This window comes from Vipera ursinii, assembly GCF_947247035.1.
Source record: "Vipera ursinii genome assembly, chromosome: 4".
NCBI lineage: Eukaryota > Metazoa > Chordata > Lepidosauria > Squamata > Viperidae > Vipera > Vipera ursinii.
In genome coordinates, this window is record NC_139514.1 from 115,901,449 (window position 1) to 115,973,537 (window position 72,089).

Here is a 72,089-nt window from a genome sequence, read left to right on the forward strand (position 1 = left end):
TAAATAAATTAAATTCTAAAATTCTGCTCTGCGATTGTAATAAAATGTGCCTCTGTTACCCCTGCAAGCCTGTAGCTCTGCCCTCTTCGGGATTCATGCATCTAGCCCCATCTGCACCGATTAGTTGCAATGGGAAACCTACTTGCCTAGGCTGTGAAGTTACAAAATTGTGCTGACAGGCTTCTTAAGTCTTGTATGTTCCTTCCTACGAGCATCCAGTTCTCTGAAGTGTGAAGAACAACCTAAGTGTAGGGAGATGTGCTGTTCTTCCTGTTCCTGAATACTGCCTAGGAAAAAGTACATGAATAAATCTTATCTTGGCACCCTGCCTCTCTCTCTTTCAAACCCCCCCCCCCCACATCTTATGTGTAACAAAAAGCTTTGTGTACTCAGATATAAGTCTCAAAAGCTTGAAAGGAGAGGGAGCCAAGCTATTCTCCAAAGCACCCAAAGGCAGGACAAGAAGCAACGGATGGAAACTCACCAAGGAGAGAAGCAACCTAGAACTAAGGAGAAACTTAATGATAGTTAGAACAATTAACCAGTGGAACAACCTGCCTCTGGAAGCAGTGAATGCTCCAACACTGGAAGTTTTTAAGAAGAGACTGGAAAGCCATTTGTCTGAAATAGTATAGGGTTTCCTGCTTGAGCAGGGGGTTGGACTAGATGACCTCCAAGGTCCCTTCCAACAGCAACCTGGAACTAAGGAGAAACTTCCTGACTGTTAGAAAAATTAACCAGTGGAACAACCTGCCTCTGGAAGCAGTGAATGCTCCAACACTGGAAGTTTTTAAAAAGAGACTGGACAGCCATTTGTCTGAAATGCTATAGGAGGTTGGACTAGATGGCATCCAAGGTCCCTTCCAACTTTATTATTATTATAAATTATTCTGGTACAACCATCAGTGAAACCTTGACCCACAAAGACAATGAAAGGCCTTGTTTTCTGTGATAATCCTGTTGTATTTTGAATTCTTGGGATTATATTATTATTATTATTATTATTATTATTATTATTATTATTATTATTATTATTATTATTTAATTAAATTTTTATACCGGGTGGTGTACAGGGCAATAAATATCAACAGTCCTTGTCAGTTGGACTACATGACCTTCAAGTTCCCTTCCAACATTATTTTTATTTTATTATTATTATTATTATTATTATTATTATTATTATTATTATTATTGTTGTTGTTGTTGTTGTTGTTGTTGTTGTTGTTGTTGTTGTTGTTGTTGTTGTTGTCTTCCTACTTATATCCCCAAAGTGATATAAATTTATAAATTATCTTCAATAAGTTAGAGTAAACCAATCAAGTGACTAACTATTTCTGTTTGGTGCAACGTGCAACATTTTTCGATAGTACTTTTTTTTTGTCTCTTCCTTAATTTATTACATAGCACTTTTTCAGCATCACCATCTGCCTGTAAAGTAACTCCATTTCATTTCTTTCTCCTCCTTGACTTTAAAATAATGTGCATCATATATTGATCAGGTGTGATCCAAAAGAGTGCTGGCAATAAAATGTCTTCCCATTTTAATCTAGTTTTAAACATATGGATACTCTTTTTCGACATCCTAAAAATACAGTGTGAAAATACGGGCCTTTTTTTTTCCCCTTCCTGAAATAAATGTATTTGTCGCGTAAAAGGAATCAAGAAATATCGAATGCAAAAAAAGTTTGGAGCAGAAGGGATGAAATGGCAAAAGATGGTAATCTGGCAGTCACTTGACAGGCTTGCTTGTTGTGACATAAAACAACATGTTTTGAGCTGCACATTTGCCGCATTTACGCTGTGTATCCCAAAGAGAAAGCTATTTCAACTTCTTGAAATTTGCTTCTGAACAGATGTATAGATGTTTGTAGAGAAAACCGCTTAGAGAGGGGGGGTGTCAAACTATTCTCCAAAGCACCAGAGGGCAGGACCAGAAACAATAGTTGTAAACTGATCAAGGAGAGAAGCAACCTGGAATTAAGGAGAAACTTCCTAACAGTGAAGACAATTAACCAGTGGAACAGCTTGCCTCCAGAAATCGTGGGTGCTCCATCACTGGACAATTTTAAGAAGAGACTAGACAGTCACTTGTCTGAGATGGTATAGGTTCTCCTGCTTGAGCGGGGGGCTGGACTAGAAGACCTCCAAGATCCCTTACAGCTCTATTCTACTCTTATACTGTTCTGTAAATACCTGTAAATCAGAATAACAGAATAACAGAATACCAGGGTTGGAAGGGACTTTGAAGGTCTTCTAGTCCAACCCCCTGTTCACGCAAGAGACCCTCTACCATTTCAGACAGGTGGCCGTCCTGTCTCTTCTTAAAAACTTTTTGTGATGAAGTACCTACAACTTCTGGAGGGAAGCTGTTCCACTGGTTTAATTGTTCTCACTGTTAGGAGATTCCTCCTTAGTTCTTGGTTGCTTCTCTCCTTGATTAATTTCCATCGGTTGCTTCTTGTCTCGTCTTCTGGTGCTTTGGAGAATAGCTTGACCCCCTCTTCTATTCTCTCATTCCCTCCGGGGAATGAATACATGGGAGAGCATTTCCACTTTCTCTATGACTGAGAAGACCTGGATATATGTTTACCTTCGGTGTCCAAATTCGGTGGGTGTTTTGGCTAGTCGGTCTTAGTCTTACTAACTTCCTGAGCTTCTGAAGGAAAAAAAAAAATAGAATATATTTCTGAGAATGAAGGAATCTCATTGGCTGTGCGTACCTGAACTAGGCAAAAATTACCGCTGTCCTAAGATTCTACGAGCATTGGCTTTTGTTTTTATTTGATTTATGTTTCTTCAAATTAAGTCTTCTTCCAGAATATGTTGCTATTTCCTAGTCTATACATAGACAACATTCTTGGTAATACCTGGTGCTAGCTCATATAAATTCATACAAATAGACCAGTTTTCCTACCTTTCAAGACCAAGAGGTATTTTAGGCTGATAAAGTATCACATAATTTTAACATGTATCACTTTCTACTGCCCACCAGAATGCTCTTTCCTTTGTTTTAGTCTGGTATAAAACTTCTCCTCCTCCTCCTCCTCCTCCTCCTCCTCCTCCTCCTCCTCCTCCTCCTCCTCCTCCTCCTCTCTCTTCTTCTTCTTCTTCTTCTTCTTCTTCTTCTTCTTCTTCTTCTTCTTCTTCTTCTTCTTCTTCTTCTTCTTCTTCTTCTTCTTCTTCTTCTTCTTCTTCTTCTCCTCCTCCTCCTCCTCCTCCTCCTCCTCCTCCTCCTCCTGCTTCTGCTTCTACCTCCTATTTCTCTTCCTCTTCCTCCTCCTCCCTCCCTCCTCCCTCCCTCCTTCCTCTCTCCCTCCTTCCTCCCTCCTCCTCCTCCCCTCCTCCTCCTTCTTCTGCTTCTTCTGCTTCTTCTCTTCCTCCTCCTCTTCTTCCTCTTCCTCCTCCTCCTTGTCTTCCGTCAAGATTAAACCTAAGTTTAGTGTACGTGAATTTTAAATCCAGCCTCACCTGGTGCTTTTTTGGTGTCTAATGTCCCTGGACAGCCTACTGAATTATCACAGATCTGAAGTAGGGAGATTTAGCAACACTCTAATTAAAGCCACCGCATTTGTACAACAGATGAAGACTATTTGAGAATAAATTAATCATAAAACCAAGAAATGAGTCGGAGTGCTTAGTGGGAAGCTGTCAAGTCAGTCATGGGGTGTGTTTGTGTGTAAAATAATTTGCTCTGGTTGCCTTAGGCTCACAAGAAAGTATGACTTGAGCACCATTGTGAATTAGGGGATAAAAGGAAGTTAATGAGATGGAAAGGGCTCCATAGAAAGCCGGTATCTCAGGACCCTCCAAGTTTTGATTAAACAGTGTGCTTTTTTGTGCTGAAAACACAGGCAGTGTGCTATTGCCTAATGAACAAATGTCATACAAAAAGGCAAAGGAGTCTGACAAATTCTTGCATACAATTGAAATGGGAAGGAGAGAAGGGAATGTGGGACTATAGATATTCTTAGCTTCCAACGGATCATTTAGGGACCATTCAGAGTTCCAATGGTCCTGGGGGGGGAAAAACAAAGTGACATGGCCATTTTTCACACTCACAACCCCATGGTCCCATGATCAAAATTTGACCGCTTGGCAACTGTTTCATATTTATGATGGTCGCAGTGTCCCGGGGTCATGTCATCTACTTTTGCGACCTGACAAGCAAAGTCAATGGAGGGGGTGGGGGAAGCCAGATTCATTTAATAACCATGTTACTAAGATAACAGTGATTCACTTAACGGCAGCAGGAAAGGTCGTAACGTGGGACCAAATTCACTTAACAAGTGTTTCTTTTAGCCACAGAAATTTTGGGCTTGATTGTGTTCGTAAATCAAGGGCTACCTGTACTTCGTTTGCAATTTCCCAACTTGAGACAAGTGGTGCTGTTGAGATATGTGGCAATCAAAGTTTCGCACACTCGATACAGACTTCTCTAACACAAATGTGGGTCGCGCTGGAATTGGCTCCTTCTTAATCGAAATTCAATTGCTGTAGATTAAGGAAAGAAATGCAGTGAATCCGGAAGATCAGGAGAATTGCAAACAAACCATCCAAACACAGAGATTGGGGAGAGGGGGGGAAAACAAAAAAAACAAGGCCATATGGGAAGACGATTATTAAAGGGATGAGTTTATTACTCTGTGATTATTTGACTAAGGGACAAAATTGCACACTTCTGTTTAGCTAAGAAGGACTGACATTTCAAGGGGAAAAGTGGGATATACCAACATTTCTGGTGTTTGGAAACAGACACAGAAGGAAGGAAGGAAGGAAGGAAGGAAGGAAGGAAGGAAGGAAGGAAGGAAGGGAGGGAGGGAGGGAGGGAGGAAGGAAGGAAGGAAGGAAGGAAGGATCAAGATGGAAGAAAGAGAAGGAAATAAAGAGGAAAGAGAAGGAAGGAAGGAAAGAAGGAAGGAAGGAAGGATCAAGATGGAAGAAAAAGAAGGAAATAAAGAGAATGAAAGAGAATGAAAAAAGGAAGGAAGGAAGGAAGGAAGGAAGGAAGGAAAGAAGGAAGGAAGGAAGGATCAAGATGGAAGAAAGAGAAGGAAATAAAGAGGAAAGAGAAGGAAGGAAGGAAGGAAAGAAGGAAGGAAGGAAGGAAGGATCAAGATGGAAGAAAGAGAAGGAAATAAAGAGAATGAAAGAGAATGAAAGAAGGAAGGAAGGAAGGAAGGAAGGAAGGAAGGAAGGAAGGAAGGAAGGAAGGAAGGAAGGAAATTTTGAAGAGGCAGCCCTTTCAATTGCTATATAACTAAAAATAAGACTTTGAGTTTTAGTATTAAAAATAGTCTGCATTCTAAGTTCTCCCCCATAATTTTTTTTCCAATGAATTGCAGTAGCCTATCATGCTCAGAGTCTTAACACGATAGGTTTGGTCATACTAGATTGGGGAGACCACCAAGCCTGTTCACAAGCCTGTGAAATTAAAATACCCCCAAGGAAATAATAGCAAACCATTTCACAAAGTGACAGGTGATGTTCACATTTGCTATCAGCGGTTGAGGTCAATCCAAAAGTTGGAGTTCATTTGATCATGATGTTAAATTTATTTACCCCTAACACCGCCAATAACATAAACCAACAAAGTCCCCTGCTGCTAACAAAATAGAAATCTGTCACACGACGGAAAGCCAAGAAGCTAAGACTCCTAAAGTACCAAAAACAAACAAACAAAAAATCTAACTTCAGGAAATCTTCTTTCTCCTTTTTTCCTTCTCTTCTGTTCTCTTGTGTTTTGATTCTTGAAGGTTGCCTGGAGAAGACCCAACAGTTTTCTTGGCATTGCTTCTTCAAGTCTAGCCCCCTGGTCAAGCAGGAGAACCTATACTATTTCAGACAAGTGACTTGGCATTGCTTCTCAGAGGTTGTCTTGTCCTTGCCTTCTTCCTAGGGCTGAGATAAAATGACCGCCTTTCACCTGGCTTTGCACCTGCATCTGGATTAGAACTCACGGTCACCCCGTTTGTTGCCTGACATCAAATTGGCTCCCCCTTTTGCTCTAGAAATGGGTGAAGTGTTTAACCAGGAATATCAGGCTGTGTTTCGCTTCGTTTCTTGGTAGCAATCATGTCATGCTCTGTAACACTCTCTACAAGTGAATGATTCTTTTTGTTAAGACTGCAAAATGGATTCCAAAAAATATATATAATGCGTAATCATGCTAATTTGGAAATACTCATCTCATTACTATATGGAGCAGATCAGAATAACATCGTGGTAAGGGGAGGTTTTCAGATTAAATAAAGCTCAACCTGACCTACAACTGTTTCAAAGTTTTCAAGGTTTGGAAAGACACCCAGCTGTGGAAGAGATTTTTAGAATAGAATAGAATAGAATAGAATAGAATAGAATAGAATAGAATAGAATAGAATAGAATAGAATAGAATAGAATAGAATAGAATAGAATAGAATGGGATCTTGGAGGTCTTCTAGTCCAGCCCCCTGTTGAAGCAGGTGAACCTATACCATCTCAAACAGGTGACTGTCCAGTCTCTTCTTAAAAATCTACAGTGATGGAGTGCCCACAATTTCTGGAGGCAAGCTGTTCCACTGGTTGATTGTCCTCACTGTCAGGAAGTTTCTCCTTAATTCCAGGTTGCTTTGGAGAATAGCTTGACTCCCTCTTCTTTGTGGCAGCCCCTCAAATACTAGAATACTGCTATCACATTGCCCCATTTCTTCTTTTCTTTAGATTAGCCAAACTCAAGTCCCGCAGTCGTTCTTCGTATGTTTTAGTCTCCAGGCCTTTGATAATCTTAGTTGCTCTTCTCTGAATTTTTTCTAAACATCTTTTTTTTGTGATATGGTGACCAAACAGGTGTGCCTGTTTGTGAGTGTGGTCATTTTTTTTTTACTGCTGAAGTCAACCATAGTTCTAACAAGGCAGCTGACATCTGGACTGTAGGAAGAAGGATGGATTCCTTCACCTATTCTATTTGATGACACAATGATTAATATATAACATAGAATAACAGAGTTGGAAGGGTCCTTGGAGATCTTCTAGTCCAACCCCCTATACCAGGGGTGTCAAATTCAATTTCATTGAGGGCCGCATCAGCATTGCGGTTGCCCTCAGGGGGCCGGGTGGGTATGGCCAGGGTGGGCGTGGCCTACTGGGTGGGCGTGGCTCGAGTGTGTATGGCCTACTGGGTGGGCGTGGCCAGCTCTACATCGTTCGCATCAAGGGTGCCTATGGGGGCCTGGGCAGGAGAGGGACAGATCTGAGGGTCTCTGGCAGAAGGAGGGTCTCTGGGCCAGGGCCAAGGCAGTGGGGGCCGTTCCCTCACTGTTTCCAGGATGGTTTTCCAGGCCACATGAAACCACTTCACGGGCCAGATCCGGCCCCTGGGCCGTGTGTTTGACATGTCTGCCCTATACCATTTCAGACAAATGGTGGTCCAATCTCTTCTTAAAATCCTCCAGTGATGGAGCACTCACAATTTTTTAAAAAAAAATTCGATTTTTATACCGCCCTTCTCCCGAAGGACTCAGGGCGGTGTACAGGGCCATAAATATAAAAGCGAAATACAAAAGTTACAAGACAATTAAATATTATGCCCGGATATAAAACAATAATTAAAAGCCATATTAAAACCCCAACCCTAACCCATCAAACCAGGTCAGATTGATCGAATAAATAAGTTTTTAGATCGCACCGGAAGGAGCGAAGGTCGGGGGCCATCCGGAGCTCGACCGGAAAGCGGTTCCACAGGTCTAGCGCGCCCACAGAGAACGCCCTCCTCCTGGGGGCCGCCAATCGACATTCTTTGATCGGAGGCACCCTGAGGAGGCCCTCTCTGTGGGAGCGCACTGGACGGAGGGAAGTTGACGCCGGCCGCAGGTGTTGCCGTAGGTAATCCGGAGGCAGGTAGTTCCACTTATAACCAGAAGATTATTCTAATCAGAAGATCAGTTCTTCCGGTCTGCCCCACCCCCACCCCCCACACACATTAGATTTTCTTTCAGACCTGTCCATTTTATTCAAATTGCTACTGCCATCATATGGTTTGGTCAACTCTGATTTTATCCTTTTCAGCAATAAACATGTGCATGCTTAAACTTTAAATTTAAAAAGAGTGGAATTTATATTTTATATGTTTTATATATATGTGGGGGGGAAAACTCATTAGATTGATCTATTTCCATGGACAGATGGAGAAGTTGAATCACATAGTTGCATGGGCAAGACACTGTGCAAATGAAATCATTTTTATGTTATCACTTCCAGAAAATCAACACCACTTATGGGAAGCCTTTTCTCTTATACACCGGAATAACAAGCTCAATGTCAGATGAAGTATTCCCTCGAAGATAGACAGTAGATATGGGAATTGCCAAGCTGCTACTCTAAAACAGTAGGTGACACCACAATGTGATAACCAAAGGACTTGCCTCAGCTAGTCCACTAGAATTTTCCCCAATCTACAAGATGTCTCAAAAGTACAGTACATATGTTTAGTCTAAAGAAGAGAAGGAGTAGAGGGAGATATGATCAAAGTCTTCCAGTTCTTGAGAGGCTGTCACAGAGAAGATTGTGTTGATTTGTTCTCCAAAACACCAAAGGAAAGGACGAGAAGAAACAGACGGAAGATCATCAAAGAGAGAAGCAACCTGAAACTAAGGAGAAATTTCCTGACAGTCGGAACAATTAACCCGAGGAACGACTTGCCTCCAGAAGTTGTGGGTGCTCCATCACTGGAGGTTTGTAAGAAGAGATTGGACAGCCATTTATCCAGCATGGTATAAAATCTCCTGATTGAGCAAGCGATTGAACTAGAAGACGCTAAGACCCTTTCCAATTCTGTATTCTTAATTCAGCATTCAAGTATACAATATGAGGAAGATGCATTGGAGAGATTATTGAGTTATTTCTAAAAATAAGAATAAAGGCGAGATGAAAATAAATAAATGAATAAAAATAAACTCTGGGGACACTTTTTTTGTTTTAATTTTAAAAATGCCAATAAGAAAATCACAATTAGCGTTACGCTATTTGCTTCATTTTTTCTGAAACTGTTGGTGTTCCATAAAATATATCATTGAATGTCCACTGCTATAGTAATAGGGTTACTGAGTATCCCTTGCTCAGGGAGAGAAAACCTCTCTATTCTTGTGTGTGTGTGTCTGAGTGTGTGTGTGTGTGTTTGTGCGTGTATTATGTGCAAGTTAATCTGTTTTAAAAATAGGACAAAGAAACAGAGAGAAACAGAAGAAGTTTCATAGGAGGTGTGAAAAAATAATTTTCCTTCTATGCAAAAGCTTAAACAATGTTTTTTCCCCCCTCGTAATCTGCTCATTTTTGTCCTCTGCACAATACGCATAATAGAAAGTTAGTTTTAACAGCTATTTCATATCTGTTACTTGTTCTCCTCCAGTTTTGGCATGGAATCTTCTGTACCTTGACAAACTCATCCTATGCAACTCCTTTGATCAAGAGAGGTCACCTATTGGTAGAAAAGTGTTTAATTACTGCAGAGTTGCACCTGTTAAACCCAATCAGTTTTCTCCTGAGCACGGCATCGCCATTAGTATCAATCCATGACAGATAATTTGCACCTATGGAGAGGATAACCACCAGAGTTAGAATGCAATATTTGCACTTCTGATTTCATTTCCTACATTACAGATTCATTAGCCTGGGGTGGAATGAATCTGAGGAGCAGAGAAGTCGATAAGAAGAAGACCAAACAGACATAGCGACAATCTAGGGTCCCTACAATCCACTAAGAGTTACCGTTATCAACAGGGTTCTGGTATAGAAATAATGCTTTTTTCTTTGTTCGTTTGTTTGTTCTAAATATGGGGAATAGGAATGGGAGAGAATAGGATGAGAAAGTGAAGAACATATAGGCAGCATTCCAAGATTAATGTTGATATTTTGAATTAATGGGAAAGCACTTACATACAAAGTAGACAGACATGCACAGGGAAGATTGTCTAAGGAGACTTTTAAAAGATACTGGTTTGTATCAACAGTTGCGGTATAGGATTACAAGTGCAATAAGCATAAAGATCGTTTCATTATGGTGTTGGAAATATGACCATGTTAGCAGACTTGAAAGATACAGTATAAGCAAGCATGAGCAAGATTTAATTTATATATGTATTTATTTATGTACATTTGAATAGGCCACCCTCTTCTTTGTGGCAGTCCTTGTAATACTGGAATCCTGCTATCATACCAAAATTTGGAGCAAAAGAAAGAATGAGGAGTAGAGTTAGGCTGGATAATAATAATAATAATAATAATAATAATAATAATAATAATAATAATAATAATAATAATAATAATAATAATAATAATAATAATAATAAAGTTGGAAGGGACCTTGGAGGTCATCTAGTCCAACCCCCTGCTCAGGCAGGAAACCTTATACCATTTCAGGCAAATGGCTGTCCAGTCTCTTCTTAAAAACTTCCAGTGTTGGAGCATTCACAGCTTCTGGAGGCAGGTTGTTCCACTGGTTAGTTGTTCTAACTGTCAGGAAGTTTCTCCTTAGTTCCAGGTTGCTTCTCTCCTTGACTAGGTTGCTTCTCTCCTTGCATAACACAGAGAAGGTTTCAGCAGACGGAGGAGTTTGTGGGATGAAGATGTAGCCCTGGGAGAGAACAAGGTCAAACTCCAGAAGATCAGATGATGTTCGAAGAGGAAGGAAGGCAATTGCAAACTATTTTGACATCTCCTGATGCTGGTGCATGGCATCCATAGATGAAAATATACCGTTTGCAGACAGTGTTGTGTTCCTCTGGGGAAAAAAAAAAAACTGGGAACGTGTCCCTGTTTTCTGCTCGAAGGAGCCGTCTGTGCTGTCATGGTGGGGAGATTTGGCTCACCTTTCTTCCCATTTCCTGGAATCCTGTCATTTTTGGCATGAATAAATGAAGCAGCCCAAATGTAGAATCTCTCGCCTGCCAGCATTTGGCGCTTCGAAGGTGGTGGGAGTTTGCCAACCCAGCAAGCACAAACCCTGGGGAATAATTTTATTTGTTGTTTTCTTTTTTTCTTCTTTTGCAAAGACCGGAAAGGAAGTGTGTTTAGGCACCTAACTGAAAGGGTGGCGAATAAGCCCTGATTGATTGACAGGTTTCTGTGCTGGGTTCTTGGCTGGAAAGGGCAAATGCTGAATGGCTGGTGATTCTCTGTAAGCTTCTAGATCCATCAGCATATCAATATAGTATCTCAGTGTCCAAATACATCTGAAAGCAATCAAAACAGCTCACATCCACTGGATTGCAAAGAAAGAATAAAAGCTGGCCTCAAAATTAGATGCTTTGCCTTGGTTATCTTGAAAAGACTCAAAACTAAGCCTCCGTTGATCCTTCGGCATATATTTGGAGCTGGGAAGAAATCCAGGTTTTTGTTTCAGAGTTTAAAAAGTCCAGACCAACACAGAAAGCCCCGCACCCCTCTGTCGACAACTTGGAACTTGAAATGCAGGTGGCAATTCTGCTGCATTTTGATTACTATTTATGCTAAAACGCGTAACCACGACCCATTGAATGTGCAATAAAACAATTCTCCCAAAGCAACAATCCAAGAATCGGCTAAATTGCAATCGATAAAACTTATACAGGTAAGGAAAGATGGGAGGCAACTCTTCGATCCCCTAAGCCTCTAACGTCGTCATTTTTAATTATGATCACAGACCGGCATTACAAATAAAAGCATTAAAATAATATTCATATTCATATTCATATTCATATTCATATTCATATTCATATTCATATTCATATTCATATTCATATTCATATTCATATTCATATTCATATTCATATTCATATTCATATTCATATTCATATTATTATTATTATTATTATTATTATTATTATTATTATTATTATTATTATTTTAAAAAGAAACAACAGACAAAAAATATATTAGAATTAGTGATGTCTATGGAGATTCTCGGTCACCCATGTCATGGTTGTCCCAGAGGTGCTTTTTCAAAGGGCGTTTGGACAAATTAACAAATACACGTGAAATATAAACAGATCAGGAAAGATGTTATAGGTAGATGTTATAAGACAAACAGGCGGTATGGTATTTTTTACAATGCATGAAGTATGAAAACATCAGGATGGTAGAGCCTTGGTGGAGCAGTGGGCTAATGCCTCCTTAAGTAACACCAGCTGCCTGCAATTAGTCCATGTTCGAGTCCCACCAGGCTCAAGGTTGACTCAGCCTTCCATCCTTCCGAGGTAGGTAAAATGAGGACCCAGATTGTTTGGGGACAATAAGCTGACTTTGTAATAATGCCGCTTGGGGTGTGTGTGTGAAAGCCCTAATAAGCAGGCAGATACATAGAATGAAGCTACTGCTAAGCTTGTAAGCCGCCCTGAGTCTTCGGAAAAGGGCGGGATATAAATGGAATTAAAATAAAATAAAAAATAAAAATACCTAAATGGAAAATCTGGATATTTAGAGGATTAATATCGAGAACGGTAATATCGACTGATAAGAACGGTTTGGATATTAAGGGGAAATTAAGCTGAAAGAAGAATGACGAAAATAGGACGCATGTTGAACTAGTAAGATGATTTTTATAAAAACAACAACAACAGCATAAGTTGATAAGAATGCCACACATGGATGTTACATATATGAACTCTCATTCACATCCCCCCTCCCACCATCATCTAACTCTAAAGGCGAAAGGGCAAAACATTAACTACATTTCCGTCTGTTAGCAGTGTTGACAAATGCCAGTGTCAGTGGTTTTCTGCTTATAAGGTCTTCAGGTCTGTTTGTGTGTGTGTGTGTGTGTGTGTGTGTGTGTGTGTGTGTGTGTGTGTGCAGTGGTGGGATTCAGCTGGTTCTCACCAGTTCGGTAGAACCGGTAGCTAAATAATTTTGCTGAGTTTGCTGAGAACCGGCTGAATGAACACTTCTTCTGGAAGTCCAGTCTAGGCCTCAGAGGCCTGGAAGAAGCCTCCCAGGCCTAGAACGTCCTGCCAGAAGTGCATGGATGCCACTTCCAAAAGTTCATTCTAGGCCTCAGAGGCCCAGACCTGCATCCAATAAGAGCACCGGTTGTTCAGATATTTCAATCCCACCACTCTGTGTGTGTGTGTGTGTGTGTGTGTGTGTGTGTGTGTGTGTGTGTGTGAAGTGAGGGCCTTATGGTAGGCCAAGCATGAGTCCTTGGTGAGAGGCTTCTGACGGGGAGGTTATATCATTCCTCGGTTTTAATGGCCTTGGGAAAGGCTAGCACAGTGATGGCGAACCTTTTAGAGACCGAGTGCCCAAACTGCAACCCAAAACCCACTTGTGTATCATCAGGTGCCGGGTGGGCGTGGCCCATTGGATGGGTGTGGCCCTTTGGGTGGGTGTGCCCCATTGGGTGGGCGTGGCTGCGGTGGTAACGGCAGACTGGGTGGGGCTAACAAGTTCAATCAATCAATTCCAACTTTGCGAGATCTTTTTTTTTCCGTGAGAAGTTGAAATTGATTGATTGATTGAACCTTTTTTTTTTGCACACGGCAATGGAGGCCTAAAGCAAAATGGTTTTATAAAACCCAGCCAAATTCGAGGGCGTGCGTGTGCACGCGTACCATAGGTTCGCCACTACAGGGCTAGCAGGTTAGAGGGGCTCTCAACGTCACCACCTTGGAAAGCCATATGAGGCAGGTAGGGAGAAGTAGATTCGAAAGGCGTCTTGCACACCTCAGATTTATCTGTTTTTACAGCCTCTGGCAAGAGAAGAGAGGAAAAGGGATTTAAAGCAGGGAATTCTTTATCTTCTTTTTCTCTTTGCCTGTGTTCTTTCTGGATTCCCTCTTGTTATCTCCGAAAAGATATTCAGGAAGAATGTCTAGTCACACTCCAGAAAGACCAGCAAAGGAAACTCCTGGCAAATTAGCTCGGTTAAAAGAGTCTGCTTCTCCTCCTGGATGTGTTCAAATGTTGTCCGCCACTCCTGCATTCCTGCAGCCCTAGACATTCTGCGCGAGATAACAAGCTTTGTGTTACTTTGCAGGGGAAAATGAAAGAGGCCAGCTTCTCTTTTCAATAGCCTCCTGCATGTTGTTCATTGCAGTCTCCCCCCAGTTTACTGTGTATCTTTTATCATGCTGTGGTATTCAAAAAGTTATTTCTTCTTTTGTCCTTCTCAAAATGTGAGCAGTTATTGTTTTGTTTTGATCTGAGAATGCATGTGTCTGTCTGTCTGTCTATCTATCACCTATCATCTCTCTCTTCTTTCCATCTCTCCATCTCTCTCTTTCTATCATCTGTCTGCCTGTCTGTATGTCTGTCTATCTATCTATCTATCTATCTATCTATCTATCTATCTATCTATCTATCTATCTATCTATCTATCTATCTATCTATCGTCTATACATCTAAACATCTATACAACTATACATCTATACATCATCTATCTATCTATCATCTATCTATCTATCATCTATCTATCTATCTATCTATCTATCTATCTATCTATCTATCTATCTATCTATCTATCTATCTATCTATCTATCTATCCTCTCTCTTCTATACATTTTAAACATCTATACATCTATACATCATCTATCTATCTATCTATCTATCTATCTATCTATCTATCTATCTATCTATCTATCTATCATCTATCTGTCTGTCTATCTATCTATCTATCTATCTATCTATCTATCTATCTATCTATCTATCACCTATCATCCATCCATCCACCCATCTCTGTCTGTCATCTATCTACTAATCTACCTATCTATTTATTTATCCTTCTATCTCAAGATACTTTCTCTTAATCTTCTTTCCATGGGACTCAATTCTTCTGCTCTGTTCTGATTTAATTTGTGTTTAAGATTCATCACCAGAACTGAAGATTTCATCTATGTAAAGGACAATCAATGTGCTATTTGGGAGGGCAGGAGAGCAGATTTGAGCCATACTATTGGAGAAAGCTTAATAACAAAATCTTCTGCTTTATTCTTTATAATGATTGGTACTGACAAGGGGGCGAGCTGGATTTTAATCTGAGTGAAATCTCTTAGCTGAGATGGTGTGGTGGGAGGCAAAATAACCCCACAGAAAGATCATCAGCTTCACACTCAGCAAGTCTAGCTGAAGTGAACAACTTTCCCCTTTGTAATACCAGCAATGTCTGATTCCAGACATGCACGCATATTAATTGAAAATGAAGCTGTCGGGTTTCAGCTTCCCAAAGAGAATGAATAATAAATATAGACTTAGAAAGCAGGCCAATATTTATTAAGACATCACTCTTTCAGCCAATACTGTGATGGCCTTTTATCATATGTAAGTTTTAATGTCATGTTCAAAATGGCTAAGTTCTAATTATTTATTGAGAATTCATCCTCCTTGGAGTTTAAACTCATACTTTCTAGGATACAGCAAAGCAGAATAGATATCAGAGTATACCTGTGCATGCATATTATTCATTACATTTGATTGTTGGTCACCACAATATAAAAAAAAAGATGCCGATACACTAGAAAGGGTGCAGAGAAGAGCAACAAAGATGATAAGGGATTTGGAGGCTCAATTTTTTGAGGAATGATTGAGGGAACTGGGTATGTCTACCCAATCAAAGAGAAGGATTAGGGGTGACACGATAACTGTCTTCCAATACTCAAGGGGTTGTCACAAAGACTTATTTTCCAAAGCACCTGAGGGTGGAACAAGAGGTGGGTGGAGGTTTGTGGGAAGTGGTACAGGGTCTCCTGCTTAAGTAGGGGGTTGGACTCATCAAAGGCTTGTTTGCCAAGGGTTTACTCATGTAAAGAACTGCAGGCAGGCGGGTGAAAGCTTCTTTGATCATTGCGATACACACTTTGGCAGTTAAATATTTTTAATCACTTTCACATATAGATAGGGAGCAAAAGGGAAGAGAACCATTTAAGCAATGAATTTGCAAAAGGCTGTAAAAAGCCTGTTTTCTTCCAGTTTCCTATAGAAAGACTTCAGACTCAAGTTGTCTTGACCAGTGATGGCGATGCTTTTAGAGACCGGGTGCCCAAACTGCAACCCCAAACCCACTTATGTATCATCGGGTGTCGGGTGGGCATGGCCAACGGGGTGGGTGAGGCCAGTTGGGTGAGTGTGGGCGTGGCTGCGATGGTAACGGCAGACTGGGTGGGACTAAAAAGTTCAATCAGTCAATTCCAACTTTGCGAGATCTTTTTTTTTTCCCCAGCAAGAAGTTGAAATTGATTGATTGATTGAACCTTTTTTTTTTTTTTTTTTTGCACACAGTGGCGGAGGCCTAAAGTGAAAAGGTTTTGAAACACCCAGACATAGGTTCTCCACCTTGGGTCTAGACCAGGGGTGTCAAACTGCCGGCCCACGGGCCGAGCGTCACAGAGAAACCGCGCCCATCCCATTGCCATCAAAGTGAAAAAGTTCCGATACGTCGCACGACGTCACGTGACGTCGCGAGTTTGACATGTCTGGTCTAGACAATACAAATAGTTCTAGACTTACAATAATTCATTTAATGACTGTTTAAAGTCTATTACACTTATCCAGACGCTAATTTCCTCTCATTATTGGCACTTCCTTATTCTGCATAATCTGCGTCACCCATTTTACTCCATGCTTTACCTAATGGTATTGTCAGAATAGTAACAATAGTGATAATAAAAGCTCTGAAAACTAGATGCTTTTCAGAAACGTCTAAAGAAGACTCTTCTGAACCTAGAGTATATCTGTATGCAGAATGCATAGGTATTACAAATAATCTCTGGCCAGGGAAGGCATCAAAAATCAATATCCTCAAGAAATGCAATTGTTTTGAATAATAGCTAGCCACAAAACAACATCTACAACAGAGAGAATTTTACTTGGAAAGAAGTTTCTGAAGCAGGGACAAGGGACAAGTCAATGACAAATTCAGTTTCATTCCCAATTAACTCTCCTTAATTAGATTTTCTTCTTATTCTGAGTTCAGTGAAGGCCAAAAACAGAGTCAGTCCCAGTTACTAGAATCTTGATTGTCTGATCTGAAAGAATATGTGTGGGAGGAGAGGAGGAAATCAAATAAGTACATCAGCAAAGAAGCAAAGTTTTTATTATTATTGTTGTTATTATTATTATTATTATTATTATTATTATTATTATTATTATTATTATTATTATTATTATTATTTTGTTTTTCATCCTGCTGTCTGGTGTGCATTGGACAAGTTGTGTATCTCTTTCTGATGCTGCCACGCTGGTAGGTATGACTGATCACGGTCTCTGCTAAGCCATCAAAGGATAATCAGTTTTCACCTGAATTCTTCTTCCATAATGCAAGACGTTTTGCCTGTTACTTTTTTTTAAATAACAGTTCTATAGTACAAAATAGGGCAGTCACACAATACATCGGAATTTGCTATTTTTACAAAGCACCAGGAGGCAAGACAAGAATAAAGGGATGGAAACGGTTCAAGGAGAGAAGCAACCTAGAACTAAGGAGAAATTGTCTAACTGTGAGAATAATCAACCAGTGGATTGGCTTGCCTCCAAAAGTTGTGGGTGCCTCGCAGTGATGGGATTCAAATACGTGAACAACCGGTTGTCTGTATGGATGGCACTTCCGGAAGTCCATTCTGGACTTAGGCAACAAAACATTAGCTACCGGTTACACCAAACTGTTGCGAACTGGCTGAATCCCACCACTGGTGCCCCATCATTGGATGTTTTCAAGAAGAGACTGGACAGCCATTTGTCTGAAATAGTACAAAACAGGGGTAGGCAACCTTGGCTCTTTTATGACTGGTGGACTTCAACTCCCAGAATTCCTGAGCCAGCCTGACTCAGATTGGAAACCTCTCCCTTTCCCCTCAGCATGGCTGGCTCGGGAATTCTGGGAGTTGAAGTCCACGAGTCATAAAGTGGCCTAGGCCTAGGCCAAGGGGTAGGCAACCTTGGCTCTTTTATGACTCGTGGACTGCAACTCCCAGCATTCCTGAGTCAGCATGGGGGAACTATGGCCCCTTCATGACTCATGGACTTCAACTCCCAGAATTCCTGAGCCAACATGGCTCAGTTTGGAAACCTCTCCCTTTCCCCTCAGCATGGCTGGCTCAGGAATTCTGGGAGTTGAAGTCCACGAGTCATAAAGCGGCCTAGGCCTAGGCCAAGGGGTAGGCAACCTTGGCTCTTTTATGACTCGTGGACTTCAACTCCCAGCATTCCTGAGTAAGCATGGGGGAACTATGGCCCCTTCATGACTCATGGACTTCAACTCCCAGAATTCCTGAGCCAACATGGCTTAGTTTGGAAACCTCTCCCTTTCCCTCAGCATGGCTGGCTCAGGAATTCTGGGAGTTGAAATCCACGAGTCATAAAAGAGCCAAGGTTGCCTACCCCTGGTATAGACTCTCCTGCTCAAGCAGGAGGTTGGAGTAGATGACCTCCAAAGCCGCTTCCAGCTCTGTTATTCTATATTATTTATCAATTATACAATTATCAAATAGAATTAGTTAAGGAATTCATCCTTCTTCCTAAAGTCCAGATATTAGCTGCCTTGTTGGAACTATGATTAAATTCAGCAGTAAAAAAAATGACCAAGGGGAGCACATGCACACACACACACACACAAACATACACCCCGAAACCTCTTCCACAACTGGCTGTCTTTCCAAATCTTGAAAACTCGGAAATGGTTCCAGTTCGGGTTGACTATCATTTAATCTGAACGTTTCCCGAATCTGCTCGAAACAATCTTATTTGCGATCCGCAGAGATCCTTTTGTTTTTTTGTTTTGTTTTGTTTTCTCCAAATGATCCCAGACCTTTTAAAAAAGTGCAGAAATCTTTAAGGTGTCTCTCCCTCCGGCTCCCTTTCAAACAGGGAGTCTGTTGTGACTTTTTAAAAGACTTTCGGAGAATAAGGAATAGTCGAGCTGAAATGTTATCTACCCTTCTCTTCTGTCGCTATATTTCAGCGGATAAGCCTGACAAGAACGCCGTGAGGATAGGGAAGTAATTTTATATTAGAAGTGACTTACAATATCTTCTCAGCAGGATGGCTGGTAAATTAGGATCTAGCTACAGGGCTGATGATGAGGAATGAGTGCTGGTGCCAAAACAGCACAAAGGGGCTAAACTTACAAAACAAAACATCTTTTCTGTCTTCTGCATTGCAATCGAGTAAGTCTCATCCCCGTGGCTTTCCGCTAAGAGCTGCTGTGCCTCTGAAGGCCATGACAGCGGAGGATGAATCAAGCATTTGTTTTCCGGATTTCAAAGTTGGTCGAGGCATTCTGGGTGCATAAGGAATAAGAAAGAGAAACAACGTTTTCCCCTCATTACCTTTTTTTCTTTTCCCCCCTGCGTTACACAGGCTGGTGGATCACTTTGAGCCTGTCTGTCCACAGGACAATTATTCTCTTTGGGACCTTTTTTCAGGATTTGTCAGTTTTCTCCTACGGAAAGCAAAGCTGATCAGATGGACTGTTTTTTTTGCTACGGTCCCTGGTGGTAGCCAGGATTACACGAGGTTGGCAGGAAGTAGAACCTTCCAAGTAGAACTTTCTAAGGAGACTCGATTTACAAATTTGAATTTTGAATATGTCCAAGAGTCTTGCTTACACTTTCAGGTAGATCCTTGAAATTTATTCCTTTCCTTCATTCCTCCTTCCTTCCCTCCCTCCCTCCCTCCTTCCCTTCTTCGTCCCTTCCTTCTTCCCTCCCTTCCTTCCAGTTTCCTTCTTTCTTATTGCCCCCTTCCTATTTCTCCTTCCTTCCTTCCTTCCTTCCTTCCTTCCTTCCTTCCTTCCTTCCTTCCTCCCTCCCTCCCTCCCTCCCTCCCTTCCTTCCCTTCTTCCATCCCTCTTTTCTTATGAATGATTGTGTGTGTGTGTGTGTATGTGTGTGTGTGAGTGTGTGTGTGTGAAGTATTTGTTAAGTATTTTTAGAATACCTTGCTCAAGGCCCAAATACGGGCCAAACCTTATTGCCTGTATCAGCCTAACCCAAGGCCATCCACAGGCTGTAGTCACAACTGTGACAACTCATTATTTGTGTAAAAGTTTTTGGATTGCTAACAAAGAATTAAAGGGAGGCTGATATGGCCATTTAAAACTCATTTGTTCTCATCAGTCAGCCATACCCTTCTGAGATTCGAACCTGGGCTGATTGCACGTTAGGCAGTTGTTTAATCTCTAGGCCAACTGCTCTTTCTTGCTTTGCTAGCTGAGAGGCAAGGGAGATATGTGTTAAGTATTTGTTAAGTATTTTTAGAATACCTTGCTTATATATATATATATACGGTATATATATATATATATATATATATATACGGTATATATATATATATATATATATATATATATATATATATATATATATATATATATACGGTATATATATGTATATGTATATGTATGTGTATGTGTATATGTATGTGTGTGTGTGTGTGTGTGTATATATATATATATGAATGATTAGGTGAAAGTCTGCAACTGTAATATATATATAGATAGATAGATAGATATGGTAGGTGCAGTGGTGTTGGTGGAAAAAAAGGCATTTTAATGGACATAAAATTACAAACAATATCAACTGCTAAGGCCCTCTTGTTAATTTATGCGAAAAAAGAAACATTATTTGAGGGCTCCCTTGGTGAAATACTATCTATCTATCTATCTGTCTGTCTATCTATCTATCTGTCTGTCTGTCTGTCTATTTGCAATTTTCTTTCTCTACAAAGTCTTGCCTTCCATATAATTAAAGATAGGTATGCAGGCTGTTTTTCTCTGTGGTACCACTGAAAATGATTTAAGGGTAAGAACAGAAGGAATCACATTTGATTTATATGGGCTATATAAGAGGAAGGAATTGGTTAATGGAAGGCAACACTTTGTAGAGAAATAAAAATTTCTGGGAGTTGAAGTCCACAAGTCATAAAAGGGCCAAGTTTGAGGACCCCTGTTGTAGGGGAATTCCAATTCCCAAAGTTGGTTCTTCATACCACTAGCCTAGGAAAGAAGACTCAAGCCCCCCTGCTGGGTTGCCATAGGAGAGCATCTGGTCCTTCTCCAGTAGATAGTGTAGAGTTTTTAATCATCCACACAAGGTGACACTAGATAAAGAATATCCACATGGCACAACAGACTTTGCAGATTTTGGCAGCAAAGATATGGTGGTGCTAGCATGGTTTTCCCCCTGCTCTCTCATCCTCTCTTGCTTAGTTGAGACCCAGAGAAGGCAGATGCTTCATCTCCTTAAACTACTCATCTTCTGCACAGCAGAAGGGTGGACAAAGGCCAGGTCAGCTGAATAATATGACAGCCACTCCTTAACTGCTTCCTTGCTTTTTCTGAGCCGAAATGAGCATGTAAGTCAACGCAAGGATTCTGCTAATTATCTGCCTCGAATTAGTCAAAGATGAGGCCTGTTCTTCAGCAGAGCTGTATGAGGAGATGCTTCTAACTTGCACCTAATGAGGGCACACGTCTCCTGCCAACAGACAAGTCCTGCCAATCACTTTCTCCGCTGTGTTCTCATGAGGTTGACTTTATCTTGTTCACAGCCAATAGCTGTAATTATCCTTAACTTGTTCGGTTTTCTTCCTCAAGCAGGAAACCAGCCATGTCATTTTGACTCTGGGTAGAATTCACTAATTGTTCTATGGCTGTCATCATCCTGCAGGGTGACCTTTGGGGAACAGAATCACCCTCTTAGTCTATGGAGATGCGGAGTCATCCAGGTCACGGTTGTCCCAAAGGTGCTTTTCCAAAAGATGACGGGACTGTCTGTGATTTTCCTTGAAGATCTTTGGCTTCTTCATCCAAGAACAGTGGTGGCAAACCTATGGCATGGGTGCCAGAGGCGGCACTCAGAGCCCTCTCTGTGGGCACCCGTGCCATGCCCCGGAGGTGGCAACTCTCCCTCTTCAACCAGCTGCCTGCTAATTCGCCGAGGTCCCACGTGGCTGAATGCATCCTGGCATGGCTGGTTTCCCTCCCCCCCCACTCTGTCACTCCTGGCCTCGCATGGTATCCTTTTCCCAGCCACTGCATCACCTCCTCAGCTGTTGGCTGATCATCCATCTCAGAGGCGGCTTCTTTGAACTGCTGGTAACGGGCTGAAGAGCCCCAGAGTGTGCCTGTCGAGGGGCCGGCAGGCTGTGGCTACTGACGGACACTGTTGGCCCCCATGCGCTCGCTGGCCTCTATGTGCGAGGGCTGATGGTGTCAGGCAGCAACTTCCCCAGCCATTGCCTTGCCACATGGCAATGGCACCCTCACCCTGCCTCGCCTCACCCCAAAGGATGAGTCTCCTGCCTACTGCCCTATCTGTCAGAGACCTCCTGGAGATCCCCCAACCCTGCCCACCCCTCACAGGTGTCCCTCCCCATGAGCAACATTAAGGTGACCACACCCACCTTGGCCACACCCACCCAATCTTCCATGACCACCACAGCCACACCCATCCAGTGGGCCATGCCCACCTGGCACCCAGCAATAAATAAGTGGGTTTTGGGTTGCAGTTTGGGCACTCGGTCTCCAAAAGGTTCACCACCACTGTCCAAGAACCTCGGATTGAATGGTGGAGGATGGATTTATATTCCTCTGGTGCTTAGCGCTCTTTCTGAGAGGCACCACCCAACTCCTTTTCACAACACAGTCCTTTCAGCAGCCCCAAGAAAATTCCGTGCCCATTTGCCCTACTCAGGTGACCCTGAGCGCACAGACAGACAACTGGTCTCAACGATTCTCAGAAAGAGCACTAACAACCAGATGACTGCAAAGGGTTATAAATCCTTCCATTCCCCACCATTCTGTCAGAACTGAAGAAGCTTCTCGGGAAGCGAGAAGAGTTCAAGGAAAAAGAAGGAAAGTTGAGTTGCCTTTTGGAAAAGCACCTTTGGGATCATCCCATTAGGCTTCTTTGGATGTGCATCCTGGTCATTCCAGGGTTGTTCTACTTGGTGGAGCTGGCGAGCACCCAGAGTTCAACCCGGTCACTCCTCCTTATGCTGGCCAGGGGGTTTTTTTGAGCTGATCCCTGACTTGAATAAGCCTAAGAAAGAACTGCCAGCAGCAATTGGGCAGGATGCATGGTGAAGAAGGAGAAAGAGAGAAATCTTTTTTTGCAGCCTGGTGCAATATTTCACTTGTCAGGGGCTGTTTTGTTTTAACTGAGGATTAGCACTTTTCCAGAAAAGCAGTGCATCTTCTACGGTGTGTCCTAAAAGAGACAGCTGATATTTACGCTTCCTTTGAATGCACTCTCATGAAAAAGGCTTCTGCAAAAACCAAAGTCAGCTTTACAGATAGCTAGTCTATCTGTCTGTCAAAATTTGACTCTTCCCCAGGCCTAATTCCATTCCACAAACTGACTGACAGATGCTTTGTCATCAGCTGGTGACATTTGATGGGAGAGAAAGGAAACAAAGGTGGCCGAATCCACCAATCTTTCCCCCCCCACACACACACACACCCTTCTTTTTCTTACCTTGCTCTATAGTCTAAGAGCCAGTGTAGCATGGAAGGGGCCAGATCAGGAGTAGAGATTCTAGTCCAGGGGTCTTCAAACCTGTCCCTTTTAGGACTTGTGGACTTCAACTCCCAGAATTCCTGAGCCAGGCATGCTGGCTGAGGAATTCTGGGAGTTAAAGTCCACAAGTCATAAAAGCGCCAAGTTTGAAGACCCCTGTTCTAGTCCAACACACACACACACACACACACACACACACACACAGACCCCTAGGTGGTCAGAAGATCCCTGGAAGACATTGGTCCATTCCCAAACAGGTTAGACTCATTGTGGGATTCTCAAGAGGATTTATGAGTATTACCTTAGTTCCTAAAGGAAAAGTAGATGATAAAATGATAACAAAAAATACACCATCATCTGGCAATGGATTTGGCAAAGGTTTGGCACAATTTGGATGGTGCAGGCTTGAAGATTGGTAGATAGAACTTTAACTCAGTCATGGAGAGAGAAAAAGTGAAGTGAGATGACCTCCTTCATTCCTCTTAGCACCAAGCCAGGGTTCCACTTAATTAAATATTCCCAGAATTTTAGTTAAAGGAAAACAAATTTACACTATTTCAGGGAAATCAACAAGCATTTACATAGTAAGGTAAATCTCAGTTGTTGGCAAAGTTGCTTTGCCTGTGTCTAAAGTGATGCCTGTAACTCTTGCTCTCTGCTATGCAGGTTTAATATTACACTAGAAATGATTTGACTTTGGGGTTTAGATAAATCTTACTGCAAGGATTTGGAAACAGCTTGATTACAAAAGGACTATATTAGATAGATAGATAGATAGATAGATAGATAGATAGATAGATAGATAGATAGATAGATAGATAGATAGATAGACAGACAGACAGACAGACAGACAGACAGACAGACAGACAGACAGACAGATAGATAGATAGATAGATAGATAGATAGATAGATAGATAGATAGATGATAGATGATAGATAGATAGATAGATGATAGAGATAGATAGATAGATAGATAGATAGATAGATAGATAGATAGATAGATAGATAGATATTAGATAGACTATACAGTAGATACTAAATAGACGATAGACAGACAGACAGACAGACAGACAGACAGACAGACAGATAGATAGATAGATAGATAGAAACTAGATAAATATTAGATAGACAATAGATAGATACTAAATAGTTGATAGATACTAGATAGACAGATAGACAGATAGACAGATAGATAGATAGATAGATAGATAGATAGATAGATAGATAGATAGATAGATAGATAGATAAAGACAGACAGACAGACAGAAAGATCAGATTTATTCATTTTTATATATGCAAACTAAATAAACACAAAACATAACCCAAGCATGGAAGTTTTCAAAATGCAGAGCAGAGCGGGAGAAAGAATGAAGTAAACAAAAGAAAAAACGCAGCAATCAAACCATTCCCCCAAAACTAAAGCAGCTGCTTAGCTTTTCCTTGCTAAAAGCTGGCAAGGCCCGGTGGTCTTTGCCAAGACTATCACTGAGCTTTTATATATGAAGCTTCTGATTATACATCAGTGATTCTGATCTTCTTTTAGCTGCGAAGGGAGACTTCGAGGGAGACGAGGCCACTCATTTGTGAAAGACGCCAGATGTTTCTGTTTTACAACGGACAAAATTGGCAGCAAAGACAGGCCACAACTTTAAAAATTAAGCAGTTGGCACTTAGGGAGAGTTATTTGGATCCCAGGATAATCTTAGCATCAGCGCTCCCTACTAGATAGACAATCAATCCTTCTTTATCCCAGCCTGCTGATGGGCATGGGTAGAATTCATCAAATTCAATCCAATACAGCAAGCTATATATGTCTAACATCCACTGTTACTCATAGCAGAAGTTCCAAGATCTGGACTGCAAGGCTCCAGGCCAGGACTCTTCACACTTGGCCCTTTAATGACTTGTGGACTTCAACTCCCAGAATTCCTCAGCCAGAATGGCTGGCTGAGGAATTCTGGGAGTTGAAGTCCACAAGCAGGGGTCTTCACACTTGGCCCTTTGATGACACACGGACTTCAGCTCCCAGAATTCCTCAGCCAGCGTGCCTGGCTGAGGAATTCTGGGAGTTGAAGTCCACAAGCAGGGCTCTTCACACTTGGCCCTTTGATGACTTGTGGACTTCAACTCCCAGAATTCCTCAGCCAGTGTGCTAACAGAAGGCTAACCAAGTTGTGTGAAATCCCAGACATTTTCTAATTCTTATAAAACGCCGATTGTCAGATTGCTGGTCTTTCTAGACACAAAATGGCTTCGAATAGCACTTTCCCCCGCATTGTTTTGAGCCAAGCTTTTGCACATCTGCTGCTCATGTCATTTGAGGCTAAGTGACTAGTAAGCAGAAAACAAAACTTTTTTTATTATGGAACTTCAGATATAGAAGGATCCCTCTGGAGAGTCTCTTCAGGTGTTAGCTGGTATCTGCAAAATAAAATAAAATAAAATAAAAGCCCAAGAATCTGGATTGTTTATAATCATCTATTGACTGTGGGACTTTATTTATGGCTATTGCCTTTAATGCCTTTAGCTTAAGAACCAGCCTTAAAGACTGGGCTGCTAACAAGCTGAGTTAACAATTAGATAAATTACCTATCACCTTTGGGTGATAGTCCAGGCTTCTGAATAAGCATTTTGAAGAGGATCTGCCTCAGTCTCTACAACAGGGGTCTTCAGACTTGGCCCTTTGATGACTTGGGGACTTCAACTCCCAGAATTCCTCAGGCAGCCTCCATTTTGTTTGTTAGATTTCAGACAGGGGTCTTCAAACTTGGCCCTTTGATGGCTTGTGGACTTCAACTCCCAGAATTCCTCAGCCAGCCTCCATTTTGTTTGTTAGATTTAAGACAGGGCTCTTCAAACATGGCCCTTTGATGACTTGTGGACTTCAACTCCCAGAATTCCTCAGCCAACCTCCATTTTGTTTGTTAGATTTCAGACAGGGGTCTTCAAACGTGGCCCTTTGATGGCTTGTGGACTTCAACTCCCAGAATTCCTCAGCCAGCCTCCATTTTGTTTGTTAGATTTCAGACAGGGGTCTTCAAACTTGGCCCTTTGATGGCTTGTGGACTTCAACTCCCAGAATTCCTCAGCCAGTGTGAAGTCCACAAGTCATCAAAGGGCCAAGTTTGAAGAGCCCTGCTCCAGACGAACATTAGCTGGTGGCAAGGAGACCATGTAATCCATTTCTCTTGCTTGTTTTCCTTCTGGTGATCTTGTGCCATTTTATAGCCTGGTTCAGAGTCAAGGGCTAATTAATAATCCTGGATGCATTTTCTTTCTTTCTTTCTAGGAAACAGATGGAGCCCAAGACTGTTGAGTCTTAGCCAGGGAGAACTTTCAGCTATCAAAATAGGTTATTCATTATATTCCTATGCAGTGTGTTTAATAGCAGTATTTCCGTCCCTTAACAAGCCTATTCAGATCTGTTGTGCCTCTTAGATTGACTATCTCTGCAAACAATTTACAGTACTCGGAAGGCTTTAGTCTGTTTACCAGGGGAAAAAAAAAAGAACAACTGGCATTTCTTCACACAGTTGAGCGCAATCTGATTTATTCAGTCACTTTTGCTAACAGCAACTACTTTATGAATCATCCATTAAAATACTCCTCTATTATGCTATGTCAGAAGCCCGAGGATATGATTGGAAATTTTAAATGCAGGCTGCAGACTGTTAGAAATAAGCAATTGGACCGAATTATTGATATAGGAGAAAAGGTTTGCCACTTTACAGTATATTGTTATACTCAAATACCAATATATAGATGACTGAGGTACAGAATGAAGCAATTTTGTGTAACTTCATGCTATACATCTTAAACAAAATTGAAGTGTGGCCACAGACCTTTATTGAACTTCAGTCACTTTGACTTTAAAGTTATAAGGCAGAGACAGTTATATTTATTTATTTATTTATTTATTTATTTATTTATTTATTTATTTATTTATTTATTTATTTTATTATTGGGACTTATATGCCACCCTATCTCCTGAAGGACTCAGGGCGGCTAACAACAGTAACATATAATAAATACAGAAGTTAAGATAAAAATTAAAATTAAAGGCCTCTGTGCAATATGAAATTCATAATAGACTTTTTAAAAAACGTTGGCTTTCTCTGATAATCGTATATTTATAGGTTCCCTCCTGAGAATATACAGAAGGCTGCAATCCTATTTTTTTTCTTTCATGGTCTGGATTTAACATGATGTTATAAGCTTGCCTCTTTGGATGTCAACTGTTCCTTGTGTTGTGTTTTTCACAGAAAAAGTAAGATTCCAGCGAAGGATAGCATGCAGTCTTTACTACAACGGGTAAAGTTCATTTAATTGTCAAGAATTTGCTCATGAATATTTTCCATACGGAAGCAAATGTTTTCTTATTCTTAATCTTACGCGTGTATCCATGATCAAATTCATTTTTCTCCTTTTTCTTATCACTAGGCAATGGATCTTATTCCTAACGAATGGCATCTATTGCATTCAGTAATTACATTGGTTGATTATAATCTAACAAGAACAATAACTTCATAACACATTTCATGAGGTTGTTAAGAAGAAACTTTTATAAACGACTTATGGAAAAATAAAGGTATAAACATCGCTGGTGTTATCTTAAAAAGCTACTCAAGGAGATAATGAGACTTGTTGTTTTGTTCTTTAAAGAAAAAATAAAATAAAACACACCATATACCTTTCTTCTAATTTGTAGCTGAATTTATCAAATAACAAGTTTCAGAAAAGAAAAGAAAAAAACACCCCAAAAACAAAAACAAGGAAAAAAGCAGGTTGAAAGAACAATTTGCTTTCTTACAGAGCATTGAAGATAGACGCTCAAAATAGAACATTAATAGATGTACCGTAAAATTAAGAAAGAATCCTAACTGCCAAGCAAACAGGTAGGAACAATTGGTTCAAGGAGCTGCCTTCAGATGTGTGAACAACTTAATGTCTTCCAGATCACACCTCACACAAACTGGCCAATTCATCGTGGTTTCTTTGATAGGGCGTTTGTAGTTCATATGAATTCTTTTAAACAGCAAGCCTACCCAATTATTTCTTCAGGATATTGTCTGGAGTTATTGTAGAATAGGAGACAACAGCACAAATAAAATAAAGGTGAAATTTTCCCCTCTCAGCAAGTGTTAACTGGCAAGGTGTCCATCTCCAAATTCAGAGATAATCATATACTTTAAACCTATCGGGGCTCTGTAACAAGTTCTAGGAAGAACCAATATTTCTCCAAGCCTGAGGCTCAAACTTTTGGAAAGGCTTCTGGGTCAGCTCAGAAAAGGTGGAGGGCCAGGTGAGACTACTTTGAAGAGATGTGCTGACAATTTGAACAATTATCGAGTGGAACAACCTGCCTCCAGAGGTTGTGAATGCTCCAACCCTGGAAGTTTTTTAAAAAGAGATTGGACAGCAATTTGTCTGAAATGGTAAAGGGTTTTCTGCCTGAGCAGTGGGATGGACTAGAAGACCTCCAAGGTCCCTTCCAACTCTATTCTATTCTATTCTATTCTATTCTATTCTATTCTATTCTATTCTATTCTATTCTATTCTATTCTATTCTATTCTATTCTATTCTATTCTATTCTATTCTTAATTCTATTCTATTCTATTCTTTATTCTATTCTGTTCTGTTCTGTTCTGTTCTGTTCTGTTCTGTTCTGTTATGTTATGTTATGTTATGTTATGTTATGTTATGTTATGTTATGTTCCATTCTCATTTCTATTCTATTCTATTCTATTCTATTCTATTCTATTCTATTCTATTCTATTCTATTCTATTCTATTCTATTCTATTCTATTCTATTCTATTCTATTCTATTCTATTCTACTCTACTCTACTCTACTCTACTCCATTCCATATTTTCTATTCTGCTCTGTTCTAATGAAGATCATAATTATTCTACATTCCTGCTGTGAAGGAAAGATAAAGTTGGTTTATTTGATCACTCTTTATCATTGCTATGCCCCTTCACTTTGAGAGATAGGAGGAGATATTTCTCATTGGGAAAGAAACCATTTTGGGTTGACCATCTCCAATGTTATAATATCTTTTTAGAATTGCAACCTTCAAAAAATTACAACAGGGTGTTCTAACACTGCTACTTTTATTTCTGCTTCCTTTTCAAATGATCAACCCCATAGATATTGTCTCCCTCCCGAACCCCATCCTCAGCACCCGTAGATTATTTTGTGTCCCATGCAGAACGATCTCATGATTTTTTTTAAAAAAATATTTTTTCTGATTAACATCAGCTTTGAACCCATTACCAAATGTGTGAAATTAGGAATCTTTTTCCCCAATACATGTTAATAACTGCATGCAGTGAACTGCATTTAAAATTTTAATGCTGGCTCGGAAATATCTTCCTGGAACCTTTTCCTGTTTCTTTTTAATTTAAGCATCGTGATATGATGCCAGCCAAAGACTCCTAAAAGCAGATGATTTATGAACACATTAAAAAGTGCCAGTCCTGACAAAGATGGTTTGGAATGGATGGAAGTGATTTCTATTCTGTTCTTGATTCTATAGACTTTGCTTCATAAAGGAACTTTTGTTGAGGAAACTGATCAAAGGTGTTTGTCAAAATCCTTGGCAGGTTAATAGGAGGTACCACAAAGAGAATTTTTGGACTCTGTAGATTAATGTGGTAACGAATGGAACAGATTTGAGAAGGAAGGAAAAGTGTCACACAGAGATGGTCCTTTTGCAATCTGGAACTAGGTAACTGGTTTATAAAACTATGGTGAAAAGGTGGACCACAGCAGTTCCATATTTGGACATAAAATCAAACTGTGGTACAACAGAATGGAATGAATAGAATGGAATAGAATAGAGTAGAATAGAATAGAATAGAATAGAATAGAATAGAATAGAATAGAATAGAATAGAATAGAATAGAATAGAATAGAATAGAATAGAATAGAATAGAACAGAATAAATATGGAATAGAATAGAATAGAATAGAATAGAATAGAATAGAATAGAATAGAATAGAATAGAATAGAATAGAATAGAATAGAATAGAATAGAATAGAATAGAATAGAATAGAATAGAATAGAATAGAAAATATGGAATGGAATGGAATGGAATGGAATGGAATGGAATGGAATAGAATAGAATAGAATAGAATAGAATAGAATAGAATAGAATAGAATAGAATAGAATAGAATAGAATAGAATAGAATAGAATAGAATAGAATAGAATAGAATAGAATAGAAAATATGGAATGGAATGGAATGGAATGGAATGGAATAGAATAGAATAGAATAGAATAGAATAGAATAGAATAGAATAGAATAGAATAGAATAGAATAGAATAGAATAGAATAGAATAGAATAGAATAGAATAGAATAGAATAGAAAATATGGAATGGAATAGAATAGAATAGAATAGAATAGAATAGAATAGAATAGAATAGAATAGAATAGAATAGAATAGAATAGAATAGAATAGAAAATGGAATGGAATGGAATGGAATGGAATGGAATGGAATAGAATAGAATAGAATAGAATAGAATAGAATAGAATAGAATAGAATAGAATAGAATAGAATAGAATAGAATAGAATAGAATAGAATAGAATAGAATAGAATAGAATAGAATAGAATAGAATAGAATAGAATAGAATTCTTTATTGGCCAAGTGTGATTGGACACACAAAGAATTTGTCCCCAGTGTATAAGCTTTCAGTCTTCATACAAACAAAAAATGATAAGTCATACATCCTAAATCATAAAATATAATGCTAAATCTTGAAATACAAACAACAAGCGATAATCATAAGATATCAGCAGGAGAAGGTAGTAGGAAAAAATGAGAAAATTAGAAAAGATGAGAAATGAGTAGATAAGAAAAATGAGAAGGATAATAGCAATGCAGCCTACTACATGGGTAGATATCTTTAGGCCTAAGACAGTGCCATGGAAATTAGATGTGATGGCACAGGGGGAAAAAAACACAAACTATATTTGTGTCTAGTTGTTTTGCAATGCAAAGTGTGTCCACTGATTCCTGCATGTTGCTTTTCTTCTCTGCAGCCAAATCAAATGGCTGGGACCGCACAAAGTTTGCTTGTAAATGGATTGGAACAAAAGCTAAAGCACAAGGGGGTGACAGTGAAAGAAAAAGTAGTACAAGTTGAAACAAACACACAGCTGTGAAGGTGTTTTAGTTCTGACTGGACCACAAAACTCCACAGACTTCAAAACTTGCACCAAAACAAGGAAAGGAGTGTCACATTGTCATGATAGACATTCTACTCTTTTTATATCAAGGTGTCCCTGGAAAAGGGGTGGAGCTTATATCCAAGAGTATTTTCATTATTTCACTTCTTCCCTGTAAATGTCTCTATATTGAGCTATATGGAAAATTCGGGGCATAGGGAGTTTCAAGTTTCAAGTTAGCAGTAGATTCGTTCTGCGGGACAGAGAAACAAAGCTTCTGAAACATTTCAGATAAAATATATTTATTTTAACCTTGATCAAATAAACCAACTTTATATTCTTCCCTTTTATTTTTTTTCAAAATCTTGATCTTTTAGTACCTTTAAATAATGTCCTAGAACTTTATTTCTTTTGATTCTTTTGTTTTCCCCTCTCAAAAAAAAATCTTCAAAACCTTAATAGGCCTCTTTTGTAAATCCAATGTAATAAAATTGTCCAAAACACTTCTTTTTTTTTTGTTATTTCTATATCCACTTAGCTACTGCTAAGCTTGTAAGCCGCCCTGAGTCTTCGGAGAAGGGCGGGATATAAATGGAATTAAAATAAAATAAATAAATTATTAACAACTGGTTTATTTTGTATGTCCTTGATAGCATTTTTTTTTAAAACAGATCAGTCCTGTAGCTGGTCATTTTTTAATCCACTTTGAGAAAGTCTCAGTTGTGTTCAACAAAGCATGTTCTTCTTCCATTACATATACATTACAATGCATATACATTAGATACATCACATTATATTACAGTCTATTGATAGAGGCAGACACTCTTAAAATTAACTTCTTTTCGTTGTTCAAAAAACACTGCAATATGATCAATGTTAAGACATTTTGCTCCATTCAATCTTAATACATCAACTTTAAGCATTCTTCTCCTTTAACTGTAATTTTTAGTTCCTTCTTATTCTTTCTGATGCCCAACCTGCAAAGTCTCAGCCTACATTGGGGAAAAAAAGAATTAAATTAAATAATCACTTTAGTTATTGAAAATCAGCATCTTTCCATCAATCTCTGTGTTGCAAATATTTCAGCCAAATCAAATTGCTTTTTTGGATGATAAGTATAAATTAAAAATAATAATAATAGCTGATACAAAGATCCTATCTGGTCCCCAAAGTTTGGTGATTTTGCTGTCTTCAGAATATTTTATGCTGACAGCTTATAGCAGTGTAACCAAGGATAATTCCTTTGATAGCAGTTGTCTGATCTTTAGCAGGCAGATCTATCTTGGTATAAAAGCTAGTTCCAAAACCTCAGTGACAGTTGATTATGATCCCGAAAAAAAAAATCCCTTGAGGATATTGAGACACATCTTTGAATGATAAATATTGGGCTAAATTGAGTTAAAGGTAGATATCTTATTTATGTGTTTAAGCCATTTATGTATTCTTTAACCAATAGAATAGAATAGAATAGAATAGAATAGAATAGAATAGAATAGAATAGAATAGAATAGAATAGAATAGAATAGAATAGAATAGAATAGAATAGAATAGAATCAGAGTTGCAAAGGACCATGGAGGTCTTAGAGTCCAACCCCCTACTCAAGCAAGACACCTTATACCATTTTAGACAAAGAAACCAGAGAGCTCTTAACTAATTTTAAATACACAATAATGTAAAACAAAATAAAATACGTTTTGTCTTCTAAACATTTATGAGATCATCTTTACAATTGGCTCTGCTGAGCTGACATTCAGAAAGCTAAACAGATTTGCAATTTACCAATATGGGGGAAAAATTGATTTCAGTTTTAACATTCTGAATATCCCAACCTCATAAAGCCTTTTAGAAATGAGTTGTTCCAGTCTTGAAAGAGGACATTTTAATTGTTCTGAGCTTAAAATAAAACACAGTTCTTCCAGAGTTATTTTTAAGCTCAGAACCAAATGAAACTCTTTTCAAAATGATGTAAAACAAAACAATATATAGAGACAAAATCTTGTAAAACTCAGGGTCAATTTCCGTAGCAATTGTAAAGCTTAAGAGCCCTGGTGGCACAGCAGGTAGAATTCAGTACTGCAGGCTACTTCTATTGAGTCCCAGCTGCCCGCAGTTCGGCAGTTCGATTCTCACTGGGTCAAGGCTGGCTCAGCCTTCCATCCTTTCCAGGTTGGTAAAATGCAGACCCAGATTGCTGGGGGGGGGAAGATGCTGACTCTGTAAACTGCTTAGAGAGGGCTACAAAGCACTGTAAAGTGGTATATAAGCCTAAGTGCTAATGCTATTGCTATTAAAAAAAACTCCCACTACCAGGAGTTCGATCCTGACCAGCTCAAGGTTGACTCAGCCTTCCATCCTTCCAAGGTCAGCACAATGAGAACCCAGATTGTTGGGGGCAACATGCTGACTCAGAATTATGATCATGAGAAATCATGCAATACAATAGCCCTCGTGTTCAACTACCTCGACTGTACTTCAGCTCATGCAATAAAATGGACATGTATCACATCCAGAAACGGTACTGTTTGTCAGGCTTATATCTATTAATGTTCAGAAATAGATAATGGTACATTCTAGGTCTAGTGAGAGAGCAAACCTATGAGAATTTAAAAAAAAACAAATTCTGGTAATAATTAATTACTACTTAGTAATTAGCATTACAGATATTTAAAGGACTGTCAAATGCACACGGGGTAGCGCAGGGGCCTTGCAGTTAAGACACTGGGCTTGTTAGCTGGAAAGCCAGCAGCCCAAGTTTGAGAACTGAGCGGCACACAATGGAGGAAGCTCCTGTTATTTGGTCCAGCTGCTGTCATCCTAGCAGTTCAAAAGCATGCAAAGGCAAGTAGATAAACAGGTACCACTTTGGTGGGAAGGTAACAGTGCTGTGTGATGTAATGCTGGCCACATAACTGTAGAAATTGTCTTTGGACAGAGCTGGCTCAATGGACTTGAAATGGAGAAGAGAATAGATAGATAGATAACCTTTTTTGTCATTTTTCCCTGCGGGCAGAACAGCACACATTAAAAATGAAAATTAGTTGCTTGCTCTCAAGTGTTACTTACATAGCACACATTTAAAACATACCTTATACAACCTATGTGTAGACCTACAACCTTAGATATAAGTAAGATATAAATATTAATCATTGTCCACCTAGAACAGACATGTCAAACACAAGGCCCGGGGGCCAGATACGGCCCACAAAGTGGTTTCATGCAGCCCGCAAAGCCATCCTGGAAACAGTGAGGGAACGGCCCCCACTGCCTTGGCCCTGGCCCAGAGACCCTCCTTCTGCCAGAGACCCTCAGATCTGTCCCACTCCTGCCCAGGCCCCCATAGGCACCCTTGATGCAAACGATGTAGAGCTGGCCACGCCCACCAAGTAGGCCACACGCACTCTAGCCACGCCCACCCAGTAGGCCACACCCACCCTGGCCATACCCACCCGGCCCCCTGAGGGCAACCACAATGCTGATGCGGCCCTCAATGAAATTGAGTTTGACACCCCTGACCTAGAATACATAACGGAAGGAGGAAGCTTTAGAGTTCAGAAGGTTAATACTGTATGGAACGAAACTGTGGCTGAATCTGGATGTTCTGCTTCGGATACCACGGAGCCCCCTCCTCCCAGAAGGGAACAAGGAAAACAGGTTGAGAAGAGGGTGTGTAGTGTCCCAGACAATCTTGCAGGCCCTGTTCAAGCAACACTTCTGTGCTATGTCCTAGATGGAAGGGAGGGAACTGCCTATGATCTTTTCGGCCATCCTCACCACTCTGCGCCGCCTTCCTGTCTGAAGCAGGGAAGCTTCCAAACCACACTGTGATGCTGTATGACAGGATGCTTTTGATTATCCCTCTGTAGAAAGTGGTCAGGACAGGGGAAGGAAGATGTGCTTTTCTCATGCAATGCAGAAAATGCAGGTGCCAGCTTCCTGCACACCCAGGAATTTGAAGCTGGTAACATTTTTTTAAAATAATACACACAGATAGGTATGCAGTATCCACACTTGTATGTCTCTCTTTTGCTTTAGTAATTTGACCAACCTTTTAGTAATTTCCTGTTTAATGGGAAACAAAATTTTGGCTGGCTATTAAATTGAAATCTTGCATCAACAACAACAAAAAACCTGTTGATGGCATGCAGAAGTCACTGTAGTACAGTATTTTTAGCCAGCCAAAATTATTATGGAGTTGTTGCTAAAGAAGATATACTTTTAGAAATAATAATTTCCAGTTTACATTACTTTAATGCCATCAGTTATGCTCTACCATCTGTGGACATAATTAAATTTAGCCTTACATTTGATCTTAGCAAAATGCCACTCACAGGTGATGCTTGTTTATTAAAAATATTTGCAGCCAGGAGAAAATGAAAAGCTGTTTATGAACAACCTGGAAATAGATTTTTCTCTAAGGCCTGAGGGCTTGATCTGCTGTAAACTATCAATTGCACAGGTGTCTCTTAATAGTCCTTGCTTTATTCATTTCCGTCTATAAAATCTACTTCTTGTTCCACCAGTGCATAGGATGAATTAACGTATGTCCTACATATGTAAGTATTTTCAGAAATATTCATAGTTTTGAGGGGTTTAATTGATGATTCCCCCTAGCATCTTTGGGCTTTGCTTTAAGCATCATGAAATCAATGTCAAGAAAGGACAGAAAGATTTAAGTGACTTTATTAAACCATACTAGCTGGGGAATCCTTGCAGTTGAAGTCCACATATCTTCAAACTGCCACAGCTGCTGAGAAATGCTGATTTAGGAGAACAATTACTGCTACTACTACTACTACTACTACTACTACTACTACTACTACTCCAGGGATGCTTGTTGATCAGAAGGTCGGCAGTCAAATCCTGAGTGCCGCGTAACAGAGTGAGTGCCTGTTACTCGTCCCAGCTTCTGCCAACCTAGCAGTTTGAAAGCACGTTAAAATGCAAGTAGAAAAATAGGGACCACTCCAGTGGGAAGGTAACAGTGTTCCATGCGACTTTGGTGTCTAGTCATGCCGGCCACATGACCACGGAGACGTCCTCGGACAAGCGCTGGCTCTTCGGCTTTGAAACGGAGATGAGCACCGGCCCCTAGAGTTGGAAACGACTAGCACGCATGTGCGGGGGAACCTTTACCTTTACCTTACTACTACTACTACTACTAACAACAACAACAACAATAAATAATAATAATAATAATAATAATAATAATAATAATAATAATAATAATAATAATAATAATAATAATAATAATTCTTTTGCCTTCACACCACAAACTCCCATGGATTAATTTTGGTTGAAAACTAGTGATTGGTCTAAAGCTGAGATATTCTCAGTTAGCAACACAGATACCCAAATGATGAAACATCACAAAGGAATGTTGGCAATGCAATATTTCAACGCATGTTTCTACATTTGTCCTTCTTCTGGGTCCCCATGCCCAAAGTTGTGCAATGAAAGCCTTGGTTCCATGCCTAATAGATGGAAAAAAAATAATCAACAGAAAAGGCACAGCCACACTCCTCTTTGCATTAATGATTCACCTGTGGAGATGGTTACCAGCATCAAATTCCTGGGTGTTGCAGCTAACGAGTAGGCTGGCTTGGTTGCTCAACAGTGAGAAAGTGGTGAAGTGGGCACAGCAGCAGCTGTACTTTCTGCATCGCATGAGAAAAGCTCATCTTCCTTCCCCTGTCCTGACCACTTTCTTCAGGGGAACGATCGAGAGCATCCTGTCATACAGAATCACAGTCTGGTTTGGAAGCATCCCTGCTTCGGACAGGAAGGCGGTGCAGAGAGTGGTGAGGATGGCCGAAAAGATCATTGGCAGTTCTCTCCCTTCCATCCAGGATGTAGCACAGAAGTGTTGTTTGAACAGGGTCCATAAAATTGTCTGGGACACTACACACCTTCTTCATGACCTGTTTTCCTTGTTACCTTCTGGGAGGGGGGGGCTTCGTGGTATCCAAAGCAGAACATCCAGATTCAGCAATAGTTTCATTCCATACAGCATTAATCTTGTGAACTCTCAAGCTTCCTCCTTCCATTATATATTTAAGATGGATAGTGATTAATATTTATATGCTACTTATACATAAGGGTGTAGGTCTATGCATATGTTGTATATAGTATGCTTAAATGTATGTTATGTACGTGTACACTTTGAGAGCAAGCAACTAAATTTCATTTTTAATATGTGCCATTGTGCCCACAATGACAATCTAATCTAATCTAATTAAAATCTGGATCTCACAGGCTGGTCCACCACTGTGGCTCTTATCATATTTAATTATTGTTTTGTTCATTACTCAATTCATTTGGTGAATAATTCCCTTCCATGCTAAACCTGTTTTAATAGAATTTATTCTACCCTCCTATTCAATTTAAAAGACTAAATTAGCAGATGTGTTCTTGGTCTATGCTCTTAGATACAGTTCAGCCCATAGATTCATTTATATTAAGATGAATTCATTCATCTTAAATTATTTCAGGACACATGACAAAACAAACAAACAACAACACAAAACAATGAGAAACTCCAGATTGCAAAACCAGCATGGTCCTGAATATCATATCATAACTTGGTAATGAATCTGATATCTCTCTCTCTCTCTCTCTCTCTCTCTCTCTCTCTCTCTCTCTCTCTCTCTCTCTCTCTCTCTCTCTCTCTCTCTCTTTATAATTCATTTGCCATCCATCTTGCAGTTCAGGGAAAATTAATGACATATAGCAACGATTATAAATATAAAAGTGAATTAACATTACAAAAAATAAAACAAACTTAAAAAAACAAGAGTTTGGAGGAGATGGGTGTATCAACCACTTCTAGCCAGTTTTTTTCAGCTGGATTTTCTTTCCTGAAGGCTAACAGAGTATAACCTATATCTTTTCTTTATCAACTGAGGGCCCTGGAGTTTATGAAAAGGCATGCTGCAGCAAATCATATTCTTCGACTTGGCATCCTCCAGATTCATTTGAATTACACAACTTCGTATTCCAAATTCCAACGCATCTGGAGGGCACTAAGACAAAGAATTTTACACAGAACCATCTAATAAGGCACAATTCTTCTTGAATATTGTCCAAGTTGCAATTCCACTCATATACTCCTCTTTTGTAGCTGAGCAGAGTTTATCCTTTCATCTTTTCTCAACATAACCAAGTCTAAAGATTTTGCAGGTTGAACTTAATTAATGCTTCTGTTGATAATGCATGATCTATAATCAAATTCAGTTCGTGCCCTTGTCATTACACTACCTTCAAGGTCTAAAAGGAGAAGCCACGTGAAAAATTATTCATCAGGCTGAGATTCAGCAGGTAGACAGAAAAGGTCATTTGAGAGATTTTTAGAAGTATAAACACATTTTAGCTTTTCGGCTGGCACCACATACTAACTCGGTCCAGTAAAAGGACCACCAGGATGGATTCTTGCATTTTTAGAATAGAATTCCTTCTGACTGTGCTTGTAGGATGTAAGAAATTCAGCACAGTTCTCTCTCTCTCTCTCTCTCTCTCTCTCTCTCTCTCTCTCTCTCTCTCTCTCTCTCTCTCTCTCTCTCTCTCTCTCTCTCTCTCTCTCTCTCTCTCTCATATTTAATATTCACAGATGTGGAAAATACATTTTTTTTTCTTTCCTCCCTACAAAGATCTCCTGAACTTTGCAGATATTTAGAACCATAAGCCTAGAACAGTTTTGGGAACATTTCTACCACTTACTGTACCACTACCTTTGACATTCTCACAGGAAAACAACAACAACAACAACAACAACAACAATAATAATAATAAAGTTGGAATGGACCTTGAAAGTCATCTAGTCCAACCCCCTGCTCAGGCAGGAAACCCTATACCATTTCAGACAGATGGCTGTCCGGTCTCTTCTTAAAAACTTCCAGTGTTGGAGCATTCACTGCTTCTGGAGGCAGGTTGTTCCACTGGTTAATTGTTCTAACAGTCAGGAAGTTTCTCCTTAGTTCTAGGTTGCTTCTCTCCTTGATGAGTTTCCATCCGTTGCTTCTTGTCCTCCCTTCAGGTGATTTGGAGAATAGCTTGACTCCCTCTTCTTTGTAAGAGACCCTCAAATATTGAAAGACTGCTGTCATGTCCCCCATTGTCCTTCTCTTCATACCCAATACCAGCAAGAGTTCCTTATATGCTTTAGCCTCCAGTCCCCTGATCATCTTTGTTGCTCTTCTCTGTACTCTTTCTAGAGTCTCAACATATTTTTTACATAGCGGTGACCAAAACTGGATGCAGTATTCCAGGTATGGCCTTACCAAGGCATTGTAAAGTGGTATTAACACTTCAGGTGATCTTGATTCTATCCCTCTGTTGATGCAGCCTAGCACTGTGTTGGTTGTTTTGGCAGCTGCAGCACTCTGCTGGGTCATTCTTAAATTTCGTGTACAACTAGGAGTTTGTTTGTTTGTTAACTCTGAACATAAACATAAAATGCTCTTTAAAATCAAGAAAACATTGTGAGAGATTCTGGGGAAACCCAGCTTTTTCAGTATAAAAGGTAAAGGTAAAGGTTTCCCCGCACATGCGTGCTAGTCGTTTCCGACTCTAGGGGCTGGTGCTCATCTCCGTTTCAAAGCCGAAGAGCCAACACTTGTCTGAGGATGTCTCCGTGGTCATGTGGCCGGCATGACTAGATGCCAAAGGCGCACGGAACGCTGTTACCTTCCCACCGTAGCGGTCCCTATTTTTCTACTTGCATTTTTACGTGCTTTCGAACTGCTAGGTTGGCAGAAGCTGGGACGAGTAACTGGCACTCACTCTGCTATGCAGCACTCAGGATTCGACCCGCCAAACTGCCGACCTTCTGATCAACAAGCTCAGCGTCCTAACCCACTGAGCCACCACGTCCCTTTCTCAGTATATGTCTTCTTAATTTATAACCGTAAAGAAATATCAGGATGTGATGGAAACATACAGCTTGATCAGACATGGACCCCCACAGATAAAAATATTAAACACAGGATGAGTTATAACATTATTGTCTTCTCTTGGTAGAGCAGAGTGTAGGAAATCTGATCCAAAGGATTCATACATGGATAACCTCATCCAGTTTTGTTCATGATGATGCAGAATAGATACTGAGATTCTAGAAAGGGTCCAGAGAAGAGCAATAAAGATGATCAAGGGGCTGGATGAACAGTTGAAGGAACTGGACATGTCTAGTTTAAGGAAAAGAAGGACCAGGGGTGACATGATAGTAGTCTTCCAATTTTTGAGCAGCTGTCTCAGAGAAGAGGGCTCAACCTATTCTCCAAAGTACCCAAAGTAGAACAAGAAGTAACTGATCAGTGGTGGGATTCAAAGATGTGAACAACCGGTTCTCTGTGAATACCACTTCCGGAAGTCCATTCTGGGCCTGGGCAGCCAAAAATTAGCTACCGGTTCTGCCAAACCGGTGCGAACTGGCTGAACCCCAGCACCGTAACTGATGGAAACGTATCAAGGATAGATCCAACCTAGAACTAAGGAGAAATTTCCTGACAGTGAGTACAAATTAATTAATGCAACACCTAGTCTTCAGAAGTTGTGGGTGCTCCATCGCTGGAGATTTTAAAGAAGAGATTGGACAGCCCTTTGTCTGGAATGGTATTGGGTCTCCTGCTGGAGCAGGGGGCTGGACTAGAAGACCTCCAAGGTCCCTTCCCACTCTGCTATTCTCTATTCTAACTTGTTGTCTTCATCCGTGCATTTCAGCCACTGGTTGACATATAGACAATCAAAACAATGGAAAGAGTAAAAGAAATGGAATAAAGTTTTGAAGTTTTCAAAACCCAGTGACGTATAAAATGGGAGAGCAATTGGCCTATTTAATAATCACATTTTTTTAAAAAAAAAAATCACTTCATAATTATATTTAAAGTTCCCAAGTAGCTCGAAAGCAATTACCTTATAAGAGAGTTTCTGATCCCGTAATAAGACTTTCAAATTAAAAGGAAAATAAGTAGATAATTGTTTTCAGCTTATATGGCCATTAAACAATGGTTTCAGTAACAATAGTCTTGTTTGAAAGGAGAAGAGAGACCTGGCTAACAATTTCTCTGGCAACTATAAGCTTCTAATTAACACATGTCCCCGAAAAGCAAATGTCACTTTGCCCTTATTTAAAGTTTAAAAAAAAAACACAACACAATGGTGTGACGGTGAAGTTGCTGGCAGAAAATGTAACAGGCTCTTCGCAGATGATATTGCAGGTTCTCACCCAAAATGTGTCAACTCTACACCTAGATATAAAGTCTGAATGAAATAAAATATTTGCATTCATTGAATATACTTCCAATTTGGACAGTCGTCATCAAGGGGCATTTATTATTTAGAGCCAAGATGGAAAATTAGGTAGATTCCCTATAATTTTGGAAGAAGGTCCTTGAGTTTGGTGAGCTAAATAGCAAAAAAAACCAAAGAAACAAACAAACAAAATCCTAACTTTTACTTATTCTGAAAAAAATAATAATAAGGTCAAGCCTGTTTAATGCATGGATGAGACACCATTAAGAAATAGCTTTAGGCTAGGCTGGAGAGTAGACAAGTAGACTGAGAAAAGATAGTCACAAACCATGTCCAAAACATTGCACAGAAAGCTATAAGTGTGGTTTAATGGTGCAAATGTGTTAAGACTGGAGGGAATTCCATCTTTAGCCTGACCTAAAGTTGACAATAAAGGGACGCGGTGGCTCAGTGGGTTAGGACGCTGAGCTTGTCGATCATAAGGTCGGCAGTTTGGAGGGTCGAATCCCGAGTGCCACGTAGCAGAGTGAGTGCCTGCTACTCGTCCCAGCTTCTGCCAACCTAGCAGTTCGAAAGCACGTAAAAATGCAAGTAGAAAAATAGGGGACCGCTACGGTGGGAAGGTAACAGCGTTCCGTGCGCCTTTGGTGTCTAGTCATGCCGGCCACATGACCACGGAGAGGTCCTCGGACAAGCGCTGGCTCTTCGGCTTTGAAACGGAGATGAGCACCGGCCCCTAGAGTTGGAAACGACTAGCACGCGTGTGCGGGGGAACCTTTACCTTTACCTTTTAAAGTTGACAATGGGACTGAATTGCCTTCAGTCCCAGTGTCTGTGTAGATTCTCAACCATCCAGGTCTTGATTGTCCCAAAGATGTTTTTCCAAAAAAGGAAACTGGACTTTCATCTTTTTGTTTTGTTTTTGTATTTGTTTTCCCATGAAAATATTTAGCTTCGCATCCAAGAAGCTGAATTGAAGAAGCTTCTTGGGTGAGAACTGAAACTTCTTCAAGGAAAAAAAATAAATCAATAAACCAGTTGCCCTTTGAAAAAGTACTTTTGGGACCTCAGATACCCCAAGCATCAGACAAGGTTATAGTTGGTGAGAAGAGACATCCACCCACCCTTTGCTCCATACAAAAAAGTTGGCTATAATCAAACTTGCAATATTTGCAAAGTAGGAAGTCCTTCTTCCTATCCCGGACTTTACACGGTAGCTTTTCCTCTGGAATAAGGTAAAGATAAAGGTTCCCACACACATGCGTGCTCGTCGTTTCCAACTCTAGGGGCCAGTGCTCCACTCTGTTTCAAAGTCGAAGAGCCAGCGCTTGTCCGAGGATGTCTCCGTGGTCATGTGGCTGGCATGACTAGATGCCAAAGGTGCACAGAACACTGTTACCTTCCCACCATAGTGGTCCCTATTTTTCTACTTGCATTTTTTACGTGCTTTCGAACTGCTAGGTTGGCAGAAGCTGGGACGAGTAACAGGCGCTCTGTTATGCAGCACTCGGGATTCGACCCACCAAACTGCCAACCTTCTGATCGACAAGCTCAGCGTCCTAACCCACTGAGCCACTGTGTCCTCTGGAATAACACATAGGAACAATGAGAGATGTGGCACCAGGCAATACAGAATTGAGCACCAGTGGAAAAAAGAGCAAGCAGATCATCAGGGAACACATTTGGCGGAGACTTGCATACCAATGTTGTTGTTGTTTTTAATTTCTTTGACAAATTTTCCCATTTCACTAACATGTGCAAGTGCTATTCTGCCTTGTATTTTAAACACAATATTGCTGCGCTTTCAAAAGGGTGATAAGCTGGATCCATCCAACAGTTGTTTGGGCCTTATAAAGCACGTGCTCAGAAATCAGATGGCCAGTCTCTTCTGCAACTCAAGCCAACATGGAGAGAAGTATTCCCATGTAGCCTAAAGTGATATACAGTTGCCAGGAAGATTCTGTTCTGTCCCAGCCTACGTGAGTCCTTGTTAACTCACAAGGACAAACCCCTCTTCCAACAAGTAGTCTGGAAACGCAGGAAAAAACAAACCCCTTTTAATATTATTTACAGACCTGCAAAAGGTCCCAAAGACAAAGGCAAACAAAACACGATTCAAACTGAGAGTTGTTCAGAGGCAAGACAATCAGAACATGATCCCATGAAACTTGAGTCCTTTGCAAACGGTTGCCTTCAGCAACCAGCACCGCCCACACCTTCCCTTTTTATTATGCAGCCCCAAGGCATGGCTTCTCACTGCTTTCTCCTTCACCCTTGGAGTCGCCCCCATTGCCTCTGTCCTGCTCTTGTTGCCTGTCTGCATTTGTGAGCATCTATGATGTCTTCCAGCTGTGAGTCCTCAGAGTCTGAGTCAGCTTCCCAGCATAGCTGGGTCTCACCCTGAGCACGAGTGGAAGGGCCAGGCTCTTCATCAGATTGTAAGTCCTGGAGCTCATCAGAGCCTTCCTCCGAGTCTAATGGCTCTCCAGGTCCCTTCTCCTCTGACTCTGATTCCCCAGACTCAACTGCTGGGTCCACTGTCTGGCACGGTATCACAACAGATCCCCAACCCTGATCTTGCAAATGGGTCATGAAGCATTGTAAGAGCAGAGTGTAGGAAGTACAAGAGCTAATGAGAAATTTAAGTGGCCTCCACTGAAGCTGGACATGAGATGAAGCCAACATAACCTGTCCTTTAATGTTGGTTAACCAGATGTCTTCATGTAGCAGGCAGCGGGACAGGAATTTGATCTCAAAGTTTATCCACAAATCTTTCTGAGTTTTACAGGGCTCTCTCCTGAATTCACAACTCTTCTGTTTCTCACAAATGAAGGCGAATCTATGTGTCCTAGGATAATGTTGCAGGATCCAATCTGGGTTGGTCACCAGGACCAAAGGTTTGGTCTTCCAAACTTTCAGTCTTTTTCTGGAGCCCATCTTCAGGGAACTTTTCTCTAGCAGAGTGTGTACTATTCTGTGTGTGGTATTTACACTGACTGTTGTAAGTGACTTTTAGTTGTTGATTGGGGTGTGTTACTGGCTGGCTTTTAAGTCATTAGCTGTCATTGCCTTGTGCTGCCCTCGCCTTCTGAGTACTTCTGAGGCTAGTGGTAAATCAGCCCTTCTGTCGAATGATGAGGGACCTGCTTCCCAGGCTTCAATCACTTTTCTGGCTGTTTTTGTGCCTGCTTGGCCAACAATTTTAGTAGCTGCAAAACTGAATGTGTGTCCTTGTTCATTGCAATATGAGGCTACTAATAGGTTTGGGTCTCCTCGCCTGACCACTTGCTTGTGATTCTTGCAATCTTCTGGTTAGCGTCCTCCATAGTCACAGGGACAATCCATGCAGGGGATCTGGTAGATTACACTGGAAGTAATCTCCCACCTCCAAGCCATCATTACACTGCATAACCTTGTTTCTTCCTTTCTCTCCCCACTGTGTTGCGCAGACACTGTTTCTCTCTTCCATTTTTACCATTTAGTTGGATTCTTATCAGATCAGTCCAGAGATGATTAAAGGACTGTGTATGTTGATGCGGTTTTGAAGAAAAGCAAAGTGACTAGTTTTTTTTTCCTGTATTTCTCATCCTGAGAGATAAGTGAATAGGCAGCAGAATCCAAATCAGGTGGGGAAAAAAAAATCAGAAAATTATTACATTGTATTGGGATAATGTCTCCTTTCTCTCCCTGCTTCTTTCTGTACAAAATCCTGCTTTTGTGTTTCACAGAACAATGACTGTATAGCATTAGATTAAAAACAACAACAACAACCCAAAAGCACTACAAATTAAAAGCGTACAAATAAAACAAACTCCAGATTTGGTATGTCAAAGGCAAAAGATCCATCACTTCAGACTACTTCCTAAAGCATGATTTATATCAAGGAAATTAAAATTATGGCCTTTACATTAATTGGGAGAGGGGGGAAAAATAACACCCTAATACTAAATGGCAACGAATGTGTATATGATGAATTTGGTTGCTGTTTCAAAATGTATATGTTGTTTGGCGAAGTGAAATAGATAAATGGCTACTGGTATAGTCTATTTATTTCTCTGCTGTGACACCAACTCAGGAGGTTTTCCAATATTAATGAATAAACTCTTTAAACCCATTTAATCTTGAGTCTGATTTCTGATCAAAGTGAACTCTGTTATAGTTTAGTCTTTTCTCCAGAGGGTGATGCTCCACAAATAAATTCAAACATGCCTTTAAGCCAATGTCTAGGATAAAACATCCATCAAGTGAGGCTGCAAAAAAATAAATAAAATAATAATAATAATAAAGAATCCAGACATGTCTCTAAAGCAGTTCCATAGATGATAAATGGGACATCACATTGATGGTAAGGCCCAAAATTCACTAGCTGCTTTGGTTAAGGAATGCTATGGATAATACAGTAGTTGCAACAGAATTAAAAAATAATATTTCTATTAATCTGTGATAAGTACCAGTTTATGAAAACCTTAGAAAATAACTTGCTGCTTACAACCTCCCAGAAGAATTGTGTATTTTGAAGGAACCTGAAATGAGTTTGCATGATATATCTTTCTGTTTTAACCCTTCCTTGTTACACTGTGAGCAAGAGCCTTGTATAAAGGTGAATGATTTTTAATCTCTCTCTCTCTCTCTCTCTCTCTCTCTCTCTCTCTCTCTCTCTGTGTGTGTGTGTGTGTGTGTGTATTCAAATTTCTTTTTGCTGACAAAGAGTTAAATATTTTAAATGGGAGACTAGAATAGTCATTTAAATTTTTTAACTCTTTGTCAGCAAAAAGTAATTTGAATTTGTAGTGAATCGCAGTTGTGACTTGAGCCTGCTTAACGCCCCTGGCCTGAAGCTGCAAGGCAGAAGTGATTATAATAGTAGAACTGCAATATAGCAGTTAAAAAAACCAAGGTGTACTAGACTGGTCTCTCTGGATAGATAGATAGATAGATAGAGATAGAGATAGAGATAGAGATAGATAAATAGATGATAGATAGATAGATAGATAGATAGATAGATAGATAGATAGATAGATAGATAGATAGATAGATAGATATGTTACATGTATGATATGATATAAATGATATAGTAGATTGAGAGACAGAGAGATAGAGATATAGAGACAGATATAGAGACGGAGATGGAGAAAGAGATAGATAGAGATATATAAAAGAGGAGAATAATTTACTTCCTTTTCTTTTCTTTCAGCACCCAGTCAGGGTGGATCCTACATCTCAAATGATAAATGTTAAATTTAATTGACCATGTTTTCTTGGGGTTTTTTTGTACATTAATTTATTATTATTATTTGTTAGGGTTGAAGATATGCTTTTGTTTTGTTTAATTTTGTTTGTTTTATTGCTTTGTATTTTATTCTCTATGATAAAACAATAAATAATATGCATATAGATATACATATAGATATAGATGCACACATAGATAGTAGCAAAAGGATTCTCATAACTGTGCAAATGATCTTTGCTTTCTCTTAAAGCACGCATGCACACACACACACACACACAAACAGAGTTTCTGTAACACCAATGGGAACTCCAGTGAGCAGTGAAATATGCAAAATATAGCAGTAATTCTTGTAAAAGTCAAAGCTATCCCACGTGATATAAGAGGTCAAGAACTGCATGAAAAAACACAGGAGGTTGTCTGCACTGACTCATTTTTTGTTTTGTACTTGGAATACAAGGTAACATATTTGAATTGACAAAATGTCTTCATTTATAATGTAAACAATTTAAAAATGTAAAATGTACACATATTTGGTTAAATGACAGGTACAAGGCTGTACATAACTTAACAATGCAAAGATTGAAAACAATATGCTGGTGCAGTAGCTGACCAAGGCTGATCTGGAGGGAACGGTCAAACATGTCATCAGTCATGAGTCAGTTCGCACTCAAGTACAGCCCACCTTGAATTCCTGTGATTCTTATCTATCACCAATTTGCTTGGACCATTAGTTAGATTCTAGTAGAGAACTTAAGCTTAAGGTAAAGGTAAAGGTTCCCCCGCAGATGCGTGCTAGTCGTTTCCGACTCTAGGGGCCGGTGCTCAGCTCCGTTTCAAAGCCGAAGAGCCAGCGCTTGTCCGAGGATGTCTCCATGGTCATGTAGCCAGCATGACTAGACGCCAAAGGCGCACGGAACGCTGTTACCTTCCCACCAGAGTGGTCCCTATTTTTCTACTTGCATTTTTATGTGCTTTCGAACTGCTAGGTTGGCAGAAGCTGGGACGAGTAACAGGGGCTCACTCTGCTATGCGGCACTTGGGATTCGACCCGCCAAACTTCCGACCTCCTGATCGACAAGCTCAGCGTCCTAACCCACTGAGCCACCGCGTCCCTTTTAACTTAAGCTTGCCATACATCTTTATTCCCATTTGAATCTTCTCATTTCCCTGGTGTATGAAAATTGGTCCTTCGATAAATAGGCTTACCAACCCTACAGATCCTTGTCTTAAGGCTTGTGGAAATTGAAGGAAGAACTTCTAAAAAAGCTTGGGGGAATCTTTAATTGCGAAAAGGGGGAAATGGTTTCATCAAAACTCTAGGCTAAATTGGCCATCTAAAATTGAATTGATTGACTGATTGATTGATTATCCCTTGGGCCATATCAAATACAAAGTTCCAGAAACAAATTATTACTAAAGCTTGATAAAAGCAATTTAAAAAGGAATGATAGAAAATACAATTTAAAATGAAGTTGGAGTAAAATAAAATGAAATTGGAATAAAATACAGTCTAAAATGAAATTGGAATAGAATACAAGAATTTAAAATAGAGATAAAATGTGACAAAATTATATTTCGGTGTCAGCGCTGCAATCTACCCCAATCAGTCCCCCATATGCAGAACTCAACTGAACCAATTTGATTAAGGTCAAATTTAATTAGAATATGAATCTGAGTCATCATCCTGAACTGGATGTCTCTGATCTGATGAGACAATAAAATCCATTCTCCCCATGAGCAGTAGTTGATTTTTTTCCAACTGAGTTCAGAGAATTCAAATTTGAATTCGTTTCAAATGCCCAAGTCAAATTACAATGATTTTCTAAATCAGTTCAAACTGTTTAACTGAATAAGACTGATTTGCTGAACCAAATCAGGATGCAAGTCAGGATGCAAGTTTGATTTTGCCTGGCCTTATAGCTCACATCAAATCTCTTCTGGTACTATGCTTGTTAGTTAGGATTGAAAAGATGAACTAGATAAATAGACACCATTTTCTCGTTACCCAGAGAACATCTCTGTCAAAAGACCAATATTCCTAGATAGCTTCATTCTATTCTTGATAGTTATATTCTATTCTTCAATGTTATTACAGTTAGGACAACAGGTTGACTTCGATCCTTCTTCATTAAATTTTATATGTACGGTAGGTAGGCAGGAGAAAGCCAAGGTACAAGTACAGATTAGGCGAAACCGGATCAAAAAAAGTAACTGTGAGAGGGGCTTTGTAGTCCTAGCGGACAACCACTTAAACATGAGCCAGCAGTGTGCAGCAGCAACAGCCAAAAAAAAGCTAATATAACCCTTGATTATATAAACAGAGGCATAAAATCAAAATCACATGAAGTATTAGTACCACTTTATAAAGCCTTAGTAAAGTCACACCTGGAATACAGCATCCAGTTGTGGCTCACCACGTTACAAAAAATGATGTTGGAAAAAGTGCAGAGAAGAGCAAGTAAGATGATTAAAGTACTGGAGACTAACACATATGAAGAATGGTCGCAGGATTCGGAAATGGACAGTCTAGAGAAAAGAAGGACTGGGGGGGGGACATGATAGAAGGATTCCAGTATTTGAGAGGTTGCCACAAAGAAGAGGGGGGGGTGTCAAATTATTCTCCAAAGCACCAAAAGGCAAGGCAAGAAACAATAGATGGAAGCTAATCAAAGAGAGAAGCAACCTGGAATTAAGGAGGAACTTCCTGACAGTGAGGACAATTAAACAGGGGAACAGCTGACCTCCAGAAGTTGTGGGCGCTCCATCACTGGCAGTTTTTATTTATTTATTTATTTATTTATTTATTTATTTATTTATTTATTTATTTATTTATTTATTTATTTATTTATTTATTTACTTACTTACTTACTTACTTACTTACTTACTTACTTACTTACTTACTTTTGGGACTTATATGCCGCCTTATCTCCCGAAGGACTCAGGGTGGCTAACAACAATAAAAGACAATAATACAAATGTTAACAAAAATTAAAATAAAGCCCCAATGATAAAATATTAAAAAAACATTTTTTAAAATCCCTATTGTCAGTCCAGGTTAGCCTGATGGAAAAGAAATGTTTTAAGGCCACGACAAAAGGATCAGAGATCCGGGGCCATCCGGAGCTCAAGGGGAAGTTGATTCCACAGGGCAGGCGCTCCCACAGAGAAGGCCCTCCCCCTTCTAGACATTGTCTAGCCGACGGCACCCTGACGAGGCCCTCCCTGTGTGAGCGCACCGGGTGATGGGAAGTCATTCCTGGCAGCAGACGGTCCTACAAATATCCCGGGCCTAAGCCATGTAGGGCTTTATAGGTAAGTACCAGCACCTTAAATCTCACCCAGAGGGCAATTGGTAACCAATGCAGCTCACGCAGGAGGGGTGTAATACGGGAGTATCGGGATGCTCCCATCACAACCCGCGCAGCCGCATTCTGCACCAGCTGGAGCCTCTGGGTTGTCTTTGAGGGCAGCCCCATGTAGAAAGCATTGCAGTAATCTATACGGGAGGTAACGAGTGCATGAGTGACCGTACGTAGAGCATCTCGGTCCAGATAGGGGCGCAACTGGCTCACCAGGTGAACCTGGGCAAATGACCCCCTGGCCACAACTCCTATATGCTCTTTTAAGAAGAGACTGAACAGCCACTTGTCTGAAATGCTATAAGGACTCCTGCCTGAGCAGGCGGTTGGCCTAGAAGAGCTTGACGGTCCCTCCCAGCTCTGTTCTGATTCTTCTGTAAATGCATATGCCAAATGGAATCTGATTCAAAAATGTTGAATTTTCCAGGTAAGTTGTTAGGATAGAACTCTTGTTTAGAGTGTCTCAAACCTACCACACCATGGACCTAAGTGACAGTAACTAAGGTTTAGTGAGCTGCATTTATTGTCTTTTTGCTCAAAAAGCATCTTTCTCAAGGTAAACGCTACCCAGCATCACTACGTCATTTGTTGTGATCGTTGCTCATGGCCACCTCGTGACACTCTTCCTGTCTTTTTTGGGAACATTTATTGCAGCTCCCAAGAACTAATTTAATAAGCTTCTTATTTGGTCTTGCACTTTTTTATTCTCTCCGATTAAACAATTCCCACAGAGAAAAGCAAAAAAAAAAAAAGAAAACCATTTTGTCTATTGCTAATAACTGCATCTAGTGCCATTAAAATATTTCTGAAAAGGATTTGTCTTCCATCAGAGATCACTCTTGATCTTGCTTCAAAGCTGAGCCAGCAGTTCAAGAACAGCTGCTTTTATTGCATCACAGACATTTTTGTTGTTGTTGAAAAGGAGAAATGGAAGAAACGGGAGTGGGGAGATTGTTACCCCCACAATCTAAAGAATGAAAAAAAAATAAGCAAAAATAAGCAAGGGGAAAAAATGGGAAGTTTGAGCTGAATTGCATCACAAGGAGGAGTTTAAAAATATATTTTTATCTTTTTTTATAAAGTGTTATCAATTATAAATCTGTCCATTTCCACACAGTCTAGTATTTTTTTTTAAATATTTCTTCTTCTGTAGTTTCTTCACTCTTCTAGTGTTGTGCAAATATAACTCTTGCCATTGTTATCACATGTAAAATCAAATATGTACTTTGCTTATCAAGTTTTTCTGGCATTATACCTAGTTTTTTTTTTTTTTAAATCAGGTTTATAGCCTATGTGTTTCTCTAACATTTTTTCTAGCCAAGTGTGAATTTTTGTCCGAAAAATATATATGCTTTTTTCATTGAGTATGTTCTATCCATGGAGCACACAACACCACATATGTCACTAGAAGACAAAATCACAAAACTGCATCTCACTTATTTTGGCCATGTCATGCGGGGGAATTCACTGAGAAAAGTAATTATGTTGGGAAGAGTTAGCGGTAAAAGGAAACCAGGCCATCAAAGAACATGGTGGCTGGAGACCATCAAGGCTGACACCAGCCTGAGCATAGAACAACTCAAAGAAGAAGTACAAGATCAGAAGATGGCGGAGACCTGTCCCGTAACATTGCCAAAAGTCAGACACAACTGAATGGATACTGTCACTGTCACCATCATCATGAGCTATCAATTGGTGTCAACGCTGGTCACTGTCAACATTGGTCAATATCAACAATGGTGACCACCTTGGCAGATTTGCATCATGACGATCTGATTTTAATCTGGTCTTTTACGTCACCATTGTAACTTACTCCATTCACCTTGCAGATGGTGATCCTCTTCTTCTCTTTCCTTCCAACTTTTTCAGAATGAGCATTTTTTCCCCCAGAGAGCAGGGTCTTTGCGTAACGTGTCTGTATTAGGATAATTCAAGTCTTCTCCTTTCAGCCTTAAATAAGAATTCTGGGTTGGTTTGTTTAATGATCCATAAGCTTATTGTTGTGGCTCTCCATGGTATACTCAGAAGCCTTCTCCAGACCAAAATTCAAAAGCATCACTAGTCTTCTTAACTTGTTCCCCACCCCCCAAAAAAGAATAACTTTTGCTTATGAGCTATGGTGGTGCAGTGGTTAGAATTCAGTACTGCAGGCTACTTCTGCTGACTGCCAGCTGCCTGCAGTTTGGCAGTTCGATTCTCATTGGCTCAGGTTTGACTCAGCCTGCCATCCTTCCCAGGTCAGTAAAATGAGGATCCAGATTGTTGGGGGCAATACATGCGGACTATATAAAACCACTTAGAGAGGTGCTGTAAATCACTGTGAAGCAGTATTTAAGTGTAAGTACTAATGTTATTGCTACAAAAAACATTCCCACTGCCAGGAGTTCGATCAGCCTTCCATCTTTCCAAGGTTGGTAAAACGAGGACCCAGATTGTTGGGGGACAACATGCTGACTGTCTAAACTGCTTGGAGAGGATTGTAAAGCACTGCAAAGTGGTATGTAAGTCTAAGTACTATTGCTATTCTATCAAGCGCCAAAGGGAATAGCTTGAACAATTCTGATCTTTGTAGGTATAGACCAGGGGTCTTCAAACCTGGCCCTTTTATGACTTGTGGGCTTCAACTCCCAGAATTCTTCAGCCAGGCACGCTGGCTGAGGAATTCTGGGAGTTGAAGTCCACAAGTCATAAAAGGTCCAAGTTTGAAAACCCCTGGTATAGACACATAACATCACAATATCTGATTTTTCCCCCCCTGGAGCTTTAATGTCTAGTCTACCAAGTGCTGGTCAGCAGTGTATTGCTACAATTATCTTGAGCAAGATCAAAATGGGAAAGAAAATAATTATTAACCCATACAATAAGAATAATGTAGATAAATATTGCATTTTGTGCAAACAGAAGAAAAAGGAAAATATGCTTTGATTGTGTAGAATGAAATTGTGACAAGCAAATAGTTTATTGAATAAGTCTCTTTGTGCATGCTAGAGCTGATAACAATATGTATATACATCTTCAGACAGTTCATTATAATTTCAGTCTGAAACCACTGAATGACAAATGTTAAAATTTAGATGTAGAGTATTTTAACTTGTATAGCCTAATATTTTAAGATGGTTAACAACATCTAGCAAAAAAGAAAAGAAAGTAATATTTCCCATCAAAGATTTAAGCATTCCCTAATTTGTCATGTCGGGGGAGAAAGCACTAAAAGTTTGGCAGAATTATTTATTCATGTCTTTAATAAATTTGTACCTTGCTCTTCATAAAATGTCTGGAGCAATTTAAAAGAAATAGAAAGCATAAAATTGATAATAAAACATGTCACATTAAAAGGAAAGTACAACAGCTGTGGAAAGAAAAAAAAAAACTTATGAAATTCAGCCCAAAATGAACATGGTAAAAGCAAGGGGAAAAAAAAAAAAGACTGTTGCCAAGTTTAAGATAAAAAAAAAAAAAATGAAGCAGGATGAATCAGAATGGTTTAGCTACAATTTCAAAGAGAAGCATAGATACATGCAAAGGAAGACAACATTCCATAAGTTTGGTTCCATTATTGCTTGAACTGAATTATTCCTAGAAGAATTACATATATTGTAATTATATATATATATATATATATATATATATATATATATATATATATATATATATATATATATATATATATATATATATATATATATATATATATATATATGTATATAGTAAAGGTAAAGGTAAAGGTTCCCCTGCACATGCGTGCTAGTCGTTTCCGACTCTAGGGGCCGGTGCTCATCTCCGTTTCAAAGCTGAAGAGCCAGCGCTTGTCCGAGGACGTCTCCGTGGTCATGTGGCCGGCATGACTAAACGCCAAAGGCGCACGGAACGCTGTTACCTTCCCACCGTAGTGGTCCCTATTTTTCTACTTGCATTTTTACGTGCTTTCGAACTGCTAGGTTGGCAGAAGCTGGGACGAGTAACAGACGCTCACTCTGCTACGCGGCACTCGGGATTTGACCCGCCAAACTGCCGACCTTCTGATCGACAAGCTCAGCGTCCTAACCCACTGAGCCACCGCGTCCCTTATATATGTATATATATATATGTATATATATATATGTATATATATATATATATATATATATATATATATATATGTATAGGTACTTCTCCCAGAAGAACGAAGCTGAAGCCACCAGCCTGAGGATGATGGATGAGATTTCGTCGAAATGTTGCCCTGATACTTCCAATTCTACGTGGGGAAAAAACCCGAATGACCAAAGATCCACATACAAACACCCGCGAAAACCTCAGAAAACATATACATACATACATGCATACATACATACATACATACATATACATACATACATACATACACATACATACATACATACATATATACATATATATGGGGTGGGTGTGGGTGTGTGGGTGTGGGTGCATGGGTGTGTGGGTGTGTGGGTGTGGGTGAGTGTATTTAATAGTGTTGCTTTCTGAACTTGTAAGATAATTTTTGAGATATAGTGTCAACTGTCCCCATTTGGCACATGCAACAAAAGAAAATCTCAGCTCTTTAGATTAACCAAGAGTACAGCTTTATTGAAAAATCCATCTAGGCATGGCAAAGGCAAAGTCAGCTCTGGAAAAATCCACATAGGTAACTCCCTTTTTCCCTCCAGTCCATAGTTCACCACTTGAGTTCAGTTCTTTTGCTTTGGGAAAAGCTCTTTGCATCGGTCAAAATATCCTTCAGCACTCGGCCTTGTTAGATAACATCTCCCCAGCAACAGAGGGCTCACTTGCATTCCACAGCCTGCCTCCATCCTTTGGAATTCACTACCCTGTTCCTATCGCTTCTTGGCAAAGCTGCGAGCGAAAGCTAGTCCAGGTAACCATGGAGTAAGTCAGGTTTGACATATAGTTTGAAAATTGTTAACGTGTATCTATTAGCATATGTTTATGTGCACAAAATGTGCACATAACTACCTGGTATATATATGTGTGTGTGTGTGTGTGTGTGTGTGTGTGTGTGTGTGTTTGCAGGATGGGCAGGAGCTGAGTTATTGAAATGTCTCCATCCCTCCATTTTACACTTCCTTAGATCAGGAGTTGATCCTGACTTTTGGGGTGTGTGTGTGTGTGTGTGTGTTTGGGAGGGGGGGTCAGGGTTAGATTGATGTAAAATAGATCACAGTTCCCCAATGTCCTTTCCTAACATTCTATAAAAGCAAAATGGGCTCCGAGCCTTGTCATAAATTCTCTTTGGATTATACTCCCTTTAGACAGACTGTAATTCTCCCTTTAGACTATAAGTTGTTGTACATTTTCCCTTTAAGCTATACTTCGATCAGCAAGTTGAGAACAATTGAAGGAACCACTAAGAGCCCCATTATTTCCTCCGCTATATAATTGGCAACAATCATGCTGATATAGTATGCCACATAAGAGAAGCAACCCATGATCTCTATGTGGCAACTCTGGAGTCTAATTAATCAGGATTCGTTATAATGATGAGAAATGAGGGACACATTAAGATATGGCTCGCAAACTCCCTACACATCTCCTCATTTCTAAAATAGCAATGGCGTGTTAATAATATCGACTATATTAATTAAGCGCACAGGACATGGGAAAGTCAGAGCCAGGTAGAAATCATTGCTTCATTCTCTGAAATCAGCAACTTCAAATGCTAAACTTTGGCTGGATTAAGCCTCCCATTTTGAAACTGAAATACAGCAAATACTTTTATTGGAAACAGGGAGCTGAGCAGATGATCCAATGCAAGAGAATCTGGAGTTCATATCGATGGGTAGATGAGAGCACTTTGACAGACACAATCAGGCAACTTGTTTTATGGCATTATTATTTAAAGCACAGTGTTGTTGTTGTTGTTGTTGTTGTTGTTGTTAGTTGTGAAGTCGTGTCCGACCCATCGTGACCCCATGGACAGCGTTCCTCCAGGCCTTCCTGTCCTCTGCCATCTTCTGGAGTCTATTTAAGCTCACGCCTACTGCTTCAGTGACTCCATCCAGCCACCTCCTTCTCTGTCGTCCCCTTCTTCTCTTGCCCTCCACCTTTCCCAGCATTAGGCTCTTCTCCAGTGAGTCCTTCCTTCTCATTAGGTGGCCAAAGGATTTGAGTTTCAGCTTCAGGATCTGGCCTTCTAAAGCACAGTAGGAAATAATAAATAAGGCGTAACATTACATAAGAACATAAGAGCACGGTCAACTTAGGGTTTATTTATTGTGAAAGTATGTCTCCCAATCAGCCAGCAATACCAGCAATAGTGGTTGGAGCCATAGTTAAGCAGATTGGAATGGCCGCAGATTCCTGCCTCGCTTTGCATGTATCCCCTCTCCACCATGTCCCCCATAGAATTGATACTGAAAGGTTATTCAAATGCTCGCGATCCTACTCAGAATAATTTATGGCAAGTTGAGGTTGAGCTAGTCAAGGTCATTGTGGCATCAAGCTATCAACAGTAGTTAAACAAAAATATTTTTTTTGGTTAAAACTACACTGTAGTTGTCTTAGTTGTCTCTTGTGATCTGATACCGATAGAACAGAAGAGCTGCTACTGAGAAGAGCAACAAAGATGATCAGGGGACCTGAGACATATAAGGAACAATTGCTGGAATTGGGTATGTCTAGTTTAATGAAGAAAAGGTCGAGGGGTGACATGATAGGAGTCTTCCAGTATCTCAGGGCCTGCCACAAAGAAGAGGCAGTCAAGCTATTCTCCCAAGCACCTGAAGGCAGGACAAGAAGCAATGGATGGAAACTGGTCAACGAGAGAAGCAACCTGGAACTAAGGAGAAATTTCCTGACAGTTAGAACAATTAATCAGTGGAACAGTTGAGAAGTTGTAGGTGCTCCATAACTGGAGGTTTTTAAGAAGAGAATGGACAATCATTTTTCTGCTTGAGCTGGGGGCTGGACTAGAAGACTTCCACAATCTCTCCCAGCTTTCTTATTCTGTTATATTATGTATGTAGTGACTGCCTACTGAAATGTCAGAGGGATAGAAAGATCTCAATGAGGTTATAATAACCAATGGGTGCAGAGCATCCATCCGCCCATGCAAAGAACAGACACCTTGAATAGACTTAAAAACTCCAGCAAGTGCTTCTATTTCTTCATTGCCAGAGTCTGTGGTTGTTTTCTGACTAATTCATCTCTTTTGATTTTTTATCCCTGAAACTTTTGTATAGGTCTTGAGCCTAAATTAATCATATTTCAAAGCCTCTAGTATCACACGCTGTTCAAATATGTAATCAATCACGGGATCAAAAATGTGAAGTGTTAATGATTAGAAGAGTTGGAACTTTGCTCCAAGGTACTGGAAAATATTTGTTTCTTTAAAAAAACACCATCCTAAACGTTTCAAAGTTCAGTTTTATTTTATAGAATTTATTTATTATAAGTAAAATAAATGCGTTACTTATTTATATTTCATATTTCTCACATAGACGGGTTACTAAAATGCATAAAATACCCAATATATATTACATTCCAAACATGTTTTAGAACTAAATTAGTTAGGGAATTAACATCAGAGAAGATAATGCACATTTAGAAATACCCAATACGTGTTTGTCCATATTTACATACAGATATATATATATACACACAAGAAGAAGAAGAAGAAGAAGAAGAAGAAGAAGAAGAAGAAGAAGAAGAAGAAGAAGAAGAAGAAGAAGAAGAAGAAGAAGTAGAAGAAGAAGAGGAGGAGGAGGAGGAGGAGGAAGAAGAAGAAGAAGAAGAAGAAGAAGAAGAAGAAGAAGAAGAAGAAGAAGAAGAAGAAGAAGAAGAAGAAGAAGAAGAAGAAGAGGAGGAGGAGGAGGAGAAGGAGGAGGACGAGGACGAGGAGGAGGAGGAGCAGGAGGAGGAGGAGCAGGAAGAGGAGGAGGAACCACCCTTAGGTAAGAAGACCTTACTCCTTGAACATATTAAAATAGGTTGAAGACTTGCATAGACACCAAGACTTGTCCTTGCGGTTTTGTCAAGAAAACCTAGGAAGGATCTAATTAATTGGACCAGAAGGCAGAATGACTTTTATCAAGGCTTCTAAAGATGTGAATAAATCAGATATATTGTGAGCCTGGCTCTGTAGTCAACCCACAGAGGCCCAGGTCCATTAAAACCCGAGGCCTGTGCCAGGCTGGAATTTGACCTTCCTTAATTCCCTGTCTCTGAGTTCCCTTCTTTTTTTTTTTCCAAGTTCATCTTCCCAGTTCTCCATTTGGAGGCAAGAGTGAATTATCAGCAGGAAGGACAAGGGAGACGCGTCTTCCTTGAAACAGGTTTATTAGTCAGCCCGGACGCCGGGAACAGAGAACAACATGCTTATATAGGCGGCCGTCAATTAGGGGCAGCAAATCACCTGGGCGCAATTTCCCTCCAAGAATAGGGGGCCAATCAGACAGCTGTAGGGCAGAATTCACCCCCAGCGACAGCGCTTAGTAGGTGTTTAGGCAGGGAATCCTGTCAGCTGGTTTTGGCGGGCGGCCGGCGTTTGACAGCTCGTCGCCGCGACTGCGCATGCGCCAATTTTGACAGCTCGCGGCGGCTGCCGGGGTTGCCGCGAGTTTGACAGTTGAGACGAGAGTGCGCATGCGTTAGTTTTGACAGCTTGCGGCTGCCGTTGTGGGGGAAGCCGCGATTTTGACAGCTTGCGGCTGTGTGCGCATGCGCGCCGTTTGACAGCTGTCAAACGGCCGCGGGTGTAGCGCATGTGTCAGATTTGACAGCTGTCAGTGCGGCCGCGTAAATGCGGCCTGTGACAGCTGTCATTATGGTTTGCAGAACATTGCACCCCTTTCCCCCCCCCTTGAACTGAACAAGGTAAAGTAATTTTAACTTTTAACAGTGTTAGAACTTGTTGGCGCGTTCCCGGCCCATTCGAAGTCCAGTAAATACGCTGGCGGTCTTTTCGGTCGCGTGGATCTGCGAGGCGACGGTTTCTCCGTTGTTGCGGGGGCTTCCTCGGGAGGAAGGTCGGCTGGAGCGGAAACGTTCTCTGGGTGAATGGTGCTGGGGGGTGCAGGATCTTCTGCCGCTGTTTCTGGTGTGGGGGGGTTTGGGGGTGACCTGGGCCGGAGTTGGTCGGCATGTCTCCGTAGTGTGAGTCCCGAGCCAGCATTGATGGTGTATGACAAGGGGCCGGTTTGATCGAGAACCACCCCCTGGGTCCATTTATCCCTTCCCCCATAATTTCGGGCCCATACATTTTGTCCCTTAGAGAATGTTTTGTGTGGCAATTTGTTGGGTTTTTCGGCCGCTGGCCTGTCTGGGTGCAGTCTGTCAAGTCGAGTGACCAGTCGGCGACCCCATCTCAGTTCTGCTGGGGATTTACCGGTGGTGGATACAGGGGTGGAGTGGTGGGCGAGGAGGAAGCGGGCGAGTCGACGGTGCCAGTTTCCGACGATCATTCTGCGCAGAGAGTCTTTGGTGGTTTTTACCATGACCTCTGCGAGGCCATTACTGGACGGGTGGAACGGAGCCGATGTTGCGTGTCTAATACAGTTCCTCCTCGTGAAGATCTGGAAATCACGGGAGGTAAATTGAGGTCCGTTGTCAGTGATTATGACATCTGGTAAACCGTGGGTTGCAAAAACTCCCCTTAAGGCTTGAATAGTGGCCTCTGAGGTGGTGCTTGAAACCGGGAGAACCTCCAGCCATTTAGAGTAACTATCTACAATAATTAAAAATGTTTGTCCCTGGAATGGTCCTGCGTAATCGAGGTGGATACGGGACCAAGGGTTGGAAGTGGTTTCCCATTTGTGGACTGGTGCGTGCGGAGGGGAGGGTCTGGTTTGCTGGCAGAGATAGCAGCCGGCTACATGCTGCTCGATGTCCCTGTCTAAGGAAGGCCACCAAATGTAGCTGCGTGCCAGGGCCTTCATTTTTGAAATGCCAGGGTGGCCCTCATGAAGTGTTTGGAGAACTCTTGCTCTGTGGCAAGAGGGGATTATTACTCTGCAGCCCCAAAGAATGCAGCCTAAGTGAGTTGAAAGCTCTTGTCTCTTTGTAAAATAGGGTTGAATGGAGGGAGAGGGGCAGGTTGATTGCCAACCCGATGTGACCCATGAGAGTACCCTGCTGAGGGTGGGGTCTCTGGCTGTGGCGGTTGCAATGTCCTTGGCTGTTACTGGGCATTCTGTTAGTTCTTGGATGGCCAGGACCTGGCCGGCTGGGGCTGGGTCGGGGTCTATGTGGGGCAGTGGGAGCCTGCTAAGGCCGTCTGCGTGGGACATTTCCTTTCCAGGCTTGTAATTTAACTGATAGGAGTAAGCTGAGAGGAAGGTCGTCCAGCGAAGCATTCGCGGGGATAGAATTTGCGGGGTCTGGCGGTCCCATGTGAAAATGCCTAGGAGGGGTTTGTGATCTGTATAGATTGTGAATGGTCTGCCGTAGAGGTAATCGTGGAATTTTTTAATTCCAGCTACGATAGCCAGGGCTTCCTTATCTATTTGCGCGTAATTGCGCTCGGCCTTTGAAAGAGTCCTTGAATAGTAAGCGATTGGGGCTTGCGTGCCATCGTTAAGGGAATGGCTGAGAACTGCCCCGATGCCATAAGGTGAAGCATCGCAGGCGATGCATAGAGGTTTTGTCTCGTTGTAGTGCGATATGGTTGTATCGCTGGAAAGTATTTGTTTCAGTTGTTTGAAACTGTCATTGTGAAGTGGGGTCCACTTCCAGGGGGCCCCCTTGTCCAGAAGCCTATGCAGGGGTTCTGCTATAGTGGCTTTTGCAGGTAGAAATGAATGGTAGAAATTTAGGAGCCCTAGGAATGCCTGGAGCTCCGTTTTATTTTTGGGGGGGGGTGCGGCTTGTATTGCCTGGATTTTTGCGTTGGTGGGGTGAATGCCTTTGCTGTCTATCTTGTACCCCAGGAATTCTGCGGAGGGTACTCCGATTGAGCACTTTTCTCGTTTTAATTTTAAGCCAGCTGCGCGGAATCTCGAGAGGACTTCGTGCAGCCTGGTTGCTAGGGACTGGGTGGAATCGCCCGCGATGAGGACGTCATCGAAATACGGGCAGACTCCGGGGATGCCTTTGAGGGTGCGCTCCATGACTTCCTGGAATATTCCAGGTGCCACTGAGATGCCAAATTGGAGGCGGTTTACTTTGAACGCCCCTCTGTGCGTCACTATGGTTTGGGCTTCTGCAGTTTCCCTGGTTACTGGGAGTTGCAGGAAGGCATGTGCCAAATCTAGTTTGGCGAAAATGGAGCCGGACCCTATTTCTGTTAGAACGTCTCTTACTGACGGGACTGGGTACGCATGCGGGTTGAGTGCGCGGTTGAGGGTTGCCTTATAGTCTGCGCAGATTCTGACGTCACCATTGGGTTTGACAGGTGTCACTATGGGGGTTTCCCAAGTTCCGCTGTCTGTTGGTTCTAGGACTCCTAGCTTGAGCAACCGGTCTAATTCCTTGTCTATTTTCGGTTTTAGGGCGAAAGGAACTTTCCTGGCTTTTATTCTAATTGGTCCGACCTCTGGTTTAAACTTGAGGTCGATGGGGGGGCCATTATATTTGCCCAGTGAGCCGTCGAAAACATCCGCAAATTTTTTGCAGATATTATCTAAAGAGTCGGTTTGGATGCGGTTAGTTCCTTCGAGGCGAATGCCTAATGCCTCAAACCAATCTAACCCTATCAGACTAGTTCTTGGTTGCTTGGTTATTTGGGCTGTTAAATGGCCAGAGAATTTTTTAAAGTCTACTTTTAGGACGGCTTGTCCCTTTAAATCTATTTGCGCCCCTTGAAAATCTGCCAGCAAGACCCTGGAGGGCTGGATAGGGATGCGGTGATTTGTTTTGGTGGCTATCTTTTGGAGGGTGTCTCCTGACAGGATTGACACGGAGGATCCAGAGTCGACCTCCATTTCGCAGGGGATTCCCTGTATTTTGACCCACGTCCTAACTTTGGCTCTGGGGATGTTGTTAGCGGGGGTTTTTGTTAAGGAACATATGGACCCTATAACTCTTGGTTGAGGGCGGGGTGGGACTGTCCTACCTGCGGGGACCTCGTCAAGGTCGTGGAGGGTCTCCCGGTTTAGGCTGCGACATGCTGATCGGATGTGGCCGGTCTTGCCACAGCCGTGGCACTTCGCGTTCCTAAACCTGCAGGTGGCTCGGGCATGGCTTCCGCCGCAACTGGCACACTTTGCCCTGGCGTTGGTCTGCGGCTTCTTCGAGTTGGGGCCCGATTGTCGGTCTTGGTTGCGGCTTCTTTCCCGGCCGGCGGTCATCCGGTTGAAGCGGGAGAGAATTGCGTCGACCCCGGATTCGGGCTCCGGCGGCCCCTGGTCGAGTTCTCTGGCCTGATGGACAGAGTTGCCCGGGTTTTCGCCAAAAGACTCGGCCTCTTCGCGATGGCTATCTTCGTATGCCATTATTTCTAGCGTGAGCTCTGCGAGGTCCATTGTGGGCTTTGCCACAAGTTTCCTCTGCAGGCGCGGGTTCTGGAGACCGGCGATGACTTGATCGCGGATCCGGTCCTCCAGGTCGGGGAAATGGCATTTGCGGGCGGCGTGCCTGACGGTCGCGATGAACGCGGTGGTGGTCTCCCCCGGCTGCTGCTTCCGACGGGCAAACGAGAGCCGCCAGTACAGTTCGGACCGCCTTGGCACGAAGTGTTTGCTGAGGCGGTCCGTGAGCTCGGCAAACGGAATGGTGGTGACCGGGTCCGGGCTGCAGAGGCCAACGGCGATGTCGTACACCGCTGGCCCGCTCAGGCATAGGAGCGCGGCGGCCTTGTGGCGGTCCTCCGTGATCTTATTCACGAGGAGGTACCCCTCGACCTGGCCCAAATGCGACTCCCATCCTTCGGGGTGCCGGACGTCGAACTCCCTTATGTGTCCTAGGGCTGCCATTCTGGGTCCGCGGTACTCGGGCGCCTGGTAGGTTGACTTGTCCGGTCGGTGACTTAGCGAGTGACTTCAGCGGTTGACCGGACAGCAACACTCCTGGCCCGTGACTTCAGCTAGTACCGGGATCCCATCCTCGTCGCCAGGTGAATTATCAGCAGGAAGGACAAGGGAGACGCGTCTTCCTTGAAACAGGTTTATTAGTCAGCCCGGACGCCGGGAACAGAGAACAACATGCTTATATAGGCGGCCGTCAATTAGGGGCAGCAAATCACCTGGGCGCAATTTCCCTCCAAGAATAGGGGGCCAATCAGACAGCTGTAGGGCAGAATTCACCCCCAGCGACAGCGCTTAGTAGGTGTTTAGGCAGGGAATCCTGTCAGCTGGTTTTGGCGGGCGGCCGGCGTTTGACAGCTCGTCGCCGCGACTGCGCATGCGCCAATTTTGACAGCTCGCGGCGGCCGCCGGGGTTGCCGCGAGTTTGACAGTTGAGACGAGAGTGCGCATGCGTTAGTTTTGACAGCTTGCGGCTGCCGTTGTGGGGGAAGCCGCGATTTTGACAGCTTGCGGCTGTGTGCGCATGCGCGCCGTTTGACAGCTGTCAAACGGCCGCGGGTGTAGCGCATGTGTCAGATTTGACAGCTGTCAGTGCGGCCGCGTAAATGCGGCCTGTGACAGCTGTCATTATGGTTTGCAGAACATTGCAAAGAGTAGCTAAAACAAGAAGAATCGCTTGTTCTTTTGTTCTTCCTGGTGAAAAACGATGGCAAACTGTGCCACTACGAGAGAAAACAATAGATGTTTCTTTGTTCTGGATAATGATGAAAAGACTGGAAAGGGAGGGCTTAAACAGCATGTTGAGTAGCAGCTTCAGGAAATGGGAAGCATGATGAGGCTTCATATCACGTGATGCCTCATTAAGATAGGAACAGGGGTGCCAGACTGAAAAAGATACAAATTGCAAATCTGGGGTTTCGGGAAGCCAAACACCTTGTGTCGCTGCCTACATTATACAAATAATGTAACAGGTTGCCCTGGTTTTCTTCCTTTTGGGTACATCTAATCAAGCTCTTTATCCAACTTCTGCTTCATTAGCTATGACAGTGGGTAAACTCATCACGATAATGTTTCCGAAAGCCATCATAGTGACAAATTGCATTCCTATTTGTTTTAGGATGGCGCTGACGTAAATTGACTTCTAAAAAGCTGAACTTTAATTGGAAAAGTTAGTGCTTTAATGAAAGGGGAGATGGGATGAAAGGGGAGATGGGTTTGGGTCCATTAATGTCATTGATATATATATATATATATATATATATATATATATATATATATATATATATATATATATATATATAGAGAGAGAGAGAGAGAGAGAGAGAGAGAGAGAGAGAGAGAGAGAGAGAGAGAGAGAGAGAGAGAGAGAGAGAGAGAGAGAGAGAGAGAGAGAGAAAGAAAGAGAGAGAGAGAGAGAGACAGAGAGAGAGAGACAGAGAGAGACAGAGAGAGACAGAGAGACAGAGAGACAGAGAGACAGAGACAGAGACAGAGATATAGATAGACAGACAGACCGACCAACTGATTAACAGAGAGATAGACAGACAGACATAGAGACAGAGATAGATAGATAGATAGATAGATAGATAGATAGATAGATAGATGATAGATAGATAGATAGATAGATAGATGATAGATAGATAGATAGATAGATAGATAGATAGATAGATAGATAGATAGATAGATAGATAGACAGACAGATAGATAGATGATAGACAGACAGATAGACAGAGATAGAGATAGAGATAGACAGATGTACAGACCAGCAGACAGACAGAAAGGCAGACAGATAGATAGATGGAGAAAGAGATGGAGATGGAGATGGAGATGGAGATAGAAAACCCTATACCATTTCGGACAAATGGCTGTCCAGGCTCTTCTTAAAAACTTCCATTTTTTGGAGCATTCACCGTTTCTGGAGGCAGGTTGTCCCAATGGCTAATTGTTCTAACTGTCAGGAAGTTTCTCCTTGGCTCCAGGTTGCTTCTTTCCTTGGTTAGTTTCCATCCATTGCTTCTTGTCCTGCCTTCTGGTGCTTTGGAACATAAGTTGACCACCTCTTCATTATGGCAACCTCTTAGATATTGGAACACTGCTATCATGTCACCCCTCACCCTTCTCTTCATTAAACTACACATACCCAATTCCAGCAACCGTTCCTTATATGTTTTAGCCTATAAATGCCCTTGGGGTCTTCCAGTGAGAAGGTAGATATGAATTTTAAATAACATGGGTGCTGGAAGCGTCTCACCAGGAAAGCTTCATTATCCTTCATTATCCTCATACATGTTGTGTCTTTCTGAGAAGAGCTGGTTAATTTCAGACATCCTCCTCTGCCAAGCCTTCCAAAGTTCAGGAGTTGAACGGCTGAAACCAGGGAATGCAAAATGCCAAAAGGAGAGCAAGGCTAGGCAAGAAGATTCTCAGTGGAACCTGCTTTAATTTCCTGCTAATTCATTTCAATTAACAGGGCTGCTCTGTGAGAATGCAAATGACTATAATTTCCGGATAAAGTAATTTGCTGCTTGGTGCGTGGTGCCTGAGCTTCCAACGCCTTTGCTTTCTGCTTGTCGTTCTCCTCTTGGTAGCAACAAGCCAAACTTTGATTCGTGAAAAATCTCTGCGGTTTGTGAAAGCAGAAGGGTTAATACCTATGGGAGTTTAGGCATACAGGGGGGACGGAGCAAATACTTACCTTATGAAAAGACGTGAAAATGTTTATCTGTCCGATCTGTGAAAGAGAGGACTTTTTTTTTTCTAGCTCTTCTTCTCCAACTCTGCTGGAGTAATTTTGATATAAGCAGAACCCTTCGATGGGGTGAAAGAATTCATAAATAGGATTCAATATAATTCCTTGGTAAGAAGACCACACTTGGAATACTGCATCCAGGTTTGGTTGCAACAACAACAACAACAACCAAAAGCAGCAGCAGCAACAACAACAATAACAATAGCAATAATAAAGTTGGACGGGACCTTGGAAGTCATCTGGTCCAACCAATTGCTCAGGCAGGAATCCCTATACCAGGGGTCTTCAAACTTGGTCCTTTTATGACTTGTGGACTTCAACACCCAGAATTCCTCAGCTAGCATGCCTGGCTGAGGAATTCTGGGAGTTGAAGTCCACAAGTCATAAAAGGGCCAAGTTTGAAGACCTCTGTGAATCTAGAAAGAGTTTCAGAGAAGAGCAACAGAGATGATTAGGTGCCTGGAGGCTAAAACATATGAAGAATGGTTGCAGAAATTTAGCATGCCTAGTCTGGTGAAACGGACTAGGGGTGACATGATAGTAGTGTTTCAATATCTGAGGGCCTGTCATAAAGAAGTGGGGGGTCAACCTATTTTCCAAAGCTCCATAAGACAGGAGAAGAAACAATGGATGGAAACTAATCAAGGAGAGAAGCAACCTAGAACTAAGGAGAAATTTCCTAACAGTGAAAACAATTAAACAGTGCAACGACTTGCTTCCAGAAGTTGTGGGTGCTCCATCACTGGAGGTTTTTTAAGAAGGGAATGCACAAGCATTTGTCTGAAATGGTATAGGGTTTCCTGCTTGAGCATGGGGTTGGACTAGAAGACCTCCAAGGTCCCTTCCAACTGTGTTATTCTGTTATTTCTCATGTAGGATCTCTGCCTACTGTTTTTAAACCACAGAAAGATGAAGCCGAGCTTTAAACCAACCACTATATATATTGCTGTGTGCATATAGGTGTACATTATATTACTGTATCTTGTTAGGACTTTCATGGGCAATATGATTTATCATTGCAAAGCAGAATGTGCAACTCACTCCATAAACATGAAGTCTCCAGTAAGCTATATGACAAAGTCATAAAAAATAAGCTACAGCGTAGTTTATAAATAACCGGATGACAAGAAAATATTCCTGATTTATTTGTGTGCATGTGTGAAATAGTATAGGACACCTATTTAACTGGTAATCTTTTTTCTCAATATTAATATATATATATATATATATATATATATATATATATATATATATATATATATATATATATATATATATATGTTCCCTTCTTTTTTTTAAAAAAAAAACTTTGATTGGTAGACATTGACAAGCTTAACTTGGGTGCCATTACACACACAAACATATAGATATACAAATTCTTCCACTGATTAACTGTTCTAATGGTCAGAAATTTTCTCCTTAGTTCTAAGTTGCTTCTCTCTGATTAGTTTCCATCCATTGCTTCTTGTCCTGCCTTCTGGGGCTTTGGAGAATAGCTTGACTCCCTCTTCTTTGTGGTAGACCCTGAGATGTTGGAGCAGTGATACTATGTTCCCCCCTGGTCCTTCTCTTCATTAAACTACACATACCCAATTCCAGCAACCGTTCCTTGTATGTTTTAGCCTCCACTCCCCTGATCATCTTTGTTGCTCTTCTCTGCACTATTTCCAGAGTCTCAACATCTTTTTTACATCGTGGTGACCAAAACAGGATGCATTATTGCATTATTCCAAGTGTGGCCTTACCAAGGTATTGTAAAGTGGTATTAATACTTCACATGACTTTGATTACACACACACACACACACACACACACGTGTGTGTGTGTGTGTGTTAAGTATTTATCAAGTCTTTTGAATACCTTGCTAGTTAAATCTTCTTTCCTGTTTCAGCCTAACCCAAGGCTAACCGCAGGCTATAGTCACAACTTACGACAGTTCATTATTTTTGTAAATTATTCAGATTGCTAATAAAGAATTAGGGAGGCTGATATGGCCATTTCGAACTTATTTTGTTCTCATCAGTCAGTCATACCCTTTATCTGAGATTTGAACCTTGGCTAATTATATATTAGGTAGTTGTTTTAACCCCTAGGCAACAGGCTCTTTCTCTCTTTATTAGCTAGGAAGCAAGTGAGATATATGTGTTAAGTATTTATCAAGTATTTATATACATACACACACACATATATATATATATATATACGCACACACACATATACATATATACATATATGCATATATACATACATATACATACACACACACACACACACACACACACACACTTCAAGATTCAATAATACTAATGCAAGTAACTTATAAATATCTTGGATCCAGGTAGGTCCAGTTTCATTTTATGAAGAAACATTGAGCAGAAATCTGGAGAAAGCAGAATGAGGACAGAGGCATTAATAACCACCTGTAGACCTGGAGAAGAAGCTTTTGGTGGTTTGGACAATAAGGCTCAAGCAAAGCACCAGAAGGCAAGAGGAGAAACAATTGATGAGATAGAATAGAAATTTCCTGGCAGTTAGAACAATTAACCAGTGGAACAACCTGCCTCCAGAAGCTGTGGGTGCTCCAACACTGGAAGTTTTTAAGAACAGACTGGACAGCCATTTGTCTGAAATGGTGTAGGGTTTCCTGCCTGAGAAGGGGGTTGGACTAGATGACCTCCAAGGTCTCTTCCAACATCATCATCATCATCATCATCATCATCATCATCATCATCATCATCATCATCATTGTTGTCGTCATTGTTTGTTGTTGTTGTTGTTGTTATTATTATTATTATTATTATTATTATTATTATTATTATTATTATTATTATTATTATCTTTTCAATTCTACTGTAATTATGAAATTTTTCCAGACCCAACATGGTTTCTGCTGCAATGCAACACTTATTTAATTGTTTTTGCACTTGTACAATTGAAATGGGGCAGAGCTAAAGTGCACGAAGATCCCTGTCCATGCCTCCTTCTTAAAAACAGGTGAAACATAGTATATGTGGGCTGCAAAAGTTCAGGTGACATTGGGGCATCGAGGAAGCATTGTTTGCTGATATCTTGGGCTTGCCTGGATTTTTGCACCCCTCTATGCGGTGGCTCAGTGGGTTAGGATGCTGAGCTTGTCGATCAGAAGCTCGGCAGTTTGGTGGGTCGAATCCCGAGTTCCGCATAGCAGAGTGAGTGCCTGTTGCTCATCCCAGCTTCTGCCAACCTAGCAAGTAGAAAAATAGGGACCACGACGGTGGGAAGGTAACAGCGCTCCGTGCGCTTTTGGCGTCTAGTCATGCCGGCCACAAGACCACGGAGACGTCCTCGGACAAGCGCTGGCTCTTCGGCTTTGAAACAGAGATGAGCACCGGCCCCTAGAGTTGGAAACGACTAGCACGCATGTGTGGGGGAACCTTTACCTTTGCCCTTTTTTTATAGTACCCACTAGATAGGATCAACAGCTTTCTAATAGGCACAAAGAAGCAAATTATTTCTTTCTTTAAACTTTGTAGCCAACAAAGGAATATTGAGATGGCTTGAATAGCTGCCTAGCTTTTCATCTCTCCAGGAGTTCAGTGTTGTAAAGCTTCCCTTTCTCAATTTTAAGTACGTCTACATCTATATCTGTATCTATATATCTATATATCTATCAAGATTTTTCCCCCTCAAATTCTTCTAAAGACTGACTGAAGGCTTTCTTCCAGCTGAGTGTCTTAGAGATCTAGAAATATTGCTTATATATTGCTTATATATATATATACAGTATATATATATAATGAGGTAAGAGAAAGAAGAAAGTAAACATTGGTTTTATCCCTAATGAGAAGGTCACCCTGATCAAAATCTGTGGTAGATAAAAAGTCAGCTGAAGTCCCTCCGAGAAGGTTTGGTGCTGAGATAACAAGAAGGAACTCCTAGGAGGATAGGAGAGAAGATCAATGGGACGAACATGCTAGAGATGTAAGGAAACTGCTCAAAGCGAGGTAGCTTTCTACTGAGACTTCTAAAAGCCCAGAACCACTTTTTCCCCCATTTATTCTTAACTTACACTACCCTGCTCTATAGGAATTTCCTGCTATTAAGCCTCAGGCGCGGTAGAAGAAATGGACACTAGAATTACATCTTGTTGGTGTTACTGAAGATTTTCCTTAATGTGAGTTAGTTTCAAAAATATTTTTTAAAAAGAAAGAAAGATAGATAGATAGATAGATAGATAGATAGATAGATAGATAGATAGATAGATAGGTAGGTAGGTAGGTAGGTAGATAGATAGATAGATAGATAGATAGATAGATAGATAGATAGATAGATAGATAGATAGATAGATAGATAGATAGATAGACAAATGCACACACTCAAGATGGTTCCCTGGTCTCTGCCCTTTTCTTTTAAAACAATCAGCTGTCTTTTTTTTTTAACTGCTAGTAAACTATTTAATTTGAAATGTTCGAAGAACATGGTTTGTCCCCTTCCTTCATTCCTTTCCTTCCTTCTCTCTCTATCTCCCTTTCTCCTTTCCTTCCTTCCTTCCTTCCTTCCTTCCTTCCTTCCTTCCTTTCCTTCCTCCCTTTCTCCTCTCCATCCTCCCTTCCTCCTTCCCTTCTTCTCTCTTTCTCCCTCCCTCTCTCATTTCCTTCCTTCTTTCCTTCCTTCCTTCTCTCCTCTCCTCTCCTCTCCTGTCAGACCCCTCCAATCTATTTGCCTGCATATTATTGCTTTGCTTGTGTATTCATTTTCAGGGTCTGCCATTCGTGGTGAGAGGGGGGCTGTTTGGCTGGGGGATGTATTTATTTTACTCTGCTCTGTCCTCTTTGAAACATCCTCCCTTCATTACAAAGGAATGTGCCTTGAAAGCATCTGCCTTATCTCCCAATGATGGAGCATGGGACTGTTGGAAAACGAAACTGAGGCTGACCTTGAGATGGGTGCTAAATCACCAACTTCTCAAAACATCCTAGCAGCTATGGATTGACTGGATTGAACCAGACGGTTGGACGCTGGGGGGAGGAGTCCTGAATGGGCATTATGATGTAACCTTTTGCACATGAATTCTTCAGACCTTGCTTTGCTCTACTGCTATCACTAACTCTCAATAAAAGTTCCTTTTCAAACAATGCTTGTTTCAAGAGTTCTGCTTTCTTGGGAGATCTAGTTGAGTCAGATCCTTATGTCTCCTCTCCTTTCCCCTCCCCTCTCCTCTTTCCTCCCTCCCTCCCTCCCTCCCTCCCTCCCTCCCTCCCTCCCTTCCTTCCTTCCTTCCGTCCTTCCTTCCTTTCTTGACAGGCATTGTAAATATGATATACATTAAAAAAGCCAATATTTAAAGTTTGTCTAGTGTATAGCTTGCAAATAAAAGTTATCAGCTTAATGAAATCACAATAACCTTCTAGTTTTATTTTTTTTCTATTTTTTATTTTATTTGAAACATTAAAATACAAACTGAAAAAAAGAAAAGAAAAGAAGAAATGGTCCTAAATGAGCAGCTCTTTGTTCAGTGTATGTAATTCTAGCCCCCGCCTACATCCATTAATACAAATTCTCTTCTCCATAATGTCTTGATTAAATAATAAGTAGAGTTATACTTTTTAATATGCCCAGTGTGACAAAACTGAGTTCATTGGGGGATAAAGAAATCTACATTCTAATCTCACTGCTACCACTCAAAAGGGGTAATTTAGAGTTTTATAATGTTTGAGATTATCACATTTTTGGTATCAAAGAAAGCATAGCAACTTTGATTTGGGGAAAATGTGTGGGTTACATGGTGTGTCTCATTTATTCAGAGAACTAGTAGATATGAACAATTAAAACTTTATTTAAAAGTTACTTATAAGGGGCATTCAAGTATGCATGTGTGTGTTGGTGTGTGTTTCTGAGAGTGAGAGAGGAGGAAACGGAAAGGGAGAGAGAGAGAGGGAGAGATGTAGAAGAAGAGGGGAGAGAGGGAGAGACGAAGAGGAAGGGA